This window comes from Silene latifolia, chromosome 10 (assembly GCF_048544455.1).
Source record: "Silene latifolia isolate original U9 population chromosome 10, ASM4854445v1, whole genome shotgun sequence".
NCBI classification, from domain to species: domain Eukaryota; kingdom Viridiplantae; phylum Streptophyta; class Magnoliopsida; order Caryophyllales; family Caryophyllaceae; genus Silene; species Silene latifolia.
In genome coordinates this window covers 91656477-91728565 of record NC_133535.1, presented here as the reverse complement: position 1 = coordinate 91728565, position 72089 = coordinate 91656477, and the positions used below count along the sequence as shown (strand labels likewise).

At 41.0% G+C, this 72089-nt stretch overlaps 2 protein-coding genes across 2 annotated transcripts; both read right to left on the bottom strand.

The window, feature by feature from the left end:
* Positions 1 to 10847: 10847 nt before the first annotated feature.
* On the bottom strand, positions 10848 to 11390 carry LOC141607889 (uncharacterized). Its single transcript, XM_074427239.1, has one exon. The coding sequence runs from the start codon at positions 11388 to 11390 to the stop codon at positions 10848 to 10850; it is 543 nt and encodes a 180-aa protein (XP_074283340.1).
* Positions 11391 to 26743: 15353 nt separating this feature from the next.
* On the bottom strand, positions 26744 to 62984 carry LOC141607888 (uncharacterized). The gene is made up of 3 exons (XM_074427238.1): positions 62704 to 62984; positions 27253 to 27451; positions 26744 to 26875 (listed from the first exon to the last, which is right to left on the bottom strand). Exons 1-3 carry the CDS (start codon positions 62982 to 62984, stop codon positions 26744 to 26746), a joined length of 612 nt encoding a protein of 203 aa, XP_074283339.1.
* Between the last annotated feature and the right edge of the window lie 9105 nt (positions 62985 to 72089).

The window sequence follows — 72089 nt, the reverse complement described above, 5'->3', positions numbered from 1 at the left end:
TCATCCAGTCACTATGACGATTCTTAGGAACGCCAATCAACTCCTCAGGGGAGAGATGAGCGTAACAATATGAAAGAGCTTCGTCTAAAATAGCGCGTTCAGCAATACAACCTTCCGGACGATACCGATTAGATGTATAGTCCTTGTAGACTTTCATCAATCTTTCGAAAGGATCTTTTGGTATCTCAAGTACACGGGCCCAAGGTACAAAATCTCCCTAACCAAGTGAATGGTCGGATGAATCATGATAGTGAAGAAAGAGGGTGGAAAATACATTTCCAACCGACAAAGAGAGGTTACAACGAGGTCCTGCAATGAATCCGCGTCATCGGGATCGATGACTTTCTCGCATATGGTCTGGAAGAAGAGACAGAATCTAGTTATAGCATATCTTACCTTTTCGGGTAAAATGGAACGAATAGCCACAGGTAGTAATTGTTGCATCAAAGTGTGACAATCATGTGACTTTAACCGGGTGAGTTTTAGGTCTTGCATCGACACTAGGCTTTTGATGTTCGACGAATAACCATGTGGCACTTTAATTCCATTCAAGCATGCACGAGAACTCTTTTCTCTCATTCCGTGAAAGGGTAAAAGCTGCTGGCGGTAAAAATGTACGATTACCTCTCTTCTGTGGTGCCAACTCTAGCCTAATACCCATCATTTTCATATCTTCCCTAGCTGCGGCGTTATCCTTTGTTTTACCGGGAACATTCGGAAGGGTATTGATAATATTATCACAGACATTTTTCTCAATGTGCATGAAATCGAGGCAATGCGACCTCCAGTCGGCCAATATGGAAGTTTATCAAAAAATATGGATCTTTTCTTATACCCACGAGTAGACAATTTAGAGCCGCTCTTCTTCCCATAATCTATCTCAATATGCTTTACTTTCGATAAACTTCATGCCTACTCAAAATTCTAGGAGGTTGACGAAGATCTTGTCTTCCATTGAATGCTTTCTGCATCTTGTGATAACAATGGTCATGAGACAAGAACCTCCTATTTCCCATATACACATACTTACGAGAAGACTTCAAGTATTCAGACTCGATATCCTCGCCACATAATGGACAAGCCTCTTTCCCATGAACTGTGTGCCCAGAAAGGTCGCCATAAGCGAGGATAGTCGGTTATTGTACACAATAACATCGCTCTCAAATTGAAAGTTTCGTTCTTATATGCATCAAATACTTCTATCCCACTATCCCACAACAATCGCAAATCATCTAGAAGAGGTTCCAAATATACATCTATATCATTTCCAGGTTGTTTAGGGGTAGGAAATTAACAACGACAACATCAAATACTTTCTTTTCATGCACACATATGGAGGTAAGTTATAAATAGCCAACACTACTGGCCAAGTACTATGTTGGCTACTCATATTTCCGTGTGGGTTCATTCCATCAGTGGACAGCGCTAGACGTAAGTTTCTAGGTTCATTGCCGAACTCGGGATACTTAGCGTCGAACGATTTCCATTGCTTACCATCCAGGGTGTCTTAGCTTTCCATCATTTATTCTTCTGTTTCATGCCAAGTTAACATTTTTGCATCATCGGGATTCGCATAAATCCTTATGACTCTTGGTATCAATGGAAAATACCACAACACCTTAGCCGGGATCCCTTCCTTATCCTTATAACGCCACTCCAAACATTTAGGGCAATTGGTTAAGTTTTGATATAATTTCCGATACAATATGCAATCATTTGGACATGCATGTATTTTCTCATATTTCATACCCACTCCTCTTATTAGTTTTTTCGCCTCATATGTCTTAACGGGTAGAACATTACCATCTGGAAGCAACTCCTTTATCAAGGCTAAAAAACTAGTGAAACACGTGTCACTCACCCCATTTGCCCCCTTGATATTATACAACTTCACCACGGCCGACATTTTTGTGAACTTACAACCAGGATAAAGAGGTGCTTGGACTCACACAACTTCTCATACATGTTGTTAAGGTCATCCCAATTACTAGTGTCATCACCTACATCTTCAAAAGCAATGGACTCATCATCATTCTCTTCATTATCTATAGACCCAACATTCAACTTCTCTACTTCCAACTCTTCCAACTCAAAAAACTCGGCAAACTCAGGATCATCAGTTAGCCTTTCGTCGTGTACCTCAACATCATCTTCTTCAGAGTTATTCTCTTCCTCTAATGATTCCCCATGAAAAATCCAAAGTGTATAGGATCGACTAAATCTCCACTTTTCTAGGTGTATTTTAACGTCCGGAAAAGCCATATAGCTAATATTACCACATCTTTCACAAGGACATGCAATACTAGAAGAACCTTTCAAATTGTTCGAAACGAATTCATAAAATTCAGCTAAACCATCCTTGTAGGTGCGGTCACTCATATTTGCATCAATCATCCAAGTTCGAGTCATTATTCTACATTCGTAATAATAGGCAACTAATTCAGAAAATACAATAATAGGCAAACAAATAAACGATATTCAGGAAAGCAATTAAGCTAAATTATCAACAAATTAGATAATAACCCAAAAAATCCTATATCTAGTTATAAGCGTTGCTAAGAAACATATATATACCTGATTGATAAACACGCGCGATGAGGGAGAGAAGACGTGACAACGGTGACGGAGATGAAGACAGAGAGACGATCAGGGAGGAATGGAGGATGATATAGTAGCAGTATTAGCTTGTGTTTGTGTTTGTAGCGTATAGCAGAATAAAGCAATATGTTGTTCTTAACATTTTCATAATATTAATAACAACGGTTATTGAGTCTACAACCGTTGTTAAAACGTATTAAAAACGGGTTCTAATATAACCGTTGTGATTACTTTTCACTAATTTGGCGCCAAACCATTAACAACGGTTAAAAATTAACCGTTGTTATTAGTTTTTTCATTAACAACGGCTGTTTAAGTATGACCCGTTGTTAAAACAAATAACAACGGTTAACAACACATAACCGTTGTAATTAAGTTTGGTAAAATTCGCGGAATAAATTCTACAACGTGTTTTGATGATTTTCGTGAATAAGCGTTGTTAAAGGGCCGTTGTGGTTGCCTGTATTTGTAGTAGTGAATAGTCACCAAAAGTCTCCATATGAGAGTGAGGGTCTTCACTAGGCATCCCCCCGAATTGGCTTCTTTCGACTAATTGGATAAATGCGGATTTGGCAATAAAATTTCCGGTCAAGTGTTGTGGTGTGGGAGTACCATTAGGTAGGTTCTCCTCGGTGGGTACGGAATGTGATGAAAACTTAGGCATTGTGGGTTGATTTTGTGTTGGATTTTGTGTTGGGTTCTCCTCACCTTCTCTTGCAAAAGGGTTAATGAACTCAATAGTATTTGGTTGAATATCTACAACCTCACCAATACCTCTCAAAGTTCTCCTAGCAAGTCTTCTATTGGTTGTCAAAGTCCTTTCAATTTCGTGATCAAAGGGTAACAAGTCACCTTGTGACCTTCTAGACATGCAAAATATCAAACAACTCGAAAATAATTAGAACAAACCTTGAGGAGTTTTACTTCACCAAGGCAAAGAAAGACACAACTAATAACAATACAAGAAAATCTAAATCATGTTAACACCGTCCCCGGCAACGGCGCCATTTTTGGTCGTGATCCCTTATGAGGGGTTTAGTTTTCAATACTTGTCGTGAGGAGCACCTAGACCAAAACACAATTTATAACTTCACAAACAACTCTACAATTAGTAAAGAGGCAAGTAAAGGTCGATCCATGGGACGGGAATTGAGATGAGATTTTCTATTGCAACTAGTGGTGTCTAAGGTGTCACAATTTGGGGTTTGAAGTAGAAGATCACTAAACTAAATAGCAATGAAAGTAAACAAGCAAGATGAATTAAAAGAGATGTAAACAATTGATAAAAAGCACTAGGGTGTCATGGGGTCATAGGGGATTCATGGGAATTGATCATAACACAATATTCTCAAATTATAAGCAAGCAATTGTTTTTGTGATGGATTGAGTTGGTTTATATCTTACAATCCTAGGAATGTTTTGGTCCCGGAACCGAATCGATTAGATTGTACAACACCTACAAGTCGACTTAATCTTCCCTACTCAACTATATGCATGGTCTAATGAGACTCAAGTTGGTTTATATCTTACAAGTCTCATTGAAAAGATAGGTGATGGGTAAAAAATGCAAGGATTCATAGGCTCACATTTCATCAAACATAACATGTGCATAAGTTGAGATCACAACAAGCAAGCAAATAAATTATGAAAACATATTAATTTAAGCATGAATCATTCCCCATGTTGGTTTCCCCTAATTACCCATTAACCCTAGCTAAGGAAACTACTCACTCATTATCATGTTGAACATGCTAGCAAGTTTGTCAATCATACCAACAAAGTGAAACATGATGAATATATGAAAATGATTAACAATAATTAAAAAGGGATTAATAGAATTATACCTACTAATGATTCCAATAATAAAGCAAAGAATAAAAGAAGTACTTGATGCTTGATTGGAAGGTTGTCAATCTCCCAATAATAACCCAAATAATCTTCAATTACTCAAAATAAAGGATGAACAAGAGAGATATTAAGGAAATAAAACTTGTATTAAAACTTGATTAAATGTTGATTACAAGATTAAAGAGAGATTTGATTGATATTAACTACACTAAAGATTGCTAAGAAGAACATGCTCTTCTAATTAGACTAATGGGGTATTTATGGTGGGGATTAGGTACATAAATTAGGGTTTACTAAGGGCTTAAATGACGATTAAGTCCTTGAGGAATCGTCGGTCTCTTTTTCGCCGGTCTTAGAAAAAGATGCGCATCCTTCCTTGAAGCTTGTAGAAGACGAAATGGACTGTCTGGGAATCCGGACGTCTTAGGCACGGGACGGGTGGATTTGGTCGTTCCTGGACGGGCGTCCAGGGGGTGAAGACGGGCGGATTTGGAGGGTTTTGGCCAAGCGTCCAGCTGAGGAAGACGCTCGGATTGTAGGCCTTGGACGGGCGTCTTCAGGGCAATCCGCACGGATTGTCAAACAGTTTCGTTCCTTCTTATTTTTTTCCTTTTTCTTCATAAAATCCTTGAGGATTTCCTCGGGGATGCAAGGATCTTTTCTAATCATTGCCCATCTACTATTGTATGTACAAAGGCCTTCTAATCTTGTCTCTCCTTGATGCTTGGTCATTGAATTCAATCAATTTAGCCTCATTTTGCCATGAAAATGCAAGGTTTGCACTCCTTTCCTACCAAGGACACAAAACCTCAAAGAATATGCAAAACAAATAACTAAAGACAATAAACGACCCAAATATGCACTAAAAAGCATGGGAACAAGGATAATTCGGGGACTAAATGTGCTTAAATTATGGTCACATCAATTTTAAATTGTAGTTTTCACTAATACTCAAGAAAGCCCCAGAATATTCGCCAGAGGACATCACCCAGTTGAGAAATATGTGGGCCAGTTATGTTGTTTAATTAGCGGTGTCTCAATAGTTTGCTCATGCTTTATGTACATGTGTGTATATAGAGTCGTTGTGTATTGGCTTCTTTTGTGTTTTTTGAGGAAGTTGTGTATTGGCTTTTGATCATTGTTTTGGTAAGATTTTACCGACTAAAGATTTGTGAGTCAATGCGGCTATTCCAATTAAAATACGAAGTTAAAGACTTAAGCAGGTCATTAGTAAGAACATAACGAGAACGAAAGTAAACAACTAGTATGAGAGAAAAGCAAATGAAAAAGAGAGAAAGACAAATGACACAATCGAAATGGTGACGCGGGAAACCCAAAATGTGGGAAAAACCGGGGGGGGGAATAGTATCCCACCAATGATCCACTAGTGATAATAGCATTTGACGATAAACCTAGCTGGAACAATCAGGAGGAACAGCAGAAAAAATCTCCAAATGGCTAAGTACAAATGATACGAATGGTGTATATGATTCTATATGTGTTAATTATTGAGTGTTGCAGGCTGATGAATGGTATTTCTTCGAGTGGAGTTGATTATGAATCCCGAATGCCTTGAGTTTGTTGCTCTTTTATAGCCTTCCTTGAATTGTCGCACATGCCCCTATATTTGCTCAACCATATGCTCTACTTCCTATGAAATAGGAAGTGGTTGCTGACTTCCTCAAAGCTCCTGCTGATAACCGCAATGTTCCTGCTGACCATTTCAACGTTCCAGCTGGCTGTTTGTTATTTAGTTCAACCGTGGCCTTTGTATTACTTGAATGTCCAGGTTCATCCCCCCTTGTTCTTCTTTGCGTCTAGCAGCCTGCTGCCTTGTCATTGGCCTCTATCTTACCCAATAGCGAGTTGCCACGTCATGATGAAAATGAGAGGGTATTTTTACCCATACAATTACCCCCAAGCAACTGCCAGGTTCTGTTCTTGCTAAATGGATGCTAGGATGGAGTTGCTTTCCTCCTGGACGCTGCATGTAGTGGTGATGTCATTACGTGACATCAGCCCACTTGCATTCTTATCCACCGAGTCTGACCATTAGAGGTCTAATCAATCATATCCCCTCAATAACTCCCCACTTCCCCCACGTTTCCTTTCCCTCGATTACCCCCAACCTAACTTCCTCCCTTAACTCTCTTCTGCTAACCCCCTCTCTTAACTCCCTCATTTTTGTTATAAATACACCCCTCCCCTCCCACTTCCCTTATTCCCGTCCCTACTAACGTCTTTACCTAAAAACCTTTACTCACCCCCCCCCCCCTCTTATAAAATCCCCCTATCCACCAGGTAAACTCCTCACTTTCTATTATCTCTCTTAATTTTTTCACCTCTAAACTCCGCAATTATGGTCAAAAAGTCTATCCGCCGTACAGTTCCTCATCCTTCTCCCCATGGGGATCCATCTGCTGCTGCTCTCTCTCTCCCTTCCGATCCTCTAGGATCCTTGCACATCACTATCTGTGCGATTCCAGCTTTGTTGACACCCTCGTCGAGGAGGTGAGAGAGAGGTTTGGCCTTGGGCAGGAGGTCGAGATTCACATTCCTCGGCCTAGGGAGGCGTCGGATGCCCATAATCCCGGTTGGGCGTGCCTGTACGAGTACCCTTTTACCCAGTGTTTATCTTTTCCCTTCCCTCCAGTGGTGCAAAGGATCTTGCGCCACTATAGGTTGGCGATATACCAGCGTGCGCCTCATGCATGGCGCGTTCTGGTTTCGCTCTGCATTCTTGCTGAGGATCACGCTCTGGGGATTGGTCTGGGTGACCTCGCCCTGCTCTATACTTTCAGACCCTTTGTTGCCGGGCTTATCACCTTGAGGTCCTGCGACCACAGCAACCCTAGCGTGGTCCTTCCTCCCAAAGTGAGGGATGAAGGCTGGAATACGAAATTCATCTTTTTTAAGATCGACTCTCTTACCCCCACCCCCGAGTACTTATTTGATAAGTGGGGGGCCTTTAAAGTTAATTTTAGTTCCTGGGTGTCTGTTATTTTTCTTTTACCTTAATGTTCTTATTGGTGTACTGCTGCAGGTTTGAAGCAGCCAGTTCCCTCAAGAGATCATAACGTGGTTAGCCGTTTATTTGCTCTCCCTGTTGTAACTCTTTCTTACCATGGTGTACTGTCTTCCCCTGTTGGTGCATCTGCCTCCGTGCCTCTTGACATTAGTGAAGGAGAGAAAGAGGAGGAAGAAGAGAGGGAAGAAGAGAAGGAAGAAGAGGTAGAGGAAGAAGAGGAAGAGGAATTTGGTACCTCCACCAGTCAGCAAGAACCCCCAGCTGCCGAATTCCAAATGTCGTCTAATAAGGCTTTGTTTTTCATGGATGTTTATTCTTGCTATATGGTCATTTTGTGTTTATGTTCTTATTGTGTTCCTCTACTAGGGAATACTCTTGTTTCCTCTCTTTCCCTGCTGGATAGAAAGAGGAAGCAAGTTGCTTCTGCCTCCTCCGGTCCTTCTCCCAGGAAGAGGCTGTCGCTCCCTGCTGAAAAGGAGCTAGTTAGCACACCTGTCCCTAGGCCACCCCTGCCCAATACTTCCACTGTAATCCGCCTTCCTAAGGGGTATGGCTCCAGTGGGGTGCCTCTCTGGCCTCATATAAAACAACTCCTGCTCCCAGCTACTGTCCATTCTCTGGGAAATACTCCCCTCCTTGTTGTGCTAGATGAAGCTCCTGGGCGCGCCCTGCAGGTACCTTTTTAATTCCCTTTACGTTTTACTGGTCTATTTTGTTCGTGCTGCTGACTGTTCCTCTGGCAGGTTTTGCAGGATGGCCTGTTCCTACGCAGGGAGGTTGCTAGATTGATGGGGGAGGTGAACAACCTCAATGTCAACCTGGGGAAGGTGGAGGCAGATCTGGCGCTGGCTAGAAGGGAGAAGGTGGCTGCCCAGAAGAAGCTGGCTGAGGAGAAGGCAACTGCCCAGAAACAGCTAGATGCTGAGAGGAGGGTGGCAGAAGGGCGTATGGAAGAAGCTCACAAGGAGGTGGAGTTGTTGAAGCACCTGCTCTTGGACTCTTTATTGGTTTCTGCCTGGGGAAACAAAGATCAAATGCATCAAGGAGTTTGAGGCGACTGAGCACTCCAACTGGGACCTTGCTGAGGAGAAACGGTTGTTCAATGGTGCATATCCAGTTAAGCCGGACTTCAGCCTCATCAACGACTTGCTGGGTGGTGATGAGGGAGAGACCAGTGCTAGGACTGAACAACCAGCTGTCGCGTCAGTTGAGGAGGTCAGGGAGGAAGCACTTATCGCCCAAGGAGAGGAAGGTCCATCTGGAGGAGAGGCTACTATGGAGCCTAACATCCCTGTGGATGTTCCTGCTGATGCCGCCCCAAATTCTGCTGTTGCTGCCTAGTTTAGGCATTCAAATTTTAATTTTTTATCTTGATGTTTTGTTGGGCACCCTGTGTGGTGGCCCATTGTAATCCAACTCTTTGGTGCCTAGTAGTTTTGGGCACCTCTTAGTACTTTTGTTTTTGCCTCGTAGGAGGGGCAAAAATACTTTGCTTTTCAAGTTCCCCCTACTGTGGGGTGTTTATGAATTTTCGTTTTGTTCCTTCTGTTGTTTTGCTAGCAATTCTTTTGTTCTTTATGTTTGTGTGCCGGCTTCGTACTTGTTGAGGTGCCTATGGTGGTTCAGGGAGCTTTCTGTCCATCAGGATACTCGAATCCCTCTGTTTCGACCACGTGCACATTGGGTACTTCCTGCAGGAGGAACAATTTGCTAGTTCCTGTTCATCAATTAGCCTACTAGGACATTGCCTTAATATTCAACTTTCCATATCCATATTCAATCCAAAAATAATGATAAAACTTAAAAATAGAAGCAATTTCAGAAATCCAAAATGGTTTAGGGAGCACAAAGTGTGTTCCTCCAGAATTTTTACAACAACTTAAAAGAAGTAGAGTTTTATTTTGGCCTTTTGAAATACTAAGTACGCTGCTTCCACATTTTGCTCCTTGTGACACCTGTGAAGTTGACACCAAGGGAAAATAAGAAAAAAGGGTTTTGACTCAAAGGATTTGAAAGATACGTTGTAAGTTGTCATTTTCTTAGTAGTACCTGCTGAATTCAGGAGACTTAGCACGTGCGTACTGAACGAAAGACCTTGGCTGGTGACTTAGTTGTTCCTGCTGTCAAAAGAGATGTTACTGTTAGACCAACGCAGGTGGTACAATCAGGTGGTACGGGACAAAATGATTAGTTCTTTCCGTATATACTTCATGAGAGAGATGTGGCTCCACCAAGTGGGTTCTGGGGTTGTTCCCCTTCCAAGCGATAGCTGCTTAATCAAAGACACTTTTAGCAAGTTAGTTCATGTTCTAAGGTTTCTGGAGTACTGAATGCTAGAATTCAAGGGTCCTGGGGTGTACCTGCTGGAGGTGGAACTTCTGGGTCCTGCACCTGGAACCTCAGACATAATACTTTTTAAGGTGAATGATGTTCCAGGACCTAGGGATAGCTTCCCCATCCATAGTCTCCAACTTGTATGCCCCATTACCCATGATGCCTTCTATGCGGTAGGGACCTTCTTAGTTATAGGCGAATTTACCTGCATTCTGATTCTTGGTGTTTGGGAATACCTTCCTGAGTATCAGGTCGCCTACCTGTAGTGTTCTCAGTCTTACGTTTTTGTTGTAACTCCTGGCTGCTGTCTGCTTGTAGGCTGCCATCCTGATTTGGGCGCTGGTTCTTAGCTCATCAATAATATCCAGGCTGCTGGTCATTTCTACCTGGTTCCTCTCTTCGGTGGCACTGGCATATCGATGCGTCGGTATTTGCACCTCGGAGGGAATAACTGCCTCGGCCCCATATACCAGACTGAATGGTGTTTGACCTGTTGCCACTTTGGGGGTGGTTCTATCGGACCACGATGCACGAAGGGGAGCTCATCCGCCCAGTTGGCTTCTATCTCCTTCAGCCTTCTTTTCAGGTTGTTCATGACTATCTTGTTGCTGGATTCTGCCTGACCGTTGGACTGTGGATTCCTAGGAGTAGACTTAAATAGCTTGATATTCCACCTAGCGCAGTAGTCTTCCGTTCTGTTGGATATGAATTGTGACCCGTTGTCACATATGATTTCTAAAGGGATGCCGTATCTGCTGACTATGTTCCTCTTGATGAAAGATATCACATGCTTCTCCAGGATCTGAGGGAAAGCTTCTGCCTCTATCCATTTAGAAAAGTAGTCTGTCATTGCCAGCATGTACGTCCTGTTTCCAGAAGCACGGGGTAATGGTCCCACAATGTCCATTCCTCATTTCATAAAAGGCCATGACGAGATAATCGGATGCATATGTTCTGCTGGCTGGTGGCTAACAGGAGCGTACCTTTGGCATTCCTCGCATTTCTTGACGTAGTCTATGGCGTCCTTCCTCATGGTAGGCTAGAAATAACCCTGCCTCAGTGTCTTGTTGGACAGGCTCCTACCCCCTGTGTGATTTCCACAATCACCACTGTGGATATCACACATTACTGTCTGTGCCTCCTGTATGCTCAAGCACCTCAGATAGGGTCCTGCCAAAGACTTCCTAAATAGGATACCATCAATGAGTATGAATCTTGAGGATTTCATTTTGAATCTCTTGGCCTCTTTCTGGTCACGTGGTAAGACCTCATCACATAGCCAACTAATGTAAGGCTTGCGCCAATCATCAATCTCTTCCTGGGGTGTGGCAGTACACAGTATCCCTGATTCGTATGTCCACTGTGTGGTTGCAGCCGTACTGGCGTTCTGCTGTTCATTCTGACGTATGGGAGGTTTCATGACATGTATGAATGGTATAGTACCCACTGCTCCTGGAGTGAAGGCTGCTCCCAGGGTGGCAAGAGCATCCGCTTCAACATTTTGATCCCTTGGTATCTGCTGGATGTGGAAGGAGACAAAGTGGAGTTTGAGCTCCTTCGCCACTTCCAGGTAGGCTATCATTTTAGGATCCCTGGTCGTGTATACGTTATTCACGTGTTTTACGATCAGTTGGGAGTCACTATACACCTCGATGCAATTGATTTGCAATTCCAAGGCTAATTAGAGTCCTAAGATCCGAACCTCGTATTCAGCATCGTTATTCGTTGCTTTGAACTCACACCGTACTGCCTGTATTATCTGTTCCCCCTGAGGTGATTTCAGGACCAGCCCTACCCCTGCTCCCTTTGTATTGGATGCTCCATCAACATGTAACTCCCATACCTGCTCCCCTTTAGCCTCACTTAGGGTCAAGATTTTACCGTCGGCTTGTTCTTAAAGGGTGGGACTAAAGTCTGACACAAAGTCAGCTAGGGCTTGGGACTTTATCGTTGTTCGGGGTTAGGTCGTACCCACTCAGGTGGACAGACCACTTAACTATTCTCCCTGACAGTTCGGGTTTCCTCATTATGGTTCTCAGGGGGTAGTTGGTCACGACTGAAATTGTATGTGACTCAAAATAGGGACGCAATTTGTACGAAGTAGTAACAAGTGCTAAAATGAGTTTTTCTAGAGATGTGTAACTGGTCTCTGTAGGTAACAGAGACTTGCATATATAGTATACTGGTTTCTGTATACCTTCGTGCTCTCGTACCAGTACAGCGCTTACAGCCGCCTCTGTCACTGATAGATACAAGTACAGCGGTTCTCCCTGTTCTGGCTTGGAGAGAAGAGGAGGGCTGCTCAGGTACTGCTTGAGTTCCCTAAACGCCTTTTCATGCTTCTGCATCCACTCAAACTTCTGGCTCTTCCTTAGGATGTCATAGAACAATCGACACCTGTCTGAGGACCTTGATATGAACCGGTTTAGGGCTGCTACCCGACCTGTGAGCCTCTGTACGTCCTTTGGCTTCTGAGGAGATTCTAACTAAAGTACTGCTTTGAGTTGCTCCGTGCTGGCCTCTATCCCTCTTTGCATCACCAAGTACCCCAGGAATTTCCCATAGCAGACTCCAAAAGTGCATTTCAGGGGGTTCAGCTTCATATGGTATTTTCTAAGGATCGAGAAGGTATTCTCCAGGTGGAACATATGTTGTTCTGCCTTCTCGGATTTGACCATATCGTCAATGTAGACTTCCATTGTTCTCCCTATCTCCTCCTTGAACATTCTGTTCACCAGGCACTGATAGGTCGAACCAGCATTCTTGAGGCCAAAGGGTATCACATTGTAGCAGTACAAGCCCCTGTCAGATCTGAAGGCTATTTTCTCCTGATCCTTAGGGTCCATCTTTATCTGATTGTACCCACTCCAGGCGTCAAGGAAGGTAAGTAGCTCATGCCCTGATGTTGCATCTACCATGGAATCAATGTGCGGTAGGGGGAACGGGTCTTTTGGGCAAGCTTTGTTAAGATCTGTGAAATCAACACATACTCTCCACTTGTTCTTCTTGGGTACAACCACAACATTCGAGAGCCATTTTGGGTAGTTAACTTCCCTGATCTTGCCTGCTGCCAGGAGGTTGTCTACCTCGTGGTTTATCACCTCGTTCCTTTCAGGAGCAAATTTCCGCCTTTTCTGCTGGACTGGAGGAAAGTTGGGGTCTACATTTAACCGGTGTATAATTACACTTGGATCTATGCCAATCATGTCGCTATGGGACCAGGCGAAACAATCCATGTTAGTACGTGGAAATTCAATTATCTGCTCACGGATGTTACCTGCACAATCAGCTCCTACCAGCACTGTTCTTGCTGGAAACTGTGGGCCCAGGACTACTTCGTCGAGTTCCTCCTGGGGAGGTGCGATATACTCCCTCTGGACGCACAATTTCTTTAATTGTTATGCTGGACCAACTGCAGTGGGTTTCAGAGCGTTCTTATAGCAATCCCGAGTGACATTTTGATCTCCCCGTATCTCTTGCACCCCCCAAGGTGTAGGGAACTTCAGGCTCTGATTGTACGTTGATGGTACCGCTTTCCTTTCATGGATCCAAGGCATGCCAAGTATCACGTTATAAGTTGACGGACTATCAATGACCAAGTACCGTACCTGTTTGTTCATACCCCCTGCAAAGGTAGTTATCACTATTTCTCCAAGGGATTGTTTAGTTTCCCCGCTGAAGCCTACCAAGGGTACTGCCTTCTGCAACAGGTCTTTCTCGCTGAACCCCATGTTCTTCAAGGTTTCCAGTATTATTAGATTCACGGAGCTTCCTGTATCTATCAATATCTTTTTAACAAGCCAATTCCCTATAAAAAGGGTAATGATCAAGGAGTCATGGTGGTGTTCTGCCTCATCGGGTATGTCTGCCTCGTCGAATGAGATTGCTGGTAGATCCTGTCTGCTGACCCTGAGGGAGAACTCTGTTTTATCTCCTTTAGTCTCGGTTACATGGCGCTTTGCTGCTGAATAAGTGAGACCACATATCTCCGACCCTCCTGTGATGACGCTCACGACCTTTGAGTAAGGTGGAGGTGGGGATGGTTGGGCCTGGTCAGCAGTATTGACCTTTCCAGATTTCGCTCCCTTGGGGAGCAGGTGATCCAAGCATCCAGCACTGTAGAGGTGCTTCACTTCCTTTCGTAATACTACACAATCTTCTGTATTATGGCCAATAACGTTGTGGTATTCACACCTTTTGCTGGCATCTCTTCTGTCGTTCTCCCTGGGGATAGGCTTCTTGGGCCACCTGGCCCTCTGCCCTAGTTCCCTGATTGGCTTCAATACCCAAGCAAGTCCGGTGGTGAACCCATACTCGCTAAGCTTAGGAGGAGCCTCGGTGCTCTCTATTTCTCCCGAGACTTTGTTCACTGTGTTCTTGCTGTAGGGTTTGTCTCTTTCGTTTTTCTTCTCTACTATGATTTTTCTGCTGGACGACTCTGTTCCGTACAGGTCCCTTCTATCCTCATCCTACTCTAGGCGATAAGTAGCCTCTGCCATTTGTTTGACTTCCTCGAAGGTGGCACATGGGTGCTTGGTGAGATCCTTGTACAAATCAGAGTCGCGATACAGTCCCCTTCTGAAGGCATTGACTGCTGTTGTAGGGTCGCGCCTAGGGATGAATATTTTTTCTACATTGAATCTAGCGAGATAATCCCTGGTGGACTCCTCGAACCTCTGGACGATCTGGTATAGATCACTGGATAATTTTTCTGGCTTGCGACTGCTTGCGAACTGTTGATTAAAAACGTTCACTAACCCCGTAAAGCTTGAAATAGACTTGTTGGGAAGGTTAACGAACCATTGGAGTGTGGCTTCTGACAAGGTGGAACCGAATCCTTTGCACATGCATGGCTCCTTTTCAGGCCCTGTTGCTGCAACCACCATCATTTTCTTCTTGTACTGGTTAATGTGCTCCAGCGGATCCTCTGTTCCATCATACAACATCATCATTGGTGTGGTGAACCCCTTTGGCATGCTGACAAGGGCAATGCTGTCCACAAAGGGGGAATCCGCATAGCACTCTGGGGTTACCACCTCCATGGGACGTGGTAACCCTTGTACCTTGCTGAGTAAGGACCTGATATCCTGCAACTGTTGTTCCACATGGCTTCCTAACCCCATACCCTGGTTGTGGGGTATTGAGTAGATCCCATATGGATTTGGTGTTCCTCCTGGCATGTAGGGAGTGCCATGTAGCTTCCAGGTAATGATGTTGAGTTCACAATAGGCCTGAACTGACTGTCTAGAGTATATGGCATATAGGAGCACATCTCGGGATATGCTATTCCTGCTGACTGTTCCCCTGGATTGCTCCCTTGTGCCACTGGCGCAATGCTGGTTGTTGATATGGGATCTGGAGTCAGTGCTCCCAATCCCACAGGATTGAGTACCATGGGGTACGTTTGCGGCATCCTTGGTGGTGGTGGGACTCCTGGTGGTTGAATCGTACCCTGGGTGGCCACCGTTCCTGCTAGATACACTCGCTCGGGTGGTGTGGTTACCCCTGGTAGCAGCATATCCATATCGAGCCTGGTTACTAGATTTTGCGGCATTAGCCTCCCTGAGTACTCCCTGGCGTTCCCCTGGTCGAGTGTTGACCTTGCCATCTGCTGGGGCGTTCCCAGGGGTGACACTGCATCTATCTTCTCCTGGATGGATTGGTTGTTCCTTTGTAACCCTATCACCGCCTGCTGCAAGGATGTCATCCCTTGGAGCAACTGCTGTACCGGATCTGGTTGTGATTCTCCTGGGAGACGGGCTCCTATCAGGTGTCCTGGTGATCCTGGGCGCTGCGGACTCCCATCCTTATTAGGCTTCGGCATAGGATTAATAACTGGTGATTTGCCAGCCTTCTCTGCTCCCAGATCTGTGATTTTGGGGGAGTAAGGAGGCTTTGCTGATACTTGGGGCTGAGCCTAGCATGCAGTCACTCTTGTGGTAGGGACCGCCGTTGTTGGAACATCGAAGGTTGCTGGCGTCGCCCCTACTACTGAAGTTTGCACTGATGTACTCATCGGATCTGAAGTGTTCTGATTGGATCCTGACATGACCAACTATAGAGATGTTAGGATATTTCGAAAAGAGGTATTTTAACAAAGATTTTTACCACAATGCCCCACGGTGGGCGCCAAATTGTTTTGGTAAGATTTTACCGACTAAAGATTTGTGAGTCAATGCGGCTATTCCAATTAAAATACGAAGTTAAAGACTTAAGCAGGTTAGTAGTAAGAACATAATGAGAACGAAAGTAAACAAGTAGTATGAGAGAAAAGCAAATGAAAAAGAGAGAAAGACAAATGACACAAGCGAAATGGTGACGCGGGAAACCCAAAATGGGGTAAAAACCGCGGGGGGAATGGTATCCCACCAATGATCCACTAGTAATAATAGCATTCGAGGATAAACCTAGCTGGAACAATCAGGAGGACCAGCAGAAAAAATCTCCAAATGGCTAAGTACAAATGATACGAATGGTGTATATGATTCTATATGTGTTAATTATTGAGTGTTGCAGGCTGATGATTGGTATTTCTTCGAGTGGAGTTGATGATGAATCCCGAATGCCTTGAGTTTGTTGCTCTTTTATAGCCTTCCTTGAATTGTCGCACATGTCCCTATATTTACTCAACCATATGCTCAACTTCCTATGAAATAGGAAGTGGTTGCTGACTTCGTCAAAGCTCTTGCTGATAACCGCAATGTTCCTGCTGACCATTTCAACGTTCCTGCTGGCTGTTTGTTATTTAGTTCAACCGTGGCCTTTGTATTACTTGAATGTCCAGGTTCATCCCCCCTTGTTCTTCCTTGCGTCTAGCAGCCTGCCGTCTTGTCATTGATCCGTGTGCCTCTATCTTACCTAATAGCGAGTTGCCACGTCATGATGAAAATGAGAGGGTATTTTTACCCATACAATCATCCTGTTTGTACTGTTTTTAAACGGGTTTAATTGATCTTGGGGCGTAATATTTTGATGCATGACTGAATTTTCCAGTGCACAGCTGCTGGAATGCTATTTTTCAGCAGCTGCTAAAAAAATAGAATTTCAGCAGCTGCTAGAAGAGGCTAAAATTATTTTTTTTTTAAAAAATAATAATTAAAAACGATAACGGTTAAAAATAACCCGTTGCAAACAATTATTTGACAACGGTTTTATTTAGATTAAAAACCATTGACATATTTTCCCTCTCATTCAAATCACCAAAAATATAAGATAACGAACGATGATCGTTATCGAATTCAAAACTTTTACAACGGTTTATTTAAGCAGAGCCGTTGTCAAAGTTTCATCAATAAAAATAGATAACAGTTACATACCATTGTCAATATATAAATATAACAACGGTTTTGCACGCAATAAAGCCGTTGTTAAATTTTGACATTCAATTAAATAAGATAACGAAATGAACCGTTATCATATATAATATTTAACAACGGTTTTGAAACGATAAAACGTTGTCAATAGTAAACTAAGACAACGTTTCTTGAGTTGTGATAATGGTATTATAGGTCTGTTATTGATGTTTTATAACGGTTGCGTGTTTGTACAACCGTGGTATATATTTAACAACCGTCGTTGCAATAACGGTCCCGTGTTTCTATTTAAAAACGGTCATTGCATTATCTGACTGTTATTGAAGGTCTTATTTGGCGTAGTGTACGCGAATCCTAACTCATTTAGGACTCAGACTACAAGTGGCTCATAGGAGAACATTGTAGCCACATAGAACTAATCTGTTATAGGATATTCCAGACATATGGGCACACTAACTCCTTCATATGTGTAAATGGTCATGTGAGTCGTATTTAGTGGTCATTGCATTATAACATGTTATCATAAATTCATATTTACTGGAAATACATTATAACATGACATTGGTTAAGACGACTTGATGAGTCGGTAACTGGCATGTTATGTGGCATCTTGCATTATTGTGTTTGTCTTGTACATTGGAAGACATGGTGGATTATGATTGGTTACTTGTTGTGGAGACGTAAAACGGTTGGGACACCGTCTTACGCTTAAGTCGCCTCTTGGAGCTTCCTACTCCAAGAGGGATGTGCACATTAATGGCTTGAGTTTTTGAGGGACTCGTGTGGTTGAGACATGATGTCTAGCAGGGGATTTGGTTGGCTTCTGGACCCGGTACGTCTGGGCGTATCTCGGTACCTGTTTGTGAGGTGTGGTGTTGTGGGCGTGTCCCTGGCACCGGTGGTTGTGGGTACGTCTGGACATGTCCCAGTACCGGCTAGGTGATTTTATGATAGCATCTCATTCACATTATAATCATGTTGCATACACATATTCATTGTGCCGTGTTTCACATTATTTATTGAAACTAACATGTGTGCGTCTGTGTAATTTTCACCTGTTTCCGGGGTGGCCTGCGTCGATTCATATGATATTTTCGATCATATGGGGAGCAGGTTGAGTACAGTTTTTGCTTGTTAACGTGATCGGAATTTGGGTCGGGCCTTGGACTCGGAGTCGAGTAGTGTAGCATAGATGACACAGATGGTGGTCGACTTGTAATTTGTATAGTTCACATTTATCATTCTTTTATGGTTAGGTAAATCACTAAATACGTTATTTATAATAAATTTTTCGTGATTGTATCTCCGATTTACCGCCTCGGGAAACCGAGATGGTAACATCTCCTAATTACCTTGGCTGGGTAAGAAGGGGGTGTTACAGTCGTGCCCATTGGCATATGAACATTTTCCAAGCGGCAGTTGATGAATGTGGGCTTAAGGAGATAGGGTGGGAGGGTTATTGTTTACGTGGGACAATGGTCAAGCACGCGAGGCGAATCGACAGAGTATGATTGATAGAGCTTTGTGTTCGAGTTCGTGGTTAGCTTCGTTTCCTTACTCGAGACTTATTCATCTTGATTGGGAATGGTCTGACTATTCCTAGATTAAGCTCATTTTTTATCATAGGGGGCCAGAATATGGGCAGAGGAGGAACTTTAAGTTCGAATAGATTTGGATTGGGGAGGTAGGATGCGAGGAGGCAGTTAAACGTGGGGTGGAGAAGGGTGAAGGGGTACTTGGGGAGTCGATCAAAGCTTATGCTCGGAAATTACAAATGTGAAAGAAGACTTCTATTCGTAAGATTGGTAATGAAATGGAGAGTACTCATAGGCAGTTGGCACGTCTAAATAAGGGTACCTATTCTGATAACAATGTTCGGAAGCGTTAGAAGTTTTTTGTTGAGATCGCAAATCTCCGGCAGCAAGAGAAGCAGTATTGGCGTCAGAGATCGAGAGCTCTGTTGTTGCGACATGGGTACCGGAACATGAAGTTCTTTCATATGTGAGCTGGGGAGCGGAAGAGAGAATAATATCGACAAATTGTTTAATGATGATGGGGATGAATGCGTGGATAATGACGAGGTGGCTGTTGTGGCGATTAATTATTTTCGTGGGCTCTTTAATTCATCTCGTACTGCTGATTTTGACAGGCTACTTCAGGGACGTGAGGGCCGAGTTACTGACCGGGTGAATATGTGTTTATAAGCGGATTATCGTGAAGAGGAGGTTATTGAAGCGCTGAGCCAAATGCATCCTCGTAAGGCGCGCGCCGGATAGTATGAATGCTCTTTTTTATCAGTCTTTCTGACATATCATTGGTCCTGACGTTGTTAATGCTGTGTTGGGAATAATGTGGGGAGAGCTGGATCCTAACGATTTTAACAAGACCAATATTGTATTATTTCCAAAGAAGAAGGCACCAGATAAGATTCGTGATTTTCAACCAATTAGCTTATGTAACGTGGTTTATAAGATTGTGTCAAAAGTCTTGGCGAACAGATTAAAACTTTTCCTGGGTGATATTGTGACCGAAAATCAGAGGCTTTTACCCATGGGAAAGTGATTACAGACAATATTTTGGTTGCTTTTGAAATGTTACACCACATGAAAAACTTGAGACAGGCGGACGGGTACATGGCGGTAAAACTGGATATGGCTAAAGCCTATGATCGGGTCGAATGGTGATTCTTAAAACGGGTTCTCTATACGATGGGGTTTGATCAAGGTTGGATTGCTTGAGTTATGGAGTGTGTCTCTACTGTGACTTTTTCGGTGCTGATTAATGGTCTCCCAAATAAGGAGTTTCGGCCCGAGCGAGGGTTACGTCAGGGTTATCCTATGTCCCCATATATATTTATTCTTTTTGTTGAGGCTCTATCAAATTTGATGAGGAGAGCAGTTGAGCGGTAAGCCATCCATTGGCTGCGTGTTTCGAAGGTAGATTTGGGAGCCTAAAACGGCTTTCATTCTTTTTAGTGGAAATCAGGTACGGCGCCCCCATTTCACATCTTTTTTTCGCTGACGATAGTATATTTTTTGTCCGTGCAAATTTGGGGGAAGCTGATGTGATTAATGAAATGTTGAAAAATTATGAAACGACTTCGGGGCAATTGGTGAGCTTAGATAAAACAATGGTGTCATTCAGTAAGGGAGTGTCGCGAGATAGTGTGACAACGAGGTTGGGCGTGAAGGAGGTCGAAGTGCAGGAGCGTTACTTGGGTTTGACTACGGTGATGGGTAGGTCGAAGAAGGTGATAACTAATATACTTCGTGACAATCCGAGCAAGAGATTACAAGGTTGGCGTAGGAAGATATTATCGAGAGCTGATAGGGAGGTTCTTATAACGGATGTAGCCAATTCACTCCTTACCTAAGTCACGAGTGTGTTTAAAATCCCGGCAAACTTTTGTAACGAGCTTCGTTCGATGGTGTCTCGGTTCTGGTGGGGTCATGGAGAGGGTCATAAAGGCAGTTCGTGGGTCACTTGGAAGAAACTATTATTGGAGTAATGTCCTCCACAATAAGTGTGTTTACATATTAAATCTCGTTAAAGGAATATCAGGGATTTATTTATTTATCTGTCAGCTGGTCATCGTTAATCGGTAATGATTGGCTGACTAGAGTTTGACATTACTGTCGTGTGACGGCGGTGATCAGCCGATCCCTTTAGGTCACACCTATAAGATGATGCCCAAATGAAAAAACTAATTATTTGTATGAGATACAAATTAATTAAATCCTTGTATTAATTGACTTTTAATAAGTCAAGTGAATATATTATTTGATGACGAGTTATGAACTCGGGCCAAGGGGATTTATTATTTAATTATTCGATAATTAATTAATAAATGTTAAATTGAAATTTAATAATTAATAGTTAATTAATTAAATTTATACGATATAAGTTTTGAGGTAAAAGTAATTAGCTATTCTAATTTACAAGAGGTTGTAAAATTAGCTAAATGGGGTAATATTAACACATTGTATGTTGATAAGATGGTCTCATGGTTACTTAATAGTTAAGTAGTCATTAGTAGTTAATTTGTATTATTTAAGTGTTAAATAATTAAATTAATATTTAAGATAATTAAATATAAGACTTATAAGCATTTGTGGGATAAATGTCGGAAATCAAAATGGACTAAATGAGGTCCATTTAGACCGGATTAATTGAGGTTTTTATAGACCACTTTGGTCAACATTTTGGTGGAAAATCACATGTGATGTTGCTCTCAATTGTTTATATTTGAGAGCACTATATATACCCCTCATTACACATTTGCATGGGTTGATTTTGAGACCAAAAAAATCCTCTAAAAACTAAGTCTTGGCCGGTTCATAGAAGAAGAAAAAGAAGTCAATTTTTCTTCATTTTTTCCTCATCAAAGCTTGATCAATTTGTTGACCATAAAACCAAAATATTATTCACAAATAATAATATACATTATATAATATTATTAGTGTAATAATATTACATATTACAAGGTTATTACTACAATTACCTAGTTAGTATTTCTAGTAATCTTTTGGGTTGATTCTTGGGTGCCACCATTGGAGGTACTCTTCTTTGAGTACTAGAAGACTAAGGAGGATCACCTTTTTGTAATAGCTCAAGAACTACAAAGATAGGAGACCTTTGTAGTGCCCAAAACTTGCCTTATTCCAATGTAAGGAAATTATCCCTTAAGATGATTTTATACCATCTTCTTGTTTTTTGTCTATGCATGCATGTAGATTTAGACCACTACAAAATTAGTATATAATTTTGATATCATAAGATGAGTCATATTTGGTCTAAGTAACTAACAAGTGGTATCAGAGCATTGTTACATACATGCATGTAGTCTTAAGACGATTTTTGAAATTTATGAGATAAATTAATAAAATTTGATATTATGTAGTTAAAATTAGTTTTATCACATAATATGGTCTTGAATGTAAATAATCTGGTCTTAAAATGATATGGGACGAAAATTTGATTTTTGTAATATTTATTCACTTTTTATGACTTAAATTGGCATAAAATTGATTAAAAATGCACTAAAATTGATTAAGAGTTAATTAAAGTATGTTGCATGTTAATTTTATGCATATTTATTTAGAAATAACCACATGCATGTTCCATTTATGAGAAAAATAGAAACTTTAAATTAATGTGATTAATTTACGAAGTTTATTGATTTTTGTTTGATAAATTGGTAAATAATGGTTATTTTGCAAATAAATATTGATTTAATTTATGTGCTCGAAATTTTTGAATTTTTAGCTCCTGGAAATTTTTCCAAAATGTACAAAATTTTATTTTTAAGTTGTTTTAATTTTTATGGTTTGATTTAGAATTAAATCGTAAAAATTGCCGTTTTATCGAGTAAATTGTGAAATAATTTTAAATAAATTTCAAAACCAAAATTTTTCACATGTATGTCATTTTGGTGTAAGACCAGAATGTACACAACTTTAAAATTTATTTTTCCATAAATATTTTAATTAAATGGAATTTTACCATAATAATTGTGAATTATTATGTCTTTTTGTCATAATTTATGTTTTAATCCCATATAAATTCAAGATAATTAGTGAGAATAATTATTTTTATATTAGACCAGATTATTATGATATGTAAATCTTAAAAGTATTTTAAGAATTGATTATGGAATTTTAATGGTAAGAATTCCGTCAAAACAAGCTCAAATGATCGTTGTTGGTAAGTCAGGCGATTTGGCATGATATATTTTCATAATGCATTTTTATTATTCATTTGGATGAATGTTTTTTAGCATTTTAATTATGTAATTTTTCCTAATATGGCCTGTTTAGGTGATTTTTACCAAGTTAATTATATTAGGTCAATGCGGTCTTACTCGTTGGTTGCTTGATTGTTTGTATTTGATTATAAAATAAGGAAATAAAGTACAGAATGTAAATTGACACTTATGATTTGGTGACGCGGAAAACCCAATGTGGGAACAACCGCGGGAGGGACGGTACCCTGCCAAATATTGCACTAGCTTTGAATGAGAGGATGAATACAATTGATACGTAATGTAAATCTTGCTGGCACGATGTATTGTGTGTGTGAGATCTTGAATGTCCTTCTTTGATGGCTTCCTTGGCTATTTATAGGGTAAGAACCCTAGATGTATCCTACCATGATTATGGAAAGGAATATAACTTCCATAATAACTCTTTCCATAACACGTTGTCTCCCTCCATTCTCCCTGATATCCCTGACTTCTCCATGACTTCTCCCTGAGCCTTTTCCTAAACACGGGCGCCTCTTCTAATGGGCCTCGCCTCTCCTTTCACGCGTCCTAGCCCATCTGACCTTGTTTCATCCGTGGACTCTTCTTCCACCATGCTTCCTTTCATGGTCCATTTCCCTAACAACTTATCAAGTGGGCTTCACCTATTATACAGATTTTAGCCCAAACAGTTTGCCCCCAATTCCTTGCGAGGTACGCTTCGAGGTGTCAAACAAGGAATTTACGTAGTTGATTATTAAAAAACCCTATGCCGTCATTTACACTTCCTCCCATGCACACTCATCATTACTCGCCGCCCTCCTCCTCATTTCTCGCGCCCCTCTCTCTCTCTCTCTTCCTTTATAATCTCAACTCCCTCTTTACTTCATTTACTCACTTCCATTATTTCCAGGAAAAACTCTTCTCCTTATTCCCATCTCTCCCTTTTGCCTTCCACGCCGGTTCTCTTGGGCCCTCACTACCGCCACTTCACCAGGTACTCCTTCCTCTCCTCCTTTCTTTTCTCTTTTCAATTGTGGGAAAGACCCGACAAGCCTCTTCATCCTCTACACCAACTGACCGGAATCCAGACCCCGTCCGTCCTTCGCGAAATCTTTTTACTCAACCCCACGACTGTGACTCTTCCCTGACTCCCGTCGATATTCCCCTAATCAAGGGTATGCTCGGCCTTGGTGATGGGGTTGAGATAGCCATCCCTGAACCGGGTCAAAAAGCCGATGCTATCCGTCCAGGGTGAGTTTGTTTCTATTTATACCCATTTAGATACGGCCTCCGTTTCCCCCTTCCGAAACTTATCCAAGATTTCATGTTTACCAACAACTTTGTTATGGCACAAATTTCTGCCACCGTTTGGAGGGTTCTCCTCTACTCTTAGCTGCATGTTAGAACTCTGGCAACTCCATGTCTCTGGGCGACTTGGCCCATATGTATGATATCAGGTCCCTGGGGAGGGGCCAATTCTCACTCCGAGGTTCTGGCGAGACTCCCTTCAAGCATGTGTCAAAGTCAAGGGACGAGAAATGGTTTGAGGACTTCTTCTATGTGAGGAAGGCTTCTATCCAGCCGCCTGCTGACTATATCTTCGAGAAATGGATTATTACTTCAAGTTAGTAGCTTTCCTGACGCCTGGCTTGTTCATCTTAATGCTTACTGGCTTACTTTGTCGTTTTCGTGCAGGTCCCTGCTACCTAACCCGCATTGGTGCCCCGATCCCTGCTCGCAAGAAAGTGTTATGCATTCCTCTGAGCGAGAGGAGGTTCCCTGATCTGCTGCCTGGGTATTCACCTGCTTCTTCCTCCACCCCCCTGCAGTCAGCCCACAGCATGTCTTCCGGTGAGCTGCCTAAAGTTTTCTTTACTTGCGTGCAACCTTGTTGGCTGTCTAATCCTTCCTGACACCTGAAATGATGACTGCTTGCAGGTTCAAAAGTCGACCGTTTGGAGGCTATTCTCTAGAGTGCTAAAAGAAAAAGGTCCGCTGTGAGTCCTGACGTGGCGTCTGCTTCCAAGAGGAGCGTCCCTGCTACCTCTTTCCAGTCACCTCCTACTCATTCCAGCTCTGCTCGGACTGAACCCCTAGAGGTCAGCCCGCTCTCTCGTCATCCTCCTACTCCTCCTACCAGCCCTCGTGCTTCTGCTAGCGGTGGCGTCATCGCCCACTTTCCAAAGGGCTTTGGAAATGTTGATAAGGTGCCATACTGGCCTGAAATTGACCAATTGCTCTTCCCTTCTCTGGTTGATGCCTTCTCGGAGTTTGGTCCCGAGGAGATGGCTTAGAACGATGTGCATAATGCTTTCATGGTAAGTATCCTTCGTCTTCCACCTGTTCTAAGTTTCTTATCTTCAATTCCAGCTAACTTCGACTTTCCTTGCCCCCAGGCCCTCCAGTCTGCTCTCTATAACAGGAAGATGATCAATATAGTGCAGACCACAAGCCGAGCTACTAGCGCCAAGAACAGGGAGCTGACTGGGTCCGTCGCTGATCTAAAGAAGCAGTGTGCTAATTTGAGGGGACGGGTGGCTAAGCTAAAGGTAGATCTAGCTGGCACAAAGAAGAAGGTGAAGGAAGGAGTTGATCAGCTGGCTCGCACCCAGGAGGTTTGCACCACATTCTCTGACTCCTTGAAGCGCTTTGAGGAGAGGATCAGTGAGTTTATCACCCTTGCCTTAAACATTGTTGCCTATGCTACCTGGCGGGGAAAGATCAGCGAAATGGGTGCTGCCCTTGAGGAGCCTCTAACTCTGCAAGTTATTGAAGAAGAAGAGAGGCAGTTGGAGACCCTGTACCCGGTGCAACCTGACCTAAGCATCCTGATGCCTGAAGTTGGCGATGTGAACTCTCATGCGCTGGCTGAGCAGGCTGCTGTCGAGGATGTTGGGTTGCCCCAGGATGCTGCTGCTGATGGAGCTCAGGAAGATGTGGTAGCTGAGGGTGTGCAAGCTGGTCCTGTACCTGAAACAGATGGTCAGCAGGAGGAGGCAGAAGAGATGCCGGATGTGGTGGTCATTAATGTGACCGAAAATTAAGAAGTTTTTTTTATATCAGTGAACTTTTGGTAGTCTGGCCCTTTGGTGGCAGACTTGTAATATTTTTAAACACTTTTCTTGGTAGCTCGCCATGGTGGCGATTAAACTTTGAGGCCGTACTTTTGGCCAGATTTTGGAATGACCCTTGCCCTAGTTTGGCAAGTTCTAATTACATTTTGTGTGCTAAATTTTGATCTCTTAGCTCAGGTAGTTGCCGTGTCAGCATGCTGGCTGATTTAGGCGAGTAATGTCATCCTGAGGAGGCTGACTCAGACTCAGCTAGCTGTCGTGTCAGTCTACTGACTGATTTAGGCATGTGCCGCATCATAGGGAGGGGTGGCCGTGTCAACCTCAGAGGCTGATTTAGACCAGTCGTGTCAGCCTGAGAAGGCTGATTTAGACTCAGCCAGCTGCCGTGTCAGTCTGATGACTGATTTAGGCGTATGCCGCAATTTTGACTACTTAACCTTATTCATGACGCAAGGTGTGTTCATCATTTTTAGAGCCAACAGGGGCGTAATTTAGGCAAGTTTATCGTCATTCTAGGACCAATGGGACGCTGCAGGATTCTGGTAGCGGAAGAGATCCCTACGTTCCATATATGTGTGAATGCATGTTGGGGCCCTGATTAATTGCGATTAGTGCGAGCTACGTCCAAGGGGTGGTATCAGGGGTAGCTGGGTAAGCGTTTTAGCTGTCAACCAGGCTCCCTTTCGTATGTTCCACAGTCCGCCAGGTGAGGGTGCTTCTAGTGGAGAAAGTAGGTTAGGCATGTTGGAGTGCCATGTGCCTTGTCACCCCGCGTTGGCAGTTGATAGTCCTGCTAGATAAACTTTCAACGTACCATAGACATTAGGATCCAAAGTAATGCACTTAGAGAAGCCTGAAAGCAGAAAAGCCTATCGGGGTGATGTGAAGTACCTGACGCCATCTCATGGGGTAAAAGAGCAACTGTGGTCCCAGGAAGCTGTCAGACCACACCACTCCAATAGTTATTTGAAAATTGAAAGTAACAGAGGTATCAGAAAAGGACACGAAATTGGTAGTATACCTACTACCAGATTTTTTCTTTTTATTTTAAAATAATTTGGCTTTTCATAGTACATTACTCTGTAGGCTAAAATCTACTTATTATTAAAAGTAATATCTCTTCAGGTGAAATATGTTCCATGGGCGTTGTATGATTTAACCGTCCATAGTCATCAGTCTGTATACACCATGACCAACAACTCCTTCTACCTAGTATGGTCCTTCCCATTTGTAGGCGAATTTGCCTGGCTTTCGATTTTTAGTGTTCTGAAACACTTCACGGAGAACCAGGTCTCCAACCTCCAGGAGCCTGACTTTCACATTCTTGTTGTAGCTCTTGGCCACTGACTGCTTGTAGGCAGTTAGACATATCTTTGCGCTTGCTTGCAGCTCGTCTACTGTGTCCAGGCTCCTGACCATCTCAGTATTGTTTAGCTCCTCTGTCATACATCCATACTTGTGGGTGGGAACCAGAACTTCTGAGGGAATGACTGCTTCCGCACCAAACACCGGGCTGAAGGGTGTTTGGCCTGTTGCTATCTTTAGCGTCGTTCTATCTGACCATAACACTGGTGGCAATTCATCTGCCCACTTTCCTCCTAACTCCTGTAACCTCCTCCTCAGATTATCCATGATAATTTTGTTGCTAGACTCAGCTTGCCCGTTAGACTTTGTAGTCCTGGGTGCTGATTTTTTCAGGGTGATGTTCCATCTGTGTGGACGCGGGCCCACGGGGGCGAAAAGCGAAGCAAGTTTTTCACTCTTTGGTTTATTTGCATTTGTGGAGTTGCCACCAATTTATTGTGGAAAATTGGAAACCGTTCGAATACCTCCTGTCATGTCAAGACACAAAGTAATGACATGAACACTAAGCACTCGTCACCTTTAGCATTGTATGTCTAGAATGACTCTCGTAGATGCCAATGAACACGGATGTTCACAGAGATCTGGAGTAAGGGGTGAGGGTACGTATTAGTAAGCTCTTTTGATCGAATACCTAATCCCGCCCACCTCGATAGCGGCCTCTACTAATGATTAGGGAAAATCGTCTAGACTCGATGTATTGTCAACTTATATGCATGCAATGCAACATCCAACGTTTTAATCCTAACATGTGAGAATTAACTAAGTCGGTTAACACATAATTTATCATACAAGTGGGTCGAAGTAGAGATTTAAATCGATTACATGTGAAAACATACAAGCAATAATAAAAGAAATACAATAATGAAAATTACAATAACGAAAAATACAATAATTACATCGGATTAATGATTTATGTCGAAAATACTTTTAAAACGGATAATTTGAGAAAGAATAAATAAATAAATTAACGAACTGGAATTAGGGTGATAATACGATTAATAGTTATTTAATACGTAATTAATAAACTAGGTCAAGGCAAAACGGGAGTTCAGAGACAGAAATCAACCAGGAACAGGCGCAGTAGAGCTGCGTCCCTTGGAAGAGCGCAGCGATTCTTGCCGCGTCGTTCCTCGGCTCGATTGTTTGTGAAGCGGAATTGCAAATTGTTAATATTCGTTGGTGATTTTAATGATCGATTATGAATAATTGACTCGGATGAAAGTTATTAACATATTATTTACATATGATTGGAGTGACAAAGCATGAACATGGATGGAATTAAACAATACGAGTTAATTACAATATTAAAAGGTTAACTAATGAATTAATTAGGTTAAGCAAGTTGTTAATGATGAATAAATGATGGATATGATAAATAACAGATGGGAATATATCAAAGATTGAATTCCAGAGACTCAATATTAATGAATCGAATCTCTAAAACCCGGATTGACTTTAATGACGAAAACCCTCAAATATTGGTTATAAAGGATTTAAGTCGGGATTTATGTTGGGAAATGTGTCCTCAACAATAGTGCGATCACATGATTTAAATATCATTATTAAATCTCATTACAAGAATACGGAAGGGATGATACATAATATATATAGTCAACTGGTCCACACATATCGGTAATGATTGGCTGGTTAGAGTTTGACATTACTGTCGTGCGACGGTGGTGACCAGTTGATCCCTTGAGGTCACACCTAAAGGACGATTCCCTTAATTGAAAAAGGTTAATTAATTGTATACCGATACAGAATAATTAATTCCTTAAAATTGAACAAATTATTATCATAAGAGAGAAAATGACATCTTATTCTAATGTGATTAAATAAGATTTTATTTAGTAATTTAAGAAGTTATATTACTAAAATTAATCGGTGTTTGCGAAACACGCGAGATGAGAATGATAAGTCAGTTATAATTTCAAGAGGTTGTGAATTATACTAACTAGTAATTAAATGACCATTTTATGAGAAAGTAATTTTATATTACTAGTCAATTTGTTAAATATGATTTATTTAATTTGTAAATGATATTTAATTTGTTAAATATGCATTTTAAATTAAAATATGGCATAAGACATGTCACATGTCACATGACATACAATTGTACAATTGACAAAAATAAAATGGACTCCATATTACAACATAGAAACCGAAAATTAGGTGGGCATGCTTGGAAATTTTGTCTTGTTCATTTGTCTTATTCTTTTGTCTATGACACTTAATAGTGACTTGACCATGCAAAAGCCTTACACCAATTTGTCTTGTGAAGACAAAAAGAAAAAGAGAAATTGATCCATATACACACACCAACCGGTTTTTGGTGTAGTGTGTAGAGGATTTTTCTTCATAATTTTCATCATTCTCTCATGTTTTGATAAAAACTCCTTTCTGTCTCTTGTTCATCACAAAATCAAGTTTGATGAATCTAATTTGTTTAAATCATACACTAATAATACTAGAAGTAGTATATGAGTCTTAGTAATAGATTTTAAGGTAAACCACATTACAAATATCTAGTACATATTAGTTTGTGGGATTAAGGGATTGTCTTGGGTGCTACTAATTGGAGGGCTTCTACTTTGAGGTCATGTATGTTCATCCAATATTGGAAAGCTCAAGAACTAACAAGAAGGAGATCTTGTTGGTGCCCATTTGACCGAAATTCTTATGGTGAGAAAATGTTTTCTTATCTTCTTTTATTTTAGTTTGCATGCATAAGATTTAGTAATTAATTTTATGACTAAATTAATTAGAACATATATGAATATGTTAAAAATGAGATATAGATTTCTAACAAGCGGTATCATGAGCACAAGGTTGTTTGCATGCAAATCGGTTATAGTTTTTCCGAGTTATACGATTAACAAATAAAACTTGTAAATTTGTGTTATTATGATATATCACGAAATTAATTTTTGCATGTTAAAGTTTCTGATCCTAAAATGTATTTAGGATATTTTGGTTAATTTATGGATTTTATTGTTCATTTTATATAATATTGGCATTAAAATGTGATTTTTATGATAAAAATGTCATTTTTGGACGAAAATTAGCTAAACTTCGAATTTTCCAGTGGTTTTTGGATATGTTTTCACATATATATTTTTTAGTTGATCTGGAAATTTTCATAATTTTTGGAGTTCTTATGCTCGAAAAATGGATTTTTCATGATAAAAATCGGATTTAAATGAAAAATAGGTTAATATGATATAAATTTCGAATCTGGTCATAGAAATTTAGTATGTTGTCACATGCAATTTTACAAGATGTCTGTAAAATAATTGGCTATAATGAAGTCTTTATGCATGATTTATGGATTTTTGATGAAAAATAGCATATATAGTGACTTAATTAGTGAATAATTGCTAAAATATACTTCATGACTAAGGAAAAACGTCATATGTTGCATTTTATTATCTTTTTCAGATCTAAAATTGAAAAGTTGATGAATATAATTTTTCTCATGTTTTAATGATTTTAATTGATAAATTCGATTAACCGCAACATTGTTTTTCCCGATAACTTTCGAAATTTTTAACCTAAGTTTTTGAACATTATGAGTGTCATGGTATTTTTCCAGAATTTTCATGAGTTTAAATTTCAAATTTTGAATTTATTTGAAATTTTTGTGATTTATTTGAAGTTTATAGCATTTTATTGTAATTTTGAGTCCTCTAATGAACAATTTTAAGAAATAATAGTTAATTATGGTCAAATAATTAGTGAATACTAATTTTGAGTCCTAAGAGGTTAGGGTAATTAACTTGTGCATAAATATGAATTTATGTAATTTTTGTGATTATAAAAACGTTGAATCACGCAAATCCGTAAAAACCGTGTAATATACGATATTGGCTCCTTAAAGGCGATTTAGCATAAAATTGAGCATGTTCATACATATTATAATGCTGCATTTTCTTTATGATTGTCATAATTTTATTTTATGTAATTTTATTTTATGTAATTTTTACTTAGTATGGCCTTAGTTTTTAATTGGTATTACCCGAAATGTATGGGAATATCGATTCGGTTGTAATTTTTTATTGTGATCTCGTATCACCGTTTTGTAATTTAATAGATTTATTTCATTTTAATTACAAATGTATAATAGGAAATTATGTAATTTGTTATGTAATTTATTTATTCCGGAGTTCCTTGAAGACGGTGTCACTCAAGGAAGACGATACATAAAGACACCTCGAGATACGTGTCTCAACCGAAGTTCAAGGGACCAATGGAGTTGGTTTTCGAATATGTAATAGTTAATTAGATTTTCTATTTTAGGAAGGCCATACTAGGATTTATTTTTATGCTTTGCATTTTATTTATATGTTGCATGCATCGCTAAATCGCCATAACTAAAACATGCATTATCTATTTATCGAGTTTATCGACCGTGTCAATTACAATTATCGTAGTTCACAGCTTTAGTTCACTTAAAACGTGATAGATAATAAATTGACATGATCTCTCGCTAAAACAATCAATTGAGACATAGCCTTACCAAAAAGTAGAAACCATGAAAACCTATTTCGCGAGGGAGTACACTCGGCCCTACCGGGGTAATAAACTTGTTACGTAGGGAAAGTGGGTGATAAATGTCTATCCACCGAATTCATGTTGATAAGGGATGAATCGGCCCTACCGTGCCCAAGTTGATGTGGATTTGGATCATGGACACATTTATTCGAAATTTGGATTGAGCTCAACGGAAGTATTCGTGACCGTAGTCGCATGTGTTCCGGGCTATAGATAAACATTAGAGTAATTTTATCGACCAAGAGTTCTAAAAGTAGAATCGATTAATGAGTTAATCCACCGAGTTATATTGATAAGGGATGAATCGGCCCTACCGTGCCCAAGTTAATATGAATTTAGATCTTGGAATCATTTATCATAGTTAGGTAGAGGTCACTATGTAAATGCTTTACTTGTTATTTACAAGTATCAATAAAACGATAAATGTTAAGTTTTCCACTATTCCGTTATTATTTTGTTCTATTTCTTTACCACAATTCATATACGATATCATTTTGATTCAAAACTCCATTAAAACATCGTAACTTAAGACAAATTTGAATTTTGCTTCTAAAACCTCAAATGAACCATTGCTAAGGATCTCTTGTAAAGAGTATAGATATAAGTTATTCATTATCAAACAAGTTTTTGATTCTTGACTAACACATCTACTTACAATGGATTGTTATTCATATACTTAATTGAATTAAGTACCTTGAAGCGATAAATTGTTTTGGTAACTAGATTTGTTGGAAATCAAAATTGACCAAAATAACGCAACCACTTCAATGAAAGTTTTAAGACTAAAACGAACAAATGAAGAGTAATATTCATGAATTCAATTTTGCTTCTCAAAGCAAAGACTCATTGAAATGAGTGGGAGCATTCTCTTAAACCGTTAAGATGAGGACGAGGTTCAAGAAGTAAAAATTATAATGGAATTGATACAAGGTAATGTTAAAGGTAAAGTTGTTGAGAATGACGATACTAAACCTATCAATCCCGACCGATAAAGTTTCCATTGTCTTAAATGTTAGACACTAGAGAGGAAACTACCCCAAATTATTGAAGAATCAACAAATTAGTTGTGGGACATCTAATAAGATCTTCTTCTTTAAATGTTTATATGATTAACATAAATTTTGCTAGTACTACTTCGTCAATATTAGAAACCAATGGAGGTTTTCATCATTGTACTTGATACATAGGATGATTAGAATATGACGACTAGCAACAATAATGTCGAGAGATAGAGTAATTGTGTACTCAATCTAGTTTTTGGATTTAAAGTTGTACTTAATTGTGACTATTAAGTGCATAAACTCTAAATAAGAATATAAACTTGTTAAGATACAAAAGAGGTTTCACTTTTGTGACCCTATACACCATGATTTGATGTATGGCTAGCCCATTATCAAGGTGATAATATTCTAAACCAAACTAGAATGATATATCATGAAGATGATACAAGACTCAAATTGGTAACCCAAGATTAAACCTTAAATTCTGGAATGATTAACGCAAAGAGTTATCGAGTACTCTTGAAACCATTAGATTGTTAATGGTATATGCGTATCTTGTATTCAAAGCAAGATGTCTCGTGCCTTTTGGTTGAAAAGGAGATCGAGGTTGTAAATCATCGATCCAAAATATGTTGATCATATTCTTTTACCAACAATTTAAGTTGACGCTAAAATGTTCACTTAATAAGGTAAATAGAGAAATCTTTGAAGAATTTCAAAGTGTTCAAAGAATCACGATTTAGTCGTGATGGGATTATCAAAAAGAAGACTTTGATATAAGCCAAATAAAAGGTGATTTAATATCACAAATTAATCTCTCTTAGCACGCATTATGGGATAATGTGTGATTGGATAAGAATTCAAACGCTATTCGATATGGTTTGGACTTCAATCAAGTTACTTTGAGTTACTTGATCACTTTTGGGGATTTTATCATTTTGTCTAAATTATTTTTCCACTAAATCTAAAACGGATCATATGAGATATGATTTGGTAGGGTACCTTGGTTGTAAGTTTTCACAAAGAAACAAATGCTCATTTTTCCCTATCAATTATCACGAGTACGACGGGTTTGTGGCTCGTGAAGCTGTCTTTCTAAAATACAAGTTTATTTTTAGAAGACAGAGTGGGAGAAATTATTCAATAGCCACAAAGAATGCCACAGAGAATGTTATGTCGCAAGAAACTGGTCTTTCTTGGCTACATGAGACGTTTTGTGTAAGACATTGTTTCTTCAAAACCTAGGAGGTTAAATTCGTCACTTGTTAAAAATGATGAATTCATGCTACTTTTAAGAAAGTAAAGAGCTTATAACTTACAAAAGAAATTGTTTGATTCAAGTTGATTACTTCTAGAAAGTAATGAACATATGACTTACATAAGAGTGTTTAAGTCACAACTCAATACAAGGCTTAGAGCCATGAAAATCCGAAATAAAAGGCTTGATTAGTGACAAAGGGTTTTGCACTAATAAAGACAGATTTCAAAGTTTGATTGGTTGCAAAGGGTTTTTCACTAATTGAAATGCTTAAGTATATTTGGATCTTCTTAGGGATTGTGTTTCATTATGAGGATACGCATACAGCATGTGAATCTAAAACCCACTTCTTCAAAAGAAGGAATGTATTCAATACATGTCTTGAGTTTAGTAGATTCTTGCAATCCTAAGATAATGTGAAACTTAAGAGAGAATCTTAAGTAGGACATCAATGAGTTGGGATCAATGTTTTGATCATGTTATAAAACTTTTCTCGATAAGTCAAGAAGTTGTGTTTATACATGGAGTTTAGTGGGAGTTACGGAATTTTATTTAGTCCGATATGTGGATGACATATTGATCATTGAGAATGATTTAAGACTTTTGGATTAATATAATACATCTTTAATATCCAGATTTATGAAGATAAATCTACATGATGTTAGCGTCAATAAGAAGTCTTATGTTGATAAGATTCATGACTAGTTCAATTAAATTGAACATATTTGATTGATTCCATTTGCTTCATTGCTAGGATCAATTAAATAAGTAATGATGTATAACACTTCATATACTTTGAGTATGATGAATTGTTTTCAAAATCGAATTTAAATAATCTTTACCAAGTAAGCCATAAAGATTACCCTTAAGTGCTTGCAGAAGCATTAAGGAAGAAAAGCAAAGTGTTTATGATGCAATTTTGTGTAAGGGTGTTACACAAGTGACAATTGACAATTGAGATTGCGCATGGTTTCCGACAAAACCATAATCAAAACACATTAGGATGGTTAAGATACCATTGTGGCTATGTTATTTAAGAAATAGATTTTCTAGAATCGTTCTAGGCAATAAAGAACAATGAGAGATATTTATAACGGAAATTGAGTACACTTGCAATCATGAGATGTGCAAGAAGGATGAGTCCCGCACACTGTGAAAACAGTGGGAGCTATTTAAGGCTAGAGGACCTATGTCTTGATTGGATCTCGACACGTACTCAGAAAGTTTTGTAATGCAAATGTATACATTACAAAGGAAAACGAGGATGTAGTAAGGTTAAGAAAGGTACAAGAAATTGATAAAACCTACTAACCAAAGCCTTCTCATAGGCCAAACATGATGAATCATGTCATTTCAATTGAATTGAAATGAACAACTACATACAAGATCAAATTAGATTATAGAACATGAAATAGTAATCAGGCATTGACTATTCATATGTGATAATCGCATTTGTCGTTCGAGTTTTATTTTAAAACTCTTTTATTATACTTTGTTACATCCAAACGGGTTGTAAAGACAATTGAACCCCGTTAAAGTGAACACGGATTAGCATTGTATTCGCCCATAGTCACTTACATGAGGTGACGTCTCGAAGTGACTAGAGTGTGATGCGATTGATGGCAAGTTCAAGTGCCATAGAGTCATGTGAGATGACTAGTCGATCACATAGGCAGACTGTTAGGAACACTTTGTCGGGCAGTGACCGCTTATAGAGTTCTGGCAAATTTATAAAGCCTGGTCGTGGCGAGAGCTACTATAGTATTCTAATGAGTCGATTCTTTTGACTAAAGACTGTTCACCTAATATGGCACAGTTTAAGATTAACTTTGATTTGTGTTACTACGACCTTCGTAAATGGGGTCAAATGGGCATATTTTGGGTTATGATGGCTGTGGCTAGTCGAAGGGAATAAGTGCGATAGGAATTGTCCACCCCTTTGTCAGGGTTAAAACAATATCTCAGGGCCACTCGAGGAGTAATGAACTGGAAATGCGTGGCCACGCTCGGAAGGTATCCATGGTGAATAAATTCCGGTCAATCAGTTATTCTCCAGATCGAGGAAACCACTCTCGATATGATCACTTGCAAGTACGACCCGAAAGACACCTTGCATTGAGTGGTAGATAGTAATAGGACAAGAGAATTGGTGACGCACACTTGTCGAGGACAAGTGGGAGATTGTTGGGAAATGTGTCCTCAACAATAGTGCGATCACATGATTTAAATATCATTATTAAATCTCATTACAAGAATACGGAAGGGATGATACATAATATATATAGTCAACTGGTCCACACATATCGGTAATGATTGGCTGGCTAGAGTTTGACATTACTGTCGTGCGACGGTGGTGACCAGTTGATCCCTTGAGGTCACACCTAAAGGACGATTCCCTTAATTGAAAAAGGTTAATTAATTGTATACCGATACAGAATAATTAATTCCTTAAAATTGAACAAATTATTATCATAAGAGAGAAAATGACATCTTATTCTAATGTGATTAAATAAGATTTTATTTAGTAATTTAAGAAGTTATATTACTAAAATTAATCGGTGTTTGCGAAACACGCGAGATGAGAATGATAAGTCAGTTATAATTTCAAGAGGTTGTGAATTATACTAACTAGTAATTAAATGACCATTTTATGAGAAAGTAATTTTATATTACTAGTCAATTTGTTAAAAATGATTTATTTAATTTGTAAATGATATTTAATTTGTTAAATATGCATTTTAAATTAAAACATGACATAAGACATGTCACATGTCACATGACATACAATTGTACAATTGACAAAAATAAAATGGACTCCATATTACAATATAGAAACCGAAAATTAGGTGGGCATGCTTGGAAATTTTGTCTTGTTCATTTGTCTTATTCTTTTGTCTATGACACTTGATAGTGATTTGACCATGCAAAAGCCTTACACCAATTTGTCTTGTGAAGACAAAAAGAAAAAGAGAAATTGATCCATATACACACACCAACCGGTTTTTGGTGTAGTGTGTAGAGGATTTTTCTTCATAATTTTCATCATTCTCTCATGTTTTGATAAAAACTCGTTTCTCTCTCTTGTTCATCACAAAATCAAGTTTGATGAATCTAATTTGTTTAAATCATACACTAATAATACTAGAAGTAGTATATGAGTATTAGTAATAGACTTTAAGGTAAACCACATTACAAATATCTAGTACATATTAGTTTGTGGGATTAAGGGATTGTCTTGGGTGCTACTAATTGGAGGGCTTCTACTTTGTGGTCATGTATGTTCATCCAATATTGGAAAGCTCAAGAACTAACAAGAAGGAGATCTTGTTGGTGCCCATTTGACCGAAATTCTTATGGTGAGAAAATGTTTTCTTATCTTCTTTTATTTTAGTTTGCATGCATAAGATTTAGTAATTATTTTTATGACTAAATTAATTAGAACATATATGAATATGTTAAAAATGAGATATAGATTTCCAACAATTTAATGACGGATTCAATACTAATGATGATGAATAATATGTTAAATTACTATGTTTAAATCGTTATATCAAAGAATCGAAGAACAAACGAAAGAAAATAAAAGAAACGAATTGACAAAAGACGAAGGAAGAAGAAAGGAAGCAGGAACTGCGGCAGCCTCACGAAGAGGCGCAACAGTTGTTGCGTCCTTTCTCGACGTCTGTCTTCTGATAATTCGTAAAAAAAAAGGTTTTAAAACATGGTTTTACAAATCGGTTTTAAGAATACTTTCGACATAAACCTTACATTATGATTACAATAAATAAAGAACAATAAATAAAATAGGATTTACACCCTCAGACTTACATGTTTGACGAAACGAGATGAACTAAGTTAACGTTTAGTGATGCTCGACTCGAATGTACGACGAAAGTGCCCTCTAGGAGGAAAACGAACAACATTGATTAAAGTTGATTGATTGTGGAGTTGGTCAAATTGGTCGGTCATGTAAAACGAGGCTGGTACTCAGAAGGATCCGAGCTTACATGGTCGAATGTTCAAGCACGTAGACGCCAAAAAGTAAGAACGTGGTCTAGAATGCAAAGGGAGAAGAGAAGGGCGGACACTCGCGTGAGAAATATGTGAGACCGAAGGTCTCTATTTATACTAATCACACGACGGAAGTAGGGTTTTTCGGAGAAACTATGGAAGTGAATCTCGAAATGATATAAAAAGATACGAAAAATACGCAGAAAAGGACTAGGGAAGAGGCGCAGCAGGCACTGCGTCTCTTGGAAGAGGCGCAGCACTTGCTGCGTCCTTTCCTTAGTGGTTTCCTCCTGCAAGAGAAAGATTTCCGTGTTTTGATTATGGAATAACGGATTAATCTCGTTTCCTTAATATTTTGTGTGAATATTACGGGAGATATTTTACCAAAGATTAAAAGATTGCAAAATATGGAATAGAAATATCCGGAACATTCCAGAACATTCTGACTCGTCATTTTAACGGTTATCAGAAAATGAAGACGGTAAATGTACTCTAATTACTGCCAAAACGACCGTATCGGCGCGTAGATGTCAGTTAAGAGGTAGACACAAGTGTTTGAGCGATCACTTGACAATAATCTTACGAACTGTCACAAATCGTTCCGCGTACCAAACATGCGGCCCAATCATCACCGGGTGGTTTGCGGGAGGTGCAGAAATGAGGTATCTACAGAGCCCCCACTTTGACTGAGGCTTGGACAAGGCGAAAGTTAAAGTATAGCCATCAGGTCAATCGAAGATTACAACCTGACGACTATGGCGACGCGAGGCGGTTCAAGGGGTCTGAACCAAGGACCTGTCGTCGGGAACATTTTAGAGTCTGTCGACTATCGGGGAGGGTCATTTAAAGTCCATTAGACTACGTAAGGAGGCTCGCCAACCATAAGAAGAAACCATACCTGAAATTCTTCAAAACTCCAGGGGAAACAAAACGCGATATTGGGAGAAGACAGCAGGACGTAGTCAGGAACTGCTCGGAGAAATCTGCTTGGGTCGGCTTCAAACAAACTTCAGAAGAGCTTGGGGTCGATGTTGATCTTCATGTCTCGAGAGGGAATGTCTATCCGTGAAATCTTGCTGGGGGAACATAATCGGGAACTGATCTCCATGTCTCGAGAGGGAATGTCTATCCGTGTACTCTCGCTGGGGGAACATAATAAAAGCGTGTCGAAACACCTGTCAAAGAAGAAACGCTCGTGCTGACAAGCAAGGCCTTGGCAAAAACATGGCAACAGTTTGCTGTTGGCTTGGAAATACGGATCCGGGCAAAGAATAAACGTCAAACGGACCAAATATGTGATATGGCATCGAGGACAAGGCACACCAAAGATGGGCCCACAAAATAACGAACTTATAACGAATCTTCGAAAATTCATATGGAGGGAAACTGAGGAAGAGGCGCAACAAGAGCTGCGTCCCTTGGAATAGGCGCAGCACCTGCTGCGTCTTTTCCTGGGCGTGTCAATCCTGCGTAAAAACCCGATGAAACAGAGGGGTTTATTTCATTATTTCGAAATACAATTCTCTAAATTTCTCTCTCAAATTCCAACCATTTCCGTCGAAATTTGATCCAAAAGCTTGTATTTGCCACGACTAATCGAGGTATGTGTATTATTTTTGCATTAATCTTCTATAATAGATCAAATTGGACCGACAAAATTAGGGTTTCCAACCATAAAATGTCAAAATTTTGGGGCTTTTTCCCCAAATTATTTTGCCTTGCAAAATTGACCTTGTAAATGGCTAATTGGTAGTATAAGGATCATAACCATGTATTTGTTTCGAATTTTCATTTGAGTTTTGAGCATTTGAGTGAAATTGTGACGGTCTCTCAGCTAAACCGTAAATCGCTTCGAAAATAGCCTTAGGATTGCCCATTTGTGACAAAACTTGGTATTTGGAATCCTTGTATTATGGGTAAACATCCTACCATCTCGGAATTTTGATTTGTGACGGCTTTTTCAGGACACTTTTCTAGGGCATAATCGCCATTATAACGAAATGTTGTCGAAATTCCGACTCGAACCCATGACTAGGCTTGACTTGACCCAAATTACCATATGAGCGGTCGGGTTTGTGGGAAAATGGCCAAGGATGGCGAGAAAAGAGCGATTTCGGAGCTCCGAAAACTCAAAAATCCCCTAATTAAGGCTTGTCGTCATTTGACGCGGCCTAAATTCTCTTTAATTTTGCAGGTGACGAGGCTTCTATATCTGGGAGGGATCCCATGGATGTGGACACCGCTCTTAACCCTTCTCAGATGCTTGAGGAGGTGTTGGAGGAGGCTTTCACCGCTGCGGTGACGGCTGCTGAGGTTGCTGAGGACGAGGTCCATGAGGAGAAGGTTCCTGAGGAGGAGGAGGAGGCCCCGAGACGGGCCAACGTTGGACGGGGTGGTCGCCAGCTGAGGGGAGCACGTGCGTGGGCTGAGACCTGGGACAGTAGGCACCTGCTTTGGGCTACGGAGGGTCACCTGTCCTACAGGACGGTGAAGAGCTTGGTAAATCGAATTCATCACTCTTCACTCATCTTTTTTCATTTCCATTTGTCATTCCTTTTCATTCAAACTAAAGATAGCTTTTGTTTCAAACCAACATAGAAGGCGGGGAACATCAAATCATTCTCGGGCTACACGACGGCGATGGGGTGCTACGAGAGGCTGTCGGCGGAGGAGCGAGCCATGATCGAGCGGGGAGCATTTGGCGCCTTAGTGCAGGCTTGAAGGGATATCGCGAAGAGGAAGATTCAGGCTAACCTCAGTCTCGTCCGAGCTTTCTTGGATCGGTTCTGGGACACGACGTCCACCTTTCACATGCCTTTTGGTGAGGTGGGGGTCACGTTGGAGGATTAAGGCATGATTTCTGGTCTGCCGTGTGGGACTGAGGTGGTGGAGTGGCCGGAGACTTCCATGAGAGTAGACTCGGCCGAGGCGAGGAGGTTGATCGGCTGGAACTTGGCGCCGAAGGCTGCTACGGTACCCGGTTTGGTGCCTAGTTCTTACGTTCGGGACTACTTTGCGGGGAAGACCCCGGCGTCGGTGGTGATCGAGGGGAGGGAGATGGCTCCTCCTCCCTGCACTGCGGAGCAGAGAGTCCGTTTGTGGCTCTGGTGGTTCTTGTCTTCGATCTACCTCGGAGACAAGGGGGAGAGGCTGTCGACGAAGCTCCTTCCCTTTCTTTCTGACCTGAGCTCCCTAGGCCGTTGGGACTGGGTCATTGCTAGTTTTGCGGTCCTCATCCGCTTCATGAGGGCCATGGTTCGTCCGGAGTTGATGGAGAAAGCGACTTCTCCTGCCGCCGTCGGCCCTGGACTGCTGTTGGAGGTATGAACCTTCATTTCATTTTATGAAAGATCATTTCCTTTTTTTGTCAAATCACGAAAGATCGTTATTGATTATCTTGCTTTACAGGCATGGGTGTACTCCTACTTTCCGAGCCTCGCGCCCAAGAGGACGGAGCCGGTGGAGAAGGCCTATCCCGTTGTGAGGGATTGGGTGATATGTCGTACGAGGACTCGGCATTCCTTCCACGACGTCTGTCGACGGGAGGTGAACGCTCTTCAGTTGGACGACGTGATTACTTCACCTTTGTTCGTTTCTTCATTACCTTTTTCAGAACTGATCATAAGAATGACTTCTTGTTTGCTTTTCGCAGTGGGTGCCCGGGCCTTGGGTGGAGTACGCTGGCGCTCCTTCCTTTGTGGCTGAGGTCCTTCGACCTAAGAGCTCAAGACGGTTGCTGCTGAAGACATCGATGGGTCCTGTGTGGTACTTGGGTGAGCGCTTGGCTCGTTAGTGCTCTCGGGATGTCTTGACGGTTCCCATCGATCCTCCTAGGACGATGTTCAGGGAGCCTTCCGAGGCTGAGAGGGAGGCTGACTTGGCAGGTGTTGGTGGTGACGCCCTCCTTCTTCCGGGCGAGGACTACTCGGCGTTCCTCTACGGGAGGTTGGCATACTGGCCGGTCGTGGTGATTATTTACTTTACTTTTGATTATTTTGAAAACACGATGAATGATCATCGGCTTAAATAGAAATCATTTGACTTTACAGGAAGTCGAGGCGGCGGGCATCAAGCCCCCAGAGTACCCCGAAACCCTCGAGTACACTAACGCGACCGGGAGGACGACGATCTCCGAGCTACGTGGCTTTGACGTGGCGGTGACAGATGCTGGCTTGGACGAGTGGCAGCATCTGATTCGAAGGGTAAGTCTCCTAACTTGTATAATTTTGTGTAAGAACACATTTGCTTGAGTTTGTCCAATCGTTAAGAATCTCTTCTTTTGAAATGTAGGTTGCGCCATCCCGGTTTGTGGCTTTGTGGAGGGTAGCCAACCGGCTGCGGGCTACTGCCGTCGAGGCACTTGCTGGCGGCCGAGGACGTCAGGTATGAACCTTCCGTTTACTTCATTTTCGAATTTTCCTTGGGTTTGAAATGATTGACATGAGCCAATTCTTGTTGTTTGCAGAGGGAGCGTGAGCTGGAGCGAGAACTAGCCCAGTCTCGGGAGGAGACAGCTCGCCGGCTGAGGGAGCTCGAGGTTCGTGACGCCGAGGTTGCTGCTCTCGAGGCGAGAGTTGCTGAGCTAGACGGCGGCCAGCAGTAGCTTGATTGTTTGCTTTTTGTTTTCGGCTGTATTTTGTATATTTTGTACATTTTTAGGACCTACATTTTGGACATTCGGACTTTGTTTTGGGGCTCGAGCCCCCAGTTTGGTGTACATATCCCCTCTTGATTGTATATGTGATGGCCTGAGTGCCTTTGCTGTTGGGTTGCTTTGTTTGTACCTGCAGGTTAGCTTTGAACAGGTTTGGTAGATGATGGTTTACGCCGTCATGCTGCCAAAATTTACACAGAAATCACAAAGAACATATATTTGTACACATGGCCTAAATTAGCGCAAAACAATGACTCGAAAATGCAAAAATTTTGCCGGAAATGACCGGATGGTAGGGCGGGTTAACCCCTACAAAAGAAAAAAATAGAAACATATAAGTTTGAAGGTTAATGTGGGATGGGAGTGAAATGATTCCCCAAAAAGAAAAAGAAAAAAAGAAATGTATAAGTTTGGAAAAAATGAATAAATTAAATTAAATTGGTGAGATGATTCCCCAAAAAAGAAAAATAAAAAGAAATGTATAAGTGTGCTAAAATGACGAAAATGTCGATATCGCCTCGAAATGCGTGCCCGTGAAATTTAGGAAAAAACGAAATATGGCTGATACCCGTCGTTGTGAGTACCAAAAATAAAATTTATAATTCCTATTAAAACTAACCTAGGCTAGTGGTAACAGGGTCGAACCACAAGGAGGCAGACGTAATTTCTAGCTGTCTAATGAAAGTCTAAGGTAACAATTGTGGGGGTTGATTTGAATTGGTCTATACTAAGAGTGAATAAAGACAATAAACTAAAAAGAGAGATTTAACAGATAAAGAAGGGGTACTAGGATGGTCGGTTCATTATAGCTTCGGCGGCAGCAAACTAAGTCGGTCTGAGTCAACACAGGTGAGGCGGGAAATAAAGAGGTCCTCTCGGTCCACTCTTACAAATAGCATCTTTCGATCTCGCTATAGGTCCCTAATATCACTAAAACTGACTCTCGTCCTGAAAAGTGACTAATGGTCTAAACTATACCTATCTTTCGATCTTAGCACAGTTTAGTCGATTCAATTGATGGTCTAACAACCTTCCCTATCTTTCGATCTATTGGGTCAGTCACGAAAGGGTATCTAACTGGTCGCATGCATTCGATTCGTTAAATACAACATTAAAATCAATTAAGTCGAAACAAAGCTCACGAGGTCAGTCGATCGACCGGGTAAGGTGGTCGATCGACCAACACGCGGGTTCAGGCCGTGTATAATCTATTGCCGCCTATGCTACAATTCGCCTACATCCTAGCACAAACTATTTAGCTACTCATGCTGAAAGTGATGACAACAATAATACTAGGGCGTAAAAGAATTGAATTCATAACTAAAGTGATAAGGTAAACAATTAACATGCAACAATAAAGATGGTTTCGGGAAGCTACTAGCAATTCTAATCTAATAACGAAACAGATGAATTGAAATAGGGCAGAAGAATACCGAGAACAGCAGAAGAATGATTAAGAACAAGAGCGAAAATTCCAATGCTTACAATATTCCAAACCCTAATTCTTCCTAAAACCGTATGTAAACTTAATGTAAAACTGATAATAAAACTTAGGTAAAAACTTGATGATGATTGAATGTTTCTAGGTTACGTTATATAGCAATTAACGTAACTTCTTATTTCCTAATAAACCTAGCATAACTTTGGGCTTCAAGATTCACGGTCTTTTAATTCTCGTCTGGAATAGCAGCCTGGTCGATCGACTGATTGGACTGGTCGATCGACTGATTGGACTGGTCGATCGACTGAATAGCAATGAACAGTGGCTTCTGGAACCCGAACATTGGTCGATCGACTTATGGGAGTGGTCGATCGACTGAATAAGCTGCTACATGACTCCTATATTCTCGTGGAATTGTCTTTTGGGCCTTGGATTGCGCACCAAGCTCGTTCCTTAAGTGATTCCTTTACGTCATTTGCAATGCAGGATACTCGGGGACGGATTTAGCTTGATTTTCCCGTTGAATTCTTCACATTTCTGCAATAATGTACAAAACACGGAAGTAGACGGAAATAGGGAGAAATGCAGCATAAACTACACGAATGAGCTCTGAAATGCGTGTAAAATGGGATATAAAACATCATATAAAAGACACGCATCAAACTTCCCCAAACCAAACCCTTGCTTGTCCCCAAGCAAGAACTAGACTCGATCTAATGACCTAATGGAACGAGTTCAATCTCAGAGCGAATTGTCAACTGTAAAGCCTAAACCAATTTAATGCATAACCAACAATCAATTAGTAATGTGAATCATGCAAACGAATTATACAGTCGTTAAAAATATGCCGAACCGTTAACTATGGAGACTTATCAAATTGGACTCTCGCGGGTCGCTCAAATCACTCAATAAGCACAGGTGGATATAAAGAGGATAGAAAGAATTAATTTTGTAGTGACTCTCACCTAACTACGACCTATGAAGACATGCCAGCAATAAAATATGAAAATGATCTCTATGACCGTACATATGCATTCCAACCAATAGATGACCAATGACACATGCCGAGGTATATATGGGATATGTGAGGTATGGGTAAGAAGGGGCAAAACATTATGGAAAAGTGGAGGTACAGGTGATCAAGCTAGTACCGTAACAGAACCATGTGACAATATCCAACTCCTTACTCATAACCAATCGAAACGGTGCTATAGCAAGCACAAAACTCACAAATCTCCAAACTAACAAATCAATAAACTCCCCATAGGATATAAATGAAATATGGGAGCAAAAATCGCCAAAAGATAAGGATTAAATCATGCGAATCGATTTTTTTCTCGGATCTTCAGTCGATCGACCATATTTGGCAGTCGATCGACCCATTTGAACAGTACAGAACCTCTTTTTTCTTTCTTTTTCGAATCATTTTTTTTCTTTTGTTTTTCTCTTTCCTCCTTTTTTCATTTTCCCAACAACATCTCAAACATGAGCAAATGCTACCAAAAACGAGTAATAATCCCAAAAACTAGGCTACTAGCTTGACAAAGGCAGGCTATGTGTAGGATGTAGTAAATAGGACAAAAAGGATATTTTTGGCAGTGTGGGGCTTATGGGTAAAATGAAAAAGGGAAACCTCTACCACATGTGTCAACAAACCACAAACCGAATGCATACAGGTATTAAGAAGATCAAATTCATAATTATGCAAATTAAGGAAACATGTCTCATAAGGAGTACTACTCACATTCCTAGATAAACCGGTCATGAATGTCACCAGTTATAGGCTCTAAAACTCAGAAATATGATGTAGGTTGCCAATTTTCAAAGTCAAGTCTCAAGTCCAGCAAATAATTAACGAAAACTCGTAGGTATGCATTTATACGATTCTACTAATAACATGTTAATTAGCAAGGCTTTGGCAAAACAGGTGCAAAATGCAATATCATCCTTGAAATACTATCGTTCCGACTCGACCTATATGCTAAAATAGACGTGCATTTCGTGGAAATTTTTGAAATTTTTCAATTTTTTTGAATTTTGTGTATATATGAAATAAGATAAACAATGCAAAACAGAATGTAAACGTGAATGCAAGCAAATGAAGTGCGACGCAAAACCCTTCCCCAAACCAAATCGCACAATGTCCCCATTGTGCAAAATCATGTAATGAAGAAAAGAGAAATGGGAATTTGCGAGAAAATAAATAAGCAAGACATAAAGGAAAGATATGGAACTCACAAGACTTTAAGCGCAGCAAAGGAAACCTCCCCAAACCAGCGTGAGCTAGGAGGTTTCAGCAGCCAGCAGTGCTACTAACAAGTACCTGAAAGACAAAAATTACCACGTATAAGACTGAGAAAACAATTTTGAAGCGGTAAATATGTGCACAAATGAGAAAATTAGAAGAAATAAATAATTGGACGGAAAAGAAAGCGGAGTAGAAAACTCCCTTAAGTCCGCATATCGACCAAACACAGCAGGGGAGAGGTCGTGAATAAGTACAGCAGCAGCAGCGGTCGATCGACCACTTAACCCAGTCGATCGACCAGGTAAACATGAACAGTGTCGCCTGGAACCATGCAGATCAGTCGATCGACCACTGGAACCACGGTCGATCGATCAAAACACTTCTTTGCAACCTCAAATTTCTTCGTAATTGCTCAATGATTTGAGCTAACAAGCTCTAAATACCTGCAAGTGCACAATAATACGCGCCCAAAATTGCGCAAAACCCAGAATAAAGTCTAAAGTGCATAAAAATCCTAAGCAAGCGAAATAAAATGCGAAGTCTCGCCACACAAAAGCAATAAAAAATAGTTCGAAAGCAATAAAATTTTTGTAAAGCTTTTGATCAACTAGTATTTGATCAAGAAAGGCCAAGGTATGGCCCACTTCGTCGGCTTCTGGCTACTCGAGGTAGCCTCAATGGTGCTCATCTTATCAGCTGCACCCTTCTTAGCTTCAACAGTCTGAGAGCTCAACGGATCAACTTCCTCGTCATCTCCCCAATCATGGACTTCCTCGGACTCGTCAGAATCCAAATCGGACCTTCTCACTTTGGTCGGCTCATCCTCAACTTCCTCGTCAGTCCCATAGCTTAAGCATCCAAGACCGCCTCTTTGAATGATAGGCTTTGTCGCAGCTAGAGTGACCTGCAGCTCTTCCTTCCCCAAACCAGATCCTGCAGTGTCTGAAACAACAAGTTTTTCCTCCTTATTGCTCCAAATCTGGGGCGGAGGGGTTAGCACAGGAGTAGTAATAGAGACAGGTAATTCAGGGAGCACAAAGTACAATTTCTTTTCAGAAACCGTATTACAAGTAACAGGCCACATGGGGTCCTTCTTTTTAGCAGGTTGGGCAAAAATGATAGAATGTTTCCCAACTTTGAAGGTCAAAGTTCCAGAGCCTACGTCAATAACTGCACCAGCAGTGTGCAGAAACGGCCTACCTAGAATGATCGGTATAAGGGCGTCCTCAGGCATGTCAAGGACAAAAAAGTCAACAGGGAAGAAAAACTTCCCTATTTGGACGGGTATGTCCTCTAGGACTCCTATAGGCTCGACCGCAGATCGGTCGACCATCGAATCTGTCATGTACGTGGATAAAGAAACCTGGTCAACTTAAGCTTCCTAGCTAGATTCAAGGGCATGACGCTTATACTGGCCCCTAAATCACATAATGCCTTCTCAATTTAGAAGGTACCTATGTTGCAAGGAACAGAAAAACTGCCCGGGTCTTCTAACTTAGGGGGCGCACTGTGAGACAGATAAGAGCAAGACTCCTTAGTAAGTGCGACAGTGTGCACCGTTTCAAGTGACCGCTTTTTGGACAACAATTGTTTCATAAATTTAGTATAAGCGGGTACTTGGTTTACTAACTCAAGGAAGGGGACTTGTACATTCAGACTACGAATAACTTTTTCAAATTTGCTGATAGATACCTGTTCCTTCGTTGGCACGAGTCTCTCCGGATACGGGGCTGTAAGAAGTACCTTAGCCCTCTCCTCCAATTCGCGCGTGCTGGCATCTGTGGACTTAGGCTGAAAGTCCGCCACCTTTTCCTTGTTGAAGCTTGACCCTTCCTCAGACCGTCCAAATGAGAACCATTAACCGTCATTGGATCGAACTTCGGAGCCGGGACTGACCCATCAGCACTCGGGTCTTGTCCTAAAGTCTTCGGGACTGTCGAACCCCGGAACAAGTGGTCTCGCAGATTACTTGGCATTAAAGGACGAAATTCCTCAGCATCAGCAGCGATCTCAGTCGATCGACCACTGTCCTCAGTCGATCGACTGAGATGTACAATTCCAGAAGCTCCTGTAACCCGTGATTCAGTCGATCGACTAGGTATATCAGTCGATCGACTGATATACCTGGTAGACGGCTGTTTCTTTGATTTATTCGTTGAAGCTTTCTTTTGACTTGTTCCCGGCTCATCTTTTTCAACAGCGTCCTCGACCATGGCAGGACCCTCAAGGGTGGACCCGCTCCTCAAAGTGATGGCATTTAAGGTCTCCTTTTGGTCAGTTTGGGTCGGCAAGTGTCCGGGAGCTCGAGTGTTGCTTTTGCTAGCCTTGATTGAGCAATTTGGCTCTCTAGTAACTTCATCCCGGCCTCTCTTGCTTGGGACTCCTTCAACAACAAGTTCTTCAGCTCGGAAAATTCAGAATTCTGCGATTGTTCTTTGCTGCAAAGACATAGGGAGGTTTCGATATTGTTGTTGCTTTTGATGAGGAGGTACATAAGATTGTTGCTGCGGTGGAGGTTGAGTTGGATTCAGTACGTTTTGGCTTCTCCAACTCAAGTTTGGATGGGTTGGCTCATAGTAGGTGTTTGTCTGCCTATAATGTTGAAAGGCAGCACAAGACTCGAAGGGACTAGGACAATTCTTCGAAACATGTCCCTCAGCTCCGCACCTTTCATGCACGAAAGGACCGTCGAAACAAAGATTGACATGGTACATCCCTCCTTTTGAAGCTCCCCCTAGTTCATATTTATCAAACCTCACAGTAAGAGCCTCAAGCGCAGCAACAGAGGAAGATTCAGTAGCTCTCCTCTGGTTTCCTCTTGAATTCCCATATTCAGCCTTGTGAGTGGCCAAATCGTCAATGATCTTCCACCCCTTGTTTGCTCCCAAATTCTCAGCAAATCGGCCATTGGCTGCAGCATCCAAAATAGCCCTCTGATCGTCGTATAGCCCATTGTAGAAGTGATTGCACAAGCTTCATTTTTCGAACCCATGGTGCGGTATGGTTCGCACCAGCTTCTTGAATCGGACCCATGCCTCGTGGAAATTCTCATCCGGCCCTTGTTTAAAGCCCGTGATTTGAGCCCTAATAGCAATCGTCCTTGAAGCAGAAAAGTACTTCTTGTAGAATGCCAATGCCAAGGAATTCCAATCAGTAATCCCATGAATGGCTCGGTCCAGATCTCTATACCATTCCCTTGCAGCATCACGAAGGGAGAAGATGAACATGGTCTCTTTAATCTGATCTTGGGTCACGCCAGCTGGTGGGGGTATGGAACAGCAATAGTCAATAAAGGTCTCCATATGCTTAGCTGCATCTTCATTTGCAGCTCCCCCGAACTGATTTCTCTCGACCATAGTAATGTAGGCAGGCTTTGGTTCGAACTTCCTGGCATCTCCTGGTAATTCGAACCCCTTATATAAATTTGCAGCTGTCGGCTCAGAATGACTAGCTATACTCGCTTCCTCGGCCATGTCTGGAATTTCTGGAGAAGTAACTGTCTCGGCTGAAGAAGTGGAAACGGGAGAAGACGGTGGATTTTCCTCGAACAGCTCGTTCTCGTAAAAGCTAGCACGAGAACTAGGCTCTTCCTCTAACTGTTGGTCTCGAAATAATCTCCTCTTTACGTGCAAAGATCTTTCAATCTCAGGATCGAATGGTAGTAGTGGACCACCCTGCGACCTGCGCATAAGAAGAAACTACAAACAAAATATAAGAAAAGTTTAAGGAACGGGTGTCCCTTAAACTTAAAGAAAGACTAAATTAAAACAGCTAAAAATTAGAACTATTGCCTCCCCGGCAACGGCGCCAAAATTTGATACCCGTCGTTGTGAGTACCAAAAATAAAATTTATAATTCCTATTAAAACTAACCTAGGCTAGTGGTAACAGGGTCGAACCACAAGGAGGCAGACGTAATTTCTAGCTGTCTAATGAAAGTCTAAGGTAACAATTGTGGGGGTTGATTTGAATTGGTCTATACTAAGAGTGAATAAAGACAATAAACTAAAAAGATAGATTTAACAGATAAAGAAGGGGTACTAGGATGGTCGGTTCATTATAGCTTCGGCGGCAGCAAACTAAGTCGGTCTGAGTCAACACAGGTGAGGCGGGAATTAAAGAGGTCCTCTCGGTCCACTCTTACAAATAGCATCTTTCGATCTCGCTATAGGTCCCTAATATCACTAAAACTGACTCTCGTCCTGAAAAGTGACTAATGGTCTAAACTATACCTATCTTTCGATCTTAGCACAGTTTAGTCGATTCAATTGATGGTCTAACAACCTTCCCTATCTTTCGATCTATTGGGTCAGTCACGAAAGGGTATCTAACTGGTCGCATGCATTCGATTCGTTAAATACAACATTAAAATCAATTAAGTCGAAACAAAGCTCACGAGGTCAGTCGATCGACCGGGTAAGGTGGTCGATCGACCAACACGAGGGTTCAGGCCGTGTATAATCTATTGCCGCCTATGCTACAATTCGCCTACATCCTAGCACAAACTATTTAGCTACTCATGCTGAAAGTGATGACAACAATAATACTAGGGCGTAAAAGAATTGAATTCATAACTAAAGTGATAAGGTAAACAATTAACATGCAACGATAAAGATGGTTTCGGGAAGCTACTAGCAATTCTAATCTAATAACGAAACAGATGAATTGAAATAGGGCAGAAGAATACCGAGAACAGCAGAAGAATGATTAAGAACAAGAGCGAAAATTCCAATGCTTACAATATTCCAAACCCTAATTCTTCCTAAAACCGTATGTAAACTTAATGTAAAACTGATAATAAAACTTAGGTAAAAACTTGATGATGATTGAATGTTTCTAGGTTACGTTATATAGCAATTAACGTAACTTCTTATTTCCTAAACCTAGCATAACTTTGGGCTTCAAGATTCACGGTCTTTTAATTCTCGTCTGGAATAGCAGCCTGGTCGATCGACTGATTGGACTGGTCGATCGACTGAATAGCAATGAACAGTGGCTTCTGGAACCCGAACATTGGTCGATCGACTTATGGGAGTGGTCGATCGACTGAATAAGCTGCTACATGACTCCTATATTCTCGTGGAATTGTCTTTTGGGCCTTGGATTGCGCACCAAGCTCGTTCCTTAAGTGATTCCTTTACGTCATTTGCAATCCAGGATACTTGGGGACGGATTTAGCTTGATTTTCCCGTTGAATTCTTCACATTTCTGCAATAATGTACAAAACACGGAAGTAGAAGGAAATAGGGAGAAATGCAGCATAAACTACACGAATGAGCTCTGAAATGCGTGTAAAATGGGATGTAAAACATCATATAAAAGACACGCATCAATGGCAACTTGACGTATTTACCAAAATAATAACCCGTATGAATAGGAAATTATTCGTTGAGGAATTTAGGAAAGATCCAACGCGGAAAATCACAGAAAGAAGGCTAAGAAAGAGGCGCAGCAAGAGCTGCGTCCCTTCGAAGAGGCGGTTCCCCAGTGCATCCGTCCTGACGGATTTTAGGAAACAGCTTTTGGTATAAATAGAGACGTCGAGGGAGGTTTTATTCACATAATTATTCTTTCTTTTCTTCGTCTTATTACATAAAGCTCTCAAAATAAGCATACATCATGAATACTCTCGAAATTCGTCTAAAAGAGTGGACAAATGAGTTTTCTAGTGTGGAGAAATACGACATGGGTGCTTATAATTTTGGATCGCTATTGAGTTTGAAGCTGATCAAGGTAGTCAAACCATTCCTAGATGCTTGTCTTGATTATTGAGACCCGAATTATCACGTATTCGCCTTCCCCGGAGGCGACATTTGCCCATTTCCCGAAGAAATTGCTGCGATTGGTGGTTGGGACCCGGAACATTTGCCTGCTATTCCTTCTACTTCCCAGGGGTATAAGAACAAGTATAGGGACTTGCTTGGGTTGGCAAGAGCTGATGTGGACCGTCTTGTGACTTCTAAAGGAGTGCGAATGTTGGATTTCATCGACTGATTCATCAATAGAGCAGATCCCACTATCTCTTATGTTGCGAGGCGAAGGGCATTCGAGTTTTTCCTATTACATGTATATGTCATTCAAGGGCATGTTGATGAGGATTTGAGAGGCGACCCTTGTTATTTGAGCTTGATTGAGCAAATAGAGCTGCGCAGGAGCTCAGCTTGCCTGTGTTTAGGAGAGATCCTGTTGGGGTTAGATAACAGGAAAGCCAACCGTGACCTACCTTATATGGGAAGTCCCATTATTTTGCAGGTAAAAGAATTTATTTCCTTTTTCCCTATTTTTTTGTTTTTTTTTGTTCGTTTTTTTTTTTTGTCTAATTCCTGCTCTTGGTAGGTCTGGCTTATGGAGCGTTTTCGATTGATCGAGCCCCCAGTTAATGTTCCTGCTTATCATGCTCGCTCAATTGCAATGAGGACTAGGCTCTACATGGTGGACTTCACTCGAGTCTGCAACTACTGGTAAAACAAATTGAAGAGTGATGACGACCCCTTAATTAGATTGATCGTACCATGGTGGCATCTCAAATCTGTCACTGGAGTATCTTCCTTAGATCCTACCCGATCTGTTCGCATTCCCGACTTGGAGTTTATGATATGCATCTTCCCGGAGAGGTTGATGAGACAGGTTGGATTGAAGCAGATGATTCTGAAGCTTGACACGATCCCGCAGACTGCCGTGGCGCTTACTACTGAGAGTCGAAGAGAATGGGCCATCAAATGGGCTCAAAGAAATGTATGGTTCTTGAACTATTCTGTTAGTGCTCTATGGGTGTCAGATTCCTATCTGCGGTGGAAGAAAGCTACTACTCCGGAGGAGCGCGAGAGATTGAGGAAGCACGAGCCTGTTGACTACAAGGTTCGCGAGGTGGAAAAGGAGAAAGAGAAGCATCTGACTGAGAGAGAGGAAGAAGCCGGATTCCGAGATGTTCATCCTTCGAAGAAACCGAAGACTTCTCTTGCCGTCGATATGGTGGTTGACAAGAATGGCAAAGCAAGACCACGAGAGAGACCGTTGGTGATTAGGTCTGAAGTGGCGCAAGAGCGTCCGGCTCGAGGTCGGGACAAGAAATTTGACAAAAATGACAAAGGCAAAGGGAACATGGAAGAGTAGCCTATGTCTTTATTATTATTATTATTATTGTAAGAAGAAGTTGGGGTTTTTAGAATCCTAGCCTTTTTTTTCGCATTATTTTTATTACGTAACGTACTATTATTATTATTATTAGAAATGAAATAAAAAAGGTTAATTGGTTATGAAACCGTCGTGATTTTCTTTTTATTATTCTTGTCGAATTTCAAATGCAATTGCAAATGTCCTTCTATTTACATTTAAAATAATTAAATCGGTTGTATCCCGTGAAGGATTCCCTACGTATTCATTTAAAAAAATGAAATCAAGCCCTTGCGCGTAGTTCAAATAAATTTAAAAGAATAATCGTTCTAAGCAAGAGCTTGTAATGAACTTAGAAAATAAGTATGAGCTTTTACTTACTCCTAAAATGCAATTTAGTTTGTTTGATGATATGAGGATGAAAGATTGTCAAAATGCAAGAGCAAGATGACATTAGCTTAATTCAGCTTGGCTAGGGGCCGTTTATTTCGTGCCGCAAGAGCGACACGTAAGGTTACGCGAGGCGCGTTGTTTTTTTTTAAGGCATAGTAACGTTTCAGTTGGTCGAGGTTTGTCGGGTTGGCAAATTCGTTCCCATATAGGTCTGTGATTCTAACCGCACCCCCTGGAAGTATGGACTTGACTAGAAATGGCCCGGCCCAATTGGGTTTGAATTTTCCTCGTGGATCGGCAGGTAAAATAGCTCTAATTGATTTGAGGACCAAGTCTCCTTCTTTTATGTTCCTTGGCTTAACCCTTTTGTTGAAGGCTTGTTTGATACGTGCTTGGTATGTTTGCACATTATGTAATGCATGTAACCTTCGTTCATCCAGGAGGATGAGTTCTTCATATCTATCCCTCTTCCACTCGGCTTCTGTGATTTGACTTTCGAGTAAAATACGCAAGGATGGTACTTCTAGCTCGACTGGTTGTACAGCTTCCATGCCGTAGGTCAAATAGAAAGGGGTGGCCCCAGTGGGCGTCCTAACAGATTTACGGTATCCCCATAAAGCAAAGGGTATCTTGCTTGGCCAATCTCCATAGTTGTCAATCATTTTCTTGAGAATCGTGACAACGTTTTTGTTTGCCGCCTCTACCGCGCCATTGGTTTGTGGTCTATATGGCGAGGAGTGGTGATGCTTGATTTTGTACTTGGCTAGCAATTGCTCAGTCTCAGCCTGGAAATGTGATCCATTGTCACTGATGATCTCATGTAGGCAACCATATCGACAGATGAGGTTAGTTTGTATGAACTTTGCCACATTCTTGGCTGTAAGACTGGTGTAGGAAGCCGCTTCTACCCACTTGGTGAAGTAATCGATTGCTACTAGGATGAAACAGTGACCTCCTGTTCCAGTTGTAGTGATCTTGCCGATGATGTCAATTCCCCAAGCAGAAAATGGCCAGGGAGATGTCATGGTGTAAAGCAATGAAGGAGGGACATGTTGCACATTCCCGAAGATTTGGCAATTATGGCAATGTCTTACATATTTGATGCAAACGGATTCCATCGTGGTCCAATAATACCCCAAACGTGTGATTTTCTTTGCCATCATGGGTCCACTCATGTGAGGGCCACATTCTCCATCATGGACTTATTCCATCATTTTACGTGCCTGTGAATGATCAAGACAGCGTAGGATTACACCAAGAGGTGTTCTTTTGTATAATTCTCCTTGCATGAGAACGTATTGGGAAGCTAGTAAGCGGAAAGCGCGTTGTCCCCTTTTGTCCATTTCTGGTGGATAGGTGCCATTGAGCTTGAAGTTTAGGATTGCTTGGAACCTAGGTTCTGTTGGAGTATGTGTCCTCGACAATAATGCGATCACATGTTTAAATCTCATATTAAGAATACATAAGGGAATGTAACATTTTATTGTCAACTGATCCACATTAATCGGTAATGATTGGCTGACTAGAGTTTGACATTACTGTCGTGCGACGGTGGTGATCAGTTGAAGCCTTAAGGTCATACCTCTAAGGAAACATTCTTAATTGACTAATTAATTAATTGTATGACGATACAAGTTAATTAATTCCTTAAAATTGAAAAATGATTTTGTGAGTAATTATACGTATCTTATTGTAATTTGATTAAATAAGATTCGTTCTAAGTAATTAAATTGTTTTATTACTTAAGATTTATTTATTGTTTATGAAACAATTGAAATAAGAATGAATTGATTATTATAAATACAAGTAGTTGTGATTTATAATTATATGACCCATTTTAAGTAATAGTAATTGTGAATTACTAATTAATTTTTGTATGTTATTTATTTTGTTTATATAATGATTTTTAATTTGTTAAAAAATGCATTATTTAAACAACATGTCTAGTAACATGTCCAATATGTCACACAATACATATTAGCAAATTGACAAACTTAAAATGGACCCTTATAATGTTAAGGGTGCCGTGTAAATGAAGGAGAGGAGGTTGGTTGTGCTTAATTCTTTTGTTTAGTGGAAGACATCATGATTACCTACTAATCTTAGGCTTCCCTATCTACACTCTTGAGAAGAGAAAAATACTAAAGCATTGGGCACTCTACCCATGGCCAAAAAAAAAAACCGGTGGCCTCCTCTATACACACTCAAGTAGTGTGTTTTCATTTAACACTAATTCATTCTAATATTATTCATTCACTTGAATATTGACTTATCTCTCTAGTTTTGTTGTTGAACAAAATCTTAAAAACTCACATAATTCTCTAATATTATTCAACCATACAAGAAGTAGTATATACATAATATTAGTAATTTTAAGGGAACAAATATTAATTTCTAGTAACTAAATTAATATTTGTATTAAGAAGGATTTCCTTGGTACAATCCTTGAGGAGAGATTCTACTATTGAATCTTGTTCATCCATTTGGAAAGCTCAAGAACTAAGTAAGGTAGGTGACCTTACTAGTGCCCAAATATACGAAATATCCAATGTAAGGAACCGTTTTTCTCCTTACTCTTGTGTTTGTTTTGCATGCATAAGATCTAGAATTAATTTTATGACTAAATTAATTTATCACATATTCAATATGTAAACTTTTGAGATTAATGAATCCCAACAGGTTCCTCTGTGATTTACTCTTCATCGGTGATTTGGTGCACATAAGCTGGCTCTGATCGTCGTTCGATGCATAAAGGCATTTCTACCATGCTGTCTGGCATGTTAATCAAAGACGCGAGTTTTGCAATAGCATCTGCAAATTGATTTTCTTCTCGAGGTAGATTTAGGTAGGTCACTTGATCAAAGAATTGGGCAACTTGGTCTATTCTGGCTTGATAAGGTGCTAAGCTTTCGCTTCGGATTTTCCAAGATCCCCTGATTTGGTTGATGATCAAAGATGAATCCCCATGTACTCGAAGATTCTTGATGCCTAAACTTACTACCGCTTGCAATCCAATGTGACAAGCTTCGTATTCTGCAGCGTTATTTGTCACCTCGAAGTCGAGTTTGACAGAGATTGGTGTATGCTCGCCTTCAGGAGAAATGAGCAACACTCTTATTCCAAATCCTCTTAAGTTCAATGCTACATCAAAATAGAGGTCCCAGGAGTCTACATCCGTTTGGAGTATATCCTCATCCAGAAACGACTAGGTGTCTATCGTTTGTGTATCATTAATGGGATTTTCTGCGAAGAATTCGGCAACGGCGCGCCCCTTTATAACTTTCAAAGGTACATACTTGAGATCGAACTCTGAGAGCATCAAAGTCCATCTCGCTAAACGTCCATTGAGAACGGGTTTCTCGAAGAGGTATTTGACAGGATCCATTTTGGAGTATATTTTGACAGAGTAGCTAAGCATGTAATGGCGTAGCTTCTTCGTTGCCCACACAAGAGCGAGGCATGTCTTTTCGAGTGGCGTGTATTTGCACTCGTACTCCAAGAACTTCTTACTAAGGTAGTCGATAGCTCTTTCTTCTTTTCCTACGATTTGAGCTAGCATAACGCCCATGGCCGTTTCAGTTACCGTGAGATATAAACCAAGAGGTTGATCTCGTTGAGGTGGCATGAGCACTGGTGGTTTGGCTAGTATTTCCTTGATTCGGCCGAAAGCCTTCTGACAGTCATCATCCTACATGGTGTGATCTGTTTTCTTTAACTTCTTGAAGATAGGTTTGCAGATCATGGTGAGTTTCGAAATGAATCGACTTATGTACTGCACCTTGCCTAGGAATCCTCTAACTTCTTTCTCCGTTTGAGGTTGCGGCATTTCGATTAGAGCTTTAATTTTGGAAGGGTCTATTTCTATACCTCGTTAGCTAAAAACGTATCCCAGGAGTATGCCAGATGTTACTCCGAATGCGCATTTCTGAGGATTGAGCCTCATGTTGTACTTCCGTAGCCTTGAGAAGAACTTGCGAAGGTTCGCGATGTACCCCTCTCTTTCCTTGGACTTGACAATCATGTCATCTACGCATACCTCAACTTCTTTATGCATCATGTCATGTAACAGCGTAGTTGCGGTGTGTTGGTATGTAGCTCCGGCGTTGATTAACCCAAACAGCATAACCGTGTAGCAATAGATTCCCCACTGAGTGACGAAGGCGGTCTTATGCATACCTTCTATGGCCATCTTGATCTGGTTATATCCTGCGTATCCATCCATGAAGGATAGTAACGCGTGATCTACTGTATTATCCACCAATATGTCGATATGTGGTAGAGGAAAGTCATCCTTTGGACTTGCTTTGTTTAAGTCTCTAAAGTCAACACAAACACGGATTCTCCCATCCTTTTTGGGTACGGGTACTATGTTAGCTACCCAGTCTGAGTACTCGCAGTATGAATTCTGATCCCAGAACTTGGATTTCTTTTTTGGTTTGGGTGTAGGGCCTATGGGTTGAAGTTTACCCAGTTTCTTCAACCTTTTTAGAGCGTTGGAATACGTGTCCCCTAGATTTGTGAATTTCCTTGGTGGGGTACTCTTCTTAGATGGCTCGAGAAGGTTAACTTCATCGGTTTTGCTAGTAGATCCGTAAGAACGACTTGTTGAGCCTTGATATCCACGACCTACCGTTTTGGACAAGAGCCCTTTACGGATGTCATCTTCGATCCTTGTCCCTAGTACGGTTAAGTCTTTGAAGGTCTTAATGTTTTGATACCTCAAATGATTTGCATAGATGGGCTTTAGGTTGTCCACGAATTTCTCCACGAGGGTAGCTTCGTCTGGACGTTTAACAAGTTGAGTACTAGTCTTCCTCCACCTACTTAGGAAGTCGGTGAAACCTTCTTTGTCATTTTGGGTAAGAACCTCTAAAGTGCGTATGTTGACTTGGATTTCAACATTATCCGCGTATTGTTTAGCAAACTCGATTGCGGCATCGTCCCAGGTAGCGATTTTCTTATGTTCTAGAGAATAGAACTATTATTTTGGGATGGTGTCAAGAGATGAAGGAAAGATCCTTAAGAACATCTCGGGTTTAATGCCTTTGATAGACATGTAATCCTTGAAAGCACGGATATGGTTCAAAGGGTTTTCATGCCCCTTGAATTTAGGGATATCTGTCATGTTGAAATTGGTTGGCAACTTGGAACTTACGGCTTCGTACTTGCGATTATTTTCCCTATAAATGTCATCCCCTTTGAGATACATCAATTGTTCTTCCAAGTATTGGAGTCGTTTCTCAGTTTTAGTCGTGCCTATGGGAGGGTTTTCGTCCCCGAAGTTATTCACAAAATCATCAGACACTTCACTTTCTCGAGGAGGCATCCTCGTTTCCCCGGCATATATTCGGCCCTCGATTGTGTCAAGGCGATCGTATACTTGGTCTTGAGTGACTTGGAGACGAGCTAGCGCAGCTAGGATTTGATCTTTACCATTCTGGAGTTGGTTGAAGTTCACGTCGCTTCTTTCAGGCATCTTGGGAACTGGATAAGAGATCGACGATGAATCAAAATACGATCGACCATTCTAGCACACTTACTTGAAAAGAAATGTTTTGACTTGTGAAGTGGGAGTGTGCCACTTGTGTCAAGTGAGTTTTGAGGAAATGACGAAGTTTGAAAATATTGGTCCTAGTCAACTTTAGTGTAGTTATAGGAGTGGACTCGAAGTGAGGTTTTGAAATGGGTTTTAAGGCCCGAATTTTGACTCGACAATTGGATAGAGTTTCGAGTGGTTTTGCGCTAATGTTAGGCCTAAGTTTCGAAATTTTTACATTTTAAAGAAGGATTTTGATTTTACAAAAATCGTCATGGTTTTGTTTAGAAATGGTGATCACATAAGGTACAAGCATTTATACAAGCATTATAACGGGATGCTGAGTGCATTTAGAAGAGTTTTGGTTTAAAGGATGGGTTGCCATACTGAACAATCAAACCCGAGGTCTGTGGAGAGGCTCGTACCCAACAAAAGTAAGGCCGATTCCCAGTCCATTTCCTCAAGTAGTGAAAGTCCTTGATACAAACAAGAATAAGTACCATGGTATGGATGACGTCAATCGCTATCCATCCTTAGGCCCAAATAAGAATTAGGACCGTTTAGACCGGACGATTGGTCGAATGGGTTGGGTTGGGCCTAAGAAGGCCGAATGAAAACCGACAATTGTCTTGTACAAACTATTCCCTAACCTTGTTCAAGTTTCACCCTTTTGGCTACACGTAAGTGTATTATCCCCAGCGGAGTCGCCAAACTGTGGACGCGGGCCCACGGGGGCGAAAAGCGAAGCAAGCTTTTCACTCTTTGGTTTATTTGTATTTGTGGAGTCGCCACCAATTTATTATGGAAAATTGGAAACCGTTCGAATACCTCGTGTCATGTCTAGACACAAAGTAATGACATGAACACGAAGCACTCGTCACCCTTAGCATTCTATGTCTAGAATGACTCTCGTGGATGCCAATGAACACGGATGTTCACAGAGATCTGGAGTAAGGGGTGAGGGTACGTATTAGGAAGCTCTTTTGATCGAACACCTAATCCCGCCCGCCTCAATAGCGGGGCCTCTACTAATGATTAGGGAAAATCGTCTATACTCGATGTATTGTCAATTTAAATGCATGCAATGCAACATCCAACGTTTTAATCCTAACATGTGAGAATTAACTAAGTCGGTTAACACATAATTTATCATACAAGTGGGTCGAAGTAGAGATTTAAATCGATTACATGTGAAAACATACAAGCAATAATAAAAGAAATACAATAATTAAAATTACAATAAAGAAAATTACAATAATTACATCGGATTAATGATTTATGTCGAAAATACTTTTAAAACGGATAATTTTAGAAAGAATAAATAAATAAATGAACGAACAGGAATTAGGGTGATAATACGATTAATAGTTAATTAATACGTAATTAATAAACTAGGTCAAGGCAAAACGGGAGTTCAGAGACAGAAATCAACCAGGAACAGGCGCAGCAGAGCTGCGTCCCTTGGAAGAGGCGCAGCAGTTGCTACGTCCATTCCTCGGCTCGGTTCTGGCTGTGAAGCCGGAATTGCAAATTGTCAATATTCGTTGGTGATTTTAATGATCGAGTATGAATAATTGACTCGGATGAAAGTGATTAACATATTATTTACATATGATTGGGGTGACAAAGCATGAACATGGATGGAATTAAACAATACGAGTTAATTACAAGATTAAAAGGTTAATTAATGAATTAATTAGGTTAAGCAAGTTGTTAATGATGAATTAATGATGGATATGATAAATAACAGATGGGAATATATCAAAGATCGAATTCCATAGACTCAATATTAATGAATCGAATCTCTAAAACCCGGATTGACTTTAATGACGAAAACCCGCAAATATTGGTTATAAAGGATTTAAGTCGGAATTTAATGACGGATTCAATACTAATGATGATGAATAATATGTTAAATTACTATGTTTAAATCGTTATATCAAAGAATCGAAGAACAAACGAAAGAAAATAAAAGAAACGAATTGACAAAAGACGAAGGAAGAAGAAAGGAAGCAGGAACTATGGTAGCCTCACAAAGAGGCGCAGCAGGTGCTGCGTCCCTTCGAAGAGGCGCAGCAATTGCTGCGTCCTTTCTCGACGTCTGTCTTCTGATAATTCGTAAAAAAAGGTTTTAAAACATGGTTTTACAAATCGGTTTTAAGAATACTTTCGACATAAACCTTACATTATGATTACAATAAATAAAGAACAATAAATAAAATAGGATTTACAACCTCAGACTTACATGTTTGACGAAACGAGATGAACTAAGTTAACGTTTAGTGATGCTCGACTCGAATGTACGACGAAAGTGCCCTCTAGGAGGAAAACGAACAAGATTGATTAAAGTTGATTGATTTTGGAGTTGGTCAAATTGGTCGGTCATGCAAAACGAGGCTGGTACTCAGAAGGATCCGAGCTTACGTGGTCAAATGTTCAAGCACATAGACGCCAAAAAGTAAGAACGTGGTCTAGAATGCAAAGGGAGAAGAGAAGGGCGGACACTCGTGTGAGAAATATGTGAGACCGAAGGTCTCTATTTATACTAATCACACGACGGAAGTAGGGTTTTTCGGAGAAACTTTGGAAGCGAATCTCGAAAAGATATGAAAAGATATGAAAAATACACAGAAAAGGACTTGGGAAGAGGCGCTGCAAGCAATGCGTCTCTTGGAAGAGGCGCAGCACTTGCTGCGTCCTTTCCCAAGTGGTTTCCTCAGGCGGAAGAAAGATTTCCGTGTTTTGATTATGGAATAACGGATTAATCTCGTTTCCTTAATATTTTGTGTGAATATTACGGGAGATATTTTACCAAAGATTAAAAGATTGCAAAATATGGAATCGAAATATCCGGAACATTCCAGAACATTATGACTCGTCATTTTAACGGTTATCAGAAAATGAAAACGGTTTTAGGCCCGGACTCCAAATGTACTCTAATTACTACCAAAACGACCGTATCGGTGCATAGATGTCAGTTAAGAGATAGACACAAGTGTTTGAGTGATCACTTGACGATAAACTTACGAACTGTCACAAATCGTTCCGCGTACCAAACGTGCGGCCCAATCATCACCACGTGGTTTGCGGGAGGTGCAGAAATGAGGTATCTACAATCTGGCACAGTATCCCTCAACATCGTTGGAGATGAATTGTGAGCCATTGTCACATATGATTTCTGATGGGATGCCAAACCTGTAGATGATATTGCGCTTTATGAAAGAGATGACCTGTTTGTCTTTCACTTTTGTGAATGCTTCTACCTCTACCCACTTGGAGAAGTAATCTGTCATCGCCAGCATCCATATTCTGTTCCCTGTTACTCTAGGTAGAGGGCCTACTATGTCCATTCCCCATGTCATGAATGGCCAGAGAGAAATGATGGGGTATAAGGGTTCTGTTGGCTGATGGATCATTGGTGCTGAACGCTGGCAGGCGTCACACTTACGGGCATATTCTGCTGCATCTACCCTCATCGTAGGCCAGAAGTAACCTTGTATGAGAGCTTTGTTTGACAGACTCATGCGCCCTGTATGGTTTCCACATTCACCACTGTGGAGAGCATGTAACACGGTCTGTGCTTCCTGCTTGTCCAGGCATCGCAAGTAGGGACCCGCCACTGACTACCTGAAGAGTATATCATCAATCAGTATAAATCTGGAGGCTTTCATTTTGAAACCTCTTACTTCCTTCTTATCGACTGGCAGCTTGTTATGACGCAGCCAGTCTAGGTAGGGCGTCCGACAATCCCAGTCATCTGCATGTATAACTGGTTGATCGGACAGCTGATCAGTTGGCTGTGAGTCTCCCTCGGCTTCCGTAGCTGTCCGAATTCCCCATTCATCTTGTTGATCCTCCAATTCTCCTCTGTCTACTTCATCTGCCTTCTGGATAGAAGGCTCAATCATGTGAACAATGGGAATGCTGGAGAGTTCTGTCGGTTTGAATGTTGTCCCCAGAGTTGCTAAGGCATCTGCTTCTACATTCTGATCTCTGGGAATCTGTTTGAGCTTGCAAGTTTTGAATTTTTGTTTTAACTCCTTTGCTACCTCTAAATATACGATCATTTTTTAGTCTCTGGCCATAAACTCGCCGCTCACATGGTTGACTATCAGCAAGGAATCGCTAGATATGTGCAGGTTCCTGACCCCTAAGTCTAGAGCTAACTGCATTCCTAGTATCAAAGCCTCGTATTCCATTTCGTTATTAGTTGCCTTGAATTCGCACCTTACTGCATGTGCTATCAGATCTCCCTGTGGTGACCGTAGGATTAACCCTACACCTGCCCCCCTCTGGTTGGAGGCTCCGTCGATGTGAATCTACTAGACCTCTGTCCCCCTGCCCCCTTCTAAGGTCAAGACTTCCTCGTCTGCCAGATTTTGAATGGCTGGGCTAAAGTCCGAGATAAAGTATGCCAGTGCTTGCGATTTGATTGCTGTTCTGGGGTCATATTGGATATCATACCCACTAAGGTGTACAGACCATTTTGACATTCTGCCTGATAGCTCAGGTTTCCCCATGACGGACATTAGCAGGTAGTTGGTCACAACATGTATGGTGTGGGACTCAAAATAGGGGCGTAGCTTATAAGATTTGCCTACATAATAGACCGGCCTCTGTTCCTTCTCCTGTTCTCTGACTAGGACAGCGCTCACTGCTACCTCGGTGACAGCTAGGTAGAGGAACAGTGGTTCTCCTGGCTCCGGTTTTGACAGCAACGGTGGGTTGCTAAGAAAATGCTTCAGCTCCCTGAATGCTTGCTCGTGGTCTGCAGTCCACTCAAACTTCTGGCTCTTTCTTAGTATGTCATAGAATAGCCTACATTTGTCTGAGGACCTTGAGATGAATTTGCTTAAAGCTGCTACCTTGCCAGCTAGTCTCTGAACGTCCTTTGGTTTTTCAGGTGACTCCAATTGCAACACATCCTTGATCTGCTCGATGCTGGCTTCTATCCCCCTCTGAGTTATAATGTAGCCTAAGAATTTACTGGAGGATACCCCAAAGGTGCATTTGGATGGATTTAGCTTCATTTTGTACTCCCTCAGGGTGTTGAATGTTTCTGCCAGGTGGCGCATGTGATCTGTAGCTTTTTCTGATTTCACCACCATGTCATCAATATATACCTCCATAGTTCTCCCTATCTACTCTTTGAACATGCGGTTGACCAGTCTCGGATATGTGGAACCTGCATTCTTCAGGCCGAATGGCATGACGTTGTAACAATATATTCCTCTTTCGGACATGAATGCTGTTTTCTCTTGATCTGTAGGATCCATCTTGATTTGATTATAACCACTCCAAGCATCCAGGAATGTCAGCATTTCATGTCCAGTTGTCGCATCCACCATTGCATCAATATGAGGTAGCGGGAAGGGATCTTTAGGGCATGCCTTATGTGGACATGGGCCATAGTCCGGTCTGTGGATTTCGGCCACCTACCGATCTGCAGTCACGGGCCACCTGCACGCCAAGACAATCTGTGGACATGCAGCGGTCTTTTGAAAGCCACGCTCGGCGGCGTAAAAATGCTTTCGACCGGATCGCTTTAGATCGGCCGGTTTCATCTCGGTAAAGGTCTCGAAATGATGCAGAGATGTTCGGAGTCGCCACCAAGCATTTGTGGGATGCTTGGAACCCGTTCTAATCCACTTTATACCTCGGTCAAATGAAGCACAAAGCAGTGTTTGACATAGGTACTAAAGATAAGGACTCGTCCCCCTTTTAGCATTCTATGCCTAAAATAACTCTCGTACGCCCTGGATAAGGCCATCCACTATCCAAAGGTTCTGAGTAAGGGGAGAGGGTACGTATTGGGAATCCCTTTAATCAGACACCCAATCCCGCCCGCGTTAGCGGCCTCTACTGATCGATCGTGGTTGTTTAAGTGCAAGAGTTGATAAAACGGCGTAACTGCATGAATGCACATCCAAAAGTGTTAACCTAACATGTGAGCGTTCTAAGTCGGTTTGTTAATACAAATATCAAGCATAAGATGTCAAGTTGGATTTAGATTGATTTACATGTGAGAACGGAAATTAAACATCCATTTACCAAATTCGGGTTATGATGCTTAACACGATCCATTTATTGAAAAAGGGTGTCAAATGACAAAGTGTAAAAAACGTAAGCTTCTCAATCTGATCCGTCATGTATTCGGATTAACCGTAATCGGGATCGTCCTGGACAAGTGCTAAAAACGAGGCAGAACAGTGCCAGGCAGCCCGTTTGGGGCGCGAGCCTATTGGCGATAGAAGGGGCTCTGCCCAGGTTTTGAAATGTAGAAAACATGCGGCCTCTTGGGGCGCGAGCCATGAGCCGACCCAAGGGGGTGTCTCCTGGTTTTTGAAAAGGTTGTTTAAAACCGTATTTATGATTAAATAATTTGCAAGTATTGTTTGCATGACTCGGAATAATTACTATTGTGTTAGTAACATTCGTTGTCGGATTTGCATATTTGAAAAGTATAGTTTATAAGTAAAAATGTAAAATACTTGATTTGAACTAATCATGTTAAGTTCATTTCTTTGTAATTAGTCAAGGTTAATCATCGTACTCGGATTAAACCGACATGGTATAAAGAACCAAGGATGATTATGAATTATGACTAATATATTTACAAATGTAAACAAATGAGAAAAATGGTAAATAAAATAAAAGGGGGTTAAAATACCCTTTAATTTGTGATTAACCAATAATATCATCGGGTCACGAAATAAACCGTTATGGTATAAAGAACCAAGGATGATTTTTGTAATGGCCAAAATATATTTATCATAAAAATGAATTAAAATGGTAAATAAAATAAAATGATTTCTTTTAAAATGTAATTAACCAATTAATATCACCGAGTCACGGATTAAACCGTCATGGTATTAAGAACCAAGGGTGATTATGATTTATGGTTAAAAAGTTTGTCAAAAAAATGGTTTGAAACATTCGAAATGATAATTAAAAACCGTAAAAGGAAAGAAGTAAAAATAAAAGAAAGTGTTTAAGGAAAGACGAACTCAAACACGTTTCAGTCTGACATGGGCACCCCATTGAGGCGCGAGCCACCTTGCACAATAAGGGGCTTCTGCCTCAGGCCAAAACTCGGTTTTGGCTCGTCTAACCTAAATTTGAATCGTGTTATGCATCGTTCGTGCTTATAGACTCATAAAAACAGTAAATACATGAAATAAAGTGAGTTGTTTACACCCTCAAACTTACGTGTATGATGTTTGCGACGTAGACGACTTTAGAGATGGTTTGCTCGTAGCGAATAGTCACTAACAAGAAGTTTAAAAGAGTGCCTTAAAAAAAGATTTGGTTTTGAAAATATGTTAATTAAAACATGTTGATTAATGAGTTGAGTTGGTCGAATGGGTCGGTCGAATGCACGGTGACGGTACCAAACAATATGTGTAAGGCTTGTATTTACGATCGGTAGGTCGTAAACACGTGTCGATTTTGTGACTTAGGAAGTCGAGTATAGAAGTTTAAGGGAGATGTGAGGGGGCGGACTCTCGCGTGAATATTATGGTGTGTGATGGTGGGTATTTATAGAGAAATGTGGGATGGTAGGTCGGTCGATTTTTCTTGGAGGCTAAGGAGACACCCCATTGAGGCGCGAGCCACCCCGTGACTCAATGGGGTGTACTGTCCCTTTCGCAAATTTGGATTTTGCATTTGTTCTAACCAATGTTTTGTTGGTTGTGATTTGTGGCCTTTGAGGTTTGCTTAGCCGTGTAAGCTTCCTCTTAGGTGATATTTGGGGTAGGTATTTTGTGTCTTTGACTCGGGTTTGACCCGTGTGAGTCGGGATTTGAATTTCGAGTCGGTTTTTGGCTCGGTGTCAGTTTTGACTCTAATTAGGGTCATTTTAATGGAAATGACATGATAAAGACATTCATGGCATTATTTTTGACATTTTAGATTTGGGTTGAATCGGGTTGACTCAGGTTGACTCGAGTTGACTCGAGTTGTCGGTTTTGGGTCCGAAGACGGTTTTAACTCTAAATAGTGTTATTTTAATGCAAATGAAGTTAGAAAACTTTTGAAATCATTTTTTATATGTGAGTAGTGCATTAAACCGTCTCATGTATAGCCAATCCACGCACGCATATCAAAAACACATTATAGTCCGATCATCATCGGGTGGTTTTTGGAAGGTGCAGATACTGGGTATCTACAGAGCCCCCACTTTAACTGAGGCTTGGACAGGGCGAAAGTCAAAGTATGATCTCCAGGTCAATTGAAGTTTACAACCTGAAGACCATTGCGACGTCGAGGTGACTCAAAAAGGTTTGAGCCAAGGACCTGCCGTCGGGAAGGGCGTTGTCGAGGCAACTCAAGGATTCGAGTCAAGTACCTGCCGTCGGGAACATTTTAGAGTCTGTCGACTTCCGATTCGGGTCGTTTAAAGTCCATTAGACTACGTATAAAGGCTCGCCAGCCATAAGAAGGAATCATACCTGAGGCATCTTCGGGATACGTCCTTCAATCATTTGCGCGCAAAGGCTCGCCGCCACCGGTGTTGAAGGTGGTGCGTTTTTAGGCTCGCCAGCCATAGGAAGGAGTCATACCTGAGGCATCTTCGGGATATGTCCTTGAGTCGTATCTCGTGTGCGTGTAAAGGCTCGCCAGCTGTGATAAGGAGTCGTACCCGAGGCATCTTCGGGATACGTCCTTGAGTAGTACCTTGTTTGCGGACAAAGGCTCGCCAGCTTGTGAAAAGGAGTCGTACCTGAGGCATCTTCGGGATACGTCCTTGAGTTGTATCTTGTTTGCGGACAAAGGCTCGCCAGCTTGTGAAAAGGAGTCGTGCCCGAGGCATATTCGGGATACGTCCTTGAGTTGTATCTTGTTTGCGGACAAAGGCTCGCCAGCCATGGTGGTCGAAAGATCGACTGTGGGAAATAGCATGTGTGACATCCATTTGAAAATCGGCACTTGCTGGGGAGTTAGAAACTTCTCAGGACTCGCCGGGGATATGAGTTTTGCTCATTTGGGAGGTAGCGTATGCCATGTAATCGACGGGGTTAAAGCCCTTGGACTTGATGGGTCGCCGTTTGTTGGGAAGAACCCAGCACTCAATTGGAGTGAGTTTGTCTTGTCAAAATTATTTGTATGGTTAGTGACCACGCAAATCCGCAGTCGCATAGACAAGCACGTTGAATGCATGCATATAAGCACATAAGCATGTGAGCAGTTAGCATATAAGCAACTATCATGTAAGAATATAAGCATATGATCACATAAGCATGTAAGCAATTAGCACGTAATATCTCGCGTGAAAGGAGATATGGATTTTGAAAGTTGTGAAGCTTAAAGACGAGTCTTGTTACTCGTAGATCTGTGATTTAATAGATTAGAGACACGTGGTCGTTGGGACACGGACTCACATAGACGCATACTGACAGACTGACAAATGGGCAGTCGTGAACGTGATGCTAACTCAGTATTGACACGACACGGGGGTAACTGTGACAGACTTTGTACATGTAAGTTCAACTCCTAGCCAAGAAAGAGTGTCAACGCGCATCAGATCATCGGAGTAGAAGATCCGCTCGGCTGGGGAATAAGAATTGATTATCTTCGCCAGACACCTTTGCCTCCGTTTGCTTGTTTGAGATCCCTCCATGAGGCATGATGATTCGGAAAGCGGAACCAAGACCTTGTCATCGTCCGAACCGAGCACTAGGCTAAAGCTGGTTTATTTTGGACTGTAGTCGAGACTCAAAAGATGTTTGAGGATAAAGGACGGGTGATGTCTCGAAAGAGAAGCCCCCAGAGTGAGAAGGTGGGAATTTGACAAAACAAGGAATGGGCGACATCTTAAGGAAGAAGCCCCCACTAAAGAGGTATAAGATTAATATTTGCAACTGGGTGGGCTACTTTTGAGGATTGATGTTGATGGTTGAGATTGAAAGAGATATGCGGTTGTGTCCTTGTTGGGGGACTGCCAACGTATTCGCGTGTTTGCGAAATCAAACCAGATCGTAGTTTCGAGCCGGTTATTGAGGATTGAAAATTGGAAATGTTTTGAAAGGAGCATGCGGTTGTGCCCTTGTAATAGGACTGCCTATGTATTCGCGTGTTTGCGAAATCAAACCAGATCGTAGTTCTAAGTTGTGTGTGCAATGGGTTGCAAATTGAAGGTTTAAAAATTGAATGTGTGTGGGAGTGTGGTTGTGTCCTCGTAATAGGATTGCCTACGTATTCGCGTATGTGCGAAATCAAACCAGATTGTATTTCAGGGTGTGTGCCTAAGCAAGATGTTAGGACCTTGAAGTGATTTTGAGGTGTATCGTTGTGTCCATGAAGGACTGCCTACGTATTCACGTGAAGTGAAATCAAACCAGATCGTAGTTCTGAATGTGTTTGTGTGCCTAAGCGAGATGTTAGGACCTTTGAGTGTGTGGGTCACGACGGTAAAAGTCGTTTGGTGACTCGAAAAATTGATTTGACATAATTCCTCCTTGATCATGAATCGAAGAGGTGTAATTTTTGAAAATATTCCTTATCATGTGAGCACACTAAAAAGTGGACCCTAAGGGTAGATTGAGTATGTCCCGTTTCTCGGTAGCAAAGCATTCGAGGACTCCGTATCTGGGTCAGGGTGAAAATGGCTTCAACATTATGGAATGTGGAGCGTGGTAATAATGGTTTGTTTGACAGATAAAAATCTGGAGTTGAGCGTCACGACGGAAAATTTCGTTTGGTGACTCGAAGGTTGATTGGAGATAAATACCTCTTGATCATGAATCGAAGAGGTGTAATTTGTGAAAATATTCCTTATCATTTGAGCACACTAAAAAGTGGACTCTATGGGTAGATTAGGTATGTCCCGTTCTCGATAGCAAAGCATTCGAGGACTCCGTGGGGATTGTGGTGAAAAATGGCTTCAACATTAGGGAATGTGGAGCTTGGTAATAATAGGTTTGCTTAACAGATAAAAATCTGGAGCAAGAATTTTGTGGTGTTTAGGCCGAAGGGTAACGGCTTGTAGTGTGGTATGGAATGGGGTCTCCGACTTGATGTGGCCTGAGCACGAAATGGTTGGTAAATAACATGGGATCAGATTTCCATGTCTGGACCATAAAGGTTAAGGTGTAATATTACGAGCTTGAGGGAAATCCTCAGAAGCCTAGATAGTTCTCCTTATAACAGTCTCTAGAAGGACTTAAGGGTGAAGCGATGTTGGTTTTGATCTTGAGGAAATCCTCAGGATCCTAGATAGGTCTCCCTGTAACAGTCTGTTGAAGGACTTAGGAGTGAAGCAGTTTTGGTTGAGGTTTTAGTGTTTGGTTTTTTGGACTCATGGGTCCTGGTTTGGACCTGTTGGTCCTGGACTTGGTGTTTCGGACTCATGGGTCCTGGGCTTTGGATCTGTTGATCCTGGACTTGGTGTGTTGGACTTCGTTGGTCCAAAGTTTGAAAGGTGACGGTTTTTTTAAACCCGTCATTTGAGATTGTGGGAAAATAACAAACTTGAATTTCGCTATTTCATTTTTGTTTGAAAAGGACGGTTTTTAAATCAGTCGTTTGGAATTTGTGAAAGTAGCGAATTTGAATTTTGCTATTTTGTTTTTTGTTTGAAAGGACGGTTTTAATTTCCGTCGTTTGGAATTGAGAGAAAATAACGAATTTGAATTTCGCCATTTCTTTTTTTATTTGGGAAAAGACGGTTTTGATTCCGTCGTTTGAAATTTGTGAGAGATAGGGAATTTGAATTTCACTATTCTGTTTTTTTTTTTGTGGTTTGAGAATGACGGTGTTTGATTCCGTCGTTTGAAATTCGTGAAAATAGCAATTTTGAATTTCACAATTTTGTGTTTGTGATTTGACTTTAGCCTTGGCTTTTGCTTTGGCTTTGGGTGAATTATTTTTGGCTTTGGTTTTTACTTTAGCCTTGAGCTTTGGCTTTGGGGAAAATGGTTATTGGCTTAGGCCTTTGATTTTGGCCTTTCGCTTTGGCTTTTGAATTATTGGTTCTTTGCCATCCTTCGTTCGAGGCATGTAAAGGGGCAGACGGGGATGTACCCGTTGGTGAGAGGTTGAAATTTGGCGATGGGATGTTTTTTGTGGGGAATGGGCTTGCATTCCGTCATTGAACATGAACAGGGAGATGTCCTGGTTTGTTATCTAGGTTCGTCGTAGAATCCCTTTGATAGGAGCTTGTTCTAAATAGGGCGCTAATGAAAGGTTTCTATTGCCAGATATGGAATAGGTAAAGAGAATGGACACGGAGTTTCGAGTCCTCTTCTTACTCGGTACGGAACGTCACTCGAGTGTACTCACATTGAATTGGAACATATTGTTCGTTTTAAATCAATTCTCAAATAAATTCTCGTTGTCAACGGGAAGTGGTAAAGAGGAGAATATATGATAGTTGAAAATTGTGCTTTTATTTAGATAAATAAGATGTTGGCACATACTCGATGAATACATGTGACTCATGGGGACAGCCCCCAGTTTGTCACTTAGGAATAAAAGGACAGACGCTAGGATAGATATGAGAAAGCCTAAGACTCGGACTCGGACTCAGACTTAATCGTAGATACGGACTCCTAATCATCATCTTCCTCCTCGAAGATCTC

What these genes read in the sequence shown, in the direction of transcription:
- LOC141607889 (XM_074427239.1), bottom strand. Translation starts at nt 11,390, where the DNA reads ATGATAGCCTACCTGGAAGTGGCGAAGGAGCTCAAACTCCACTTTGTC.
- LOC141607888 (XM_074427238.1), bottom strand. Translation starts at nt 62,984, where the DNA reads ATGAGGGTAGATGCAGCAGAATATGCCCGTAAGTGTGACGCCTGCCAG. An exon ending in AAGCGCAATATCATCTACAG is followed by an intron (nt 27,452 to 62,703) that starts GTTTGGCATCCC and finishes AACACCCTTCAG; the next exon opens with CCCGGTGTTTGGTGCGGAAG. An exon ending in GCTACAACAAGAATGTGAAA is followed by an intron (nt 26,876 to 27,252) that starts GTCAGGCTCCTG and finishes GTGGTCTGACAG; the next exon opens with CTTCCTGGGACCACAGTTGC.